At 43.4% G+C, this 63785-nt stretch overlaps 2 protein-coding genes across 2 annotated transcripts in view; one reads left to right on the top strand and one right to left on the bottom strand.

Moving 5' to 3' along the window:
- Nucleotides 1-8018, top strand: part of LOC142210290 (tyrosine-protein kinase receptor Tie-1-like) — a 9994-nt gene extending 1976 nt beyond the window's left edge. The window contains exons 2-7 of the mRNA XM_075279396.1: nucleotides 980-1093; nucleotides 2618-2688; nucleotides 5800-5840; nucleotides 6591-6687; nucleotides 7255-7354; nucleotides 7624-8018. Of these exons, the coding sequence (XP_075135497.1) occupies nucleotides 980-1093; nucleotides 2618-2688; nucleotides 5800-5840; nucleotides 6591-6687; nucleotides 7255-7354; nucleotides 7624-7698 (498 nt within the window). The 3' untranslated portion in view covers nucleotides 7699-8018. The remainder of the gene's footprint in view (nucleotides 1-979; nucleotides 1094-2617; nucleotides 2689-5799; nucleotides 5841-6590; nucleotides 6688-7254; nucleotides 7355-7623) is intronic.
- A 7989-nt stretch (nucleotides 8019-16007) lies between these two features.
- On the bottom strand, nucleotides 16008-58829 carry LOC142210210 (RNA exonuclease 1 homolog). Its single transcript, XM_075279272.1, has 18 exons — nucleotides 58779-58829; nucleotides 55982-56042; nucleotides 54645-55831; nucleotides 53080-53178; nucleotides 50655-50853; nucleotides 39684-39814; nucleotides 38622-38759; nucleotides 37650-37761; nucleotides 36280-36348; nucleotides 35947-36051; nucleotides 34324-34473; nucleotides 33266-33379; nucleotides 33102-33175; nucleotides 30563-30673; nucleotides 30364-30479; nucleotides 27002-27140; nucleotides 26109-26229; nucleotides 16008-16100 (listed from the first exon to the last, which is right to left on the bottom strand). The coding sequence occupies exons 1-18, from the start codon at nucleotides 58827-58829 to the stop codon at nucleotides 16012-16014; spliced, it is 3066 nt and encodes a 1021-aa protein (XP_075135373.1). The 3' UTR covers nucleotides 16008-16011.
- Nucleotides 58830-63785: the final 4956 nt, after the last annotated feature.

Genomic DNA, 63785 nt, shown 5'->3' with positions numbered 1-63785 from the left:
CACACACGTGACCGTATCATTCACAGTCATGTATACGGGCCCATAGAAATGAATGGGTCTGTGTGCTATCCAGGAAAAACCAAGATAACACACTGACCAGTCATATAGTTGTCTGCAAGGGGGCTTAGTTAGATGAAGTATAAAAAGAGTCCAGTAAAAAATGTATACCACACTGTATGCTTTTTCAACATGATAAACTATACATGAAAAGCTAATAACATATGTAAGACAGATGACATTATAGCTTATAGGTGACAGAGGCCGCTGTTGCCAAAGTAATGTACTGTGAACCTAACCTAAAATATGCCCAAATAACTGCATATATAAGGACACAGGCTAATCAAGTGTCTCAATATATGGCAACACATTATTCTTAAAATCTGCCATCAAAATTAAAATTTTTCCATAGAATTGGAAAAAAAATGATCGTCCCTGCAAAGGGTTAATAAAGTGCCCAATTTATCACAGTTCTCATTATTGTGATTATGTTACCATTGTCTGCCATGCTTTTTTATAAGATTTTGTTTGTCTTCCTATAGTAGAAACCATTTCTGTATTATCTAGTAAAGCATATCTGCCTTCTAAATATACTGTCCTCTGTAAGGCAGGAAATTACATCTGCAGGTCCATACTCCTATTAAGTCAATGGGAAATGGATTCCTAAAAGAATACAGTGGTCTCATAGTCTCATGAGTCTGTCATTGGTGGGACCCTCCCCAGCTTCCCCCCACGGCAGTGATTGAAAGACTGTATACCGCACAGTGAGCATATTAGGCTGCCAGATCTACTTTGAAATACAGTGAAACCTCTTCAACATGACCACTCAAAATCTCATGAAAAAACCTTCTAGAGTGGTGGTCTCAAAGATTATTTAGCATGGAAATTGAAAATCTGTCACAGAAGTGGTTCTCTATGTAAGTGGTCTTCACTGCATTGAACTTACAAAATTAATAACTATATGCTTTTGGTTTTTGTCTAGTTCATACATCGGGACTTGGCAGCCAGAAATATTTTGGTTGGTGAAAACTTTATTGCAAAAATTGCGGATTTTGGTTTATCAAGAGGGCAAGAGGTTTACGTAAAAAAAACAATGGTAAGTAAGCAGTCAAAGCCAAAGGCCATGAAGTTTTACATGCTCGTGCATCATGGTACACAAACTATCAAAATATCATTTAACAAAAGCTTTGATTCCTTAAGTCTACATTCAGATAACTGAGGTGCAAAATGGATGTGAAAAGCATCCATTTTTTATAGCCGTCTTCCACCAAAGGGCACCTGTTTTCACCAATCCCCCATACATTACATTGCATGAAGGAAACCGTGAAAATGGACAAAAATAGAGCATGGCCTATATTTTGACGGTTCTTTACAATGAACCATCAAATAACAGTCATGTGAATAGTCCCCATTTACATACATTGAATTCAGAGCTGCCATGTGACATCCATTAATAAAATGGACTTTCCATGGCCATTATTCACTTTCATGTGTAGTTTTCTAATGAAAGTGCTCAGTTTTATCTGGTACCAGAGCATTTGTACTTGGTTGACCCCAGTTGAAGACATGTAAACTGCCAATAAGTGTCTTTGGTGCAGTCCTTTTTTTAATATCAACTACACTCAGCTCCATTTTAACATTAGTGGGCCCTCCATTCAAAATGTCTTTTCAAATGACTCAAGCAATATAGTGTCTCCTCAAGTAGCCCCCACATAATGCGTCTGCCCCCTCGGTGACTATTCAATATATTACATACAAATATAAAAAAAAAAATTCCTGCAGACTCCAGCTGTAATGATATCTCCAGCTCAGAGCTCATTGTACGTCGAAGCCTGAATGATGGCACAGAGATCAATCATTGTATTCAACTGTATCTGCATCCTAAGGACACTGATAGAGTAAAAATGGCTACTTGCTGACTGGAGCAGTGGGACAGCACCTGATGTGTGGGACTGTCCCATTTGATCCGAGGTGGTTGAGGGAGCCCCCACTATTATAGGGCCCAGTGCAGATGTACCATTTTCCATATGGTTAAAGCAGCCTTGATTACATTGTATATCTTTTATCTTTATGTGGATGCCACTAAATGTAACAAATGTAATAAATGCAGGTTAATTTTACACACCTAATTGATAAGGTGCATGACTTACTTGTCACTCTTACTCCACTAACAAAATGGCTAGTTCTTGGGATCAGTGGGCTGCCTTATTTAGTTGATTATAAAAGTGTCTTATCTGTAAATTCCCTTTGGGCTGGGGCCCCATGTTGCAGCTTTTTTTGTGCAGATTTTCTGCAGTTTTTTGAGCCAAAGCCAGGAGTGGATTGCAATAAAGGTAGAAATATAAGAACTTCCTATATATTTCCTATTCCTCTAGTAGCCATTCTTGGCTTTGGCTGAAAAAAATGTGCAACCAAAAAAGCTGCCTACCCGCACGTGGGACATCAGCCTAAATATGCTAAAAAATGTCGTAAAAAATATGTCACCTAACCTAGAGCTGGCATTAAGTTAGACCAAAGTGTGTATAATGACTAGCAAGATTATTATAATATCTGCATAATATCATAGAAGTATTAATAAAATAGCCAAAGCACATTTATCTCATTTTATGGATTTTCCTAGGGAAGACTTCCAGTCCGATGGATGGCAATTGAGTCCTTAAACTACAGTGTGTATACATCAAACAGTGATGTGTAAGTGTACTGCTGCTTTCTCTATCTGTTCATCTGATATAATCTATGTATTCCAATGTATGAATATATTAGATATTAGATCCATAGTTGCAGTTGTGTTTATACAAGCCTGACATTTAATGAATATGCCACATATGAGCTTTCCTGGGCTATTTACTTAACAGCTATAGACTTAAGGTTAATGGTTTTTCTACCATAACTTGGCCCCATCATGTGCAAAATCAAGTAATTCCCTTTCCATTGCTGGACCTCTGCATTCTTTCTGTTGCAGCAACGTGAAGTTATAAAAAGTTATATGAAATTAGCCTAATAGTCACGGTGGGTGGGGAGGAACTTCAGCCTAGTCACACTTTCCCTCTGCTTAATTTGCCTCCTGGGAATGACTGACATTTGCGTCATGAAATCATGCAGGGGACTATGGAGGAGATGTCCATCATGCCAGGAGATATGACTAGCAAGCAGGACGTTTGACTAGTTACATAGTAGATGAGGTTGCGTGAAGACAACAGTCCATTAAGTCCAACCTATAACCCTACAGTCCCCTACTGTGTAGATACAAAAGAAGGCAACCCCCCCCCCATAAGGCTTATGTCAATTGCACCATTTCTGGGGAAAAAATTCATTCCCGACTCCAGTCTGGTAGTCAATATAAAACCCTGGATCAACGTGTCTTTAAAATCTAGAGACCATAACCTGTAATATTGTTCTCTTCAAGAAAGGCATCCAGTCCCTCTTTGAACTGGACTGAAGCTACTCCCTGCCCACCATGACTATTTAGGGTAATTTCTATATGACTTTTTATGGTTTCAAACATTTGTAACCTCACTTTGTAACAGAAAGTCACAGAGTTACAGAGAGTAGGCGATGGAAAAAGAATGACTTTATCCTGTATACCGTATGATGGTGCCAGGTTTTTAAATAATAAATTTTATTTATATAGCGCCAACATATTCCGCAGCGCTGTACAATTTGTAGAGTTCAAATACAGACAGAAAGATACATAACAAAGAAAGTCATTTCACACAATGGGACTGAGGGCCCTGCTCGCAAGAGCTTACAATCTATGAGGTAGAGGGGGTGACACAAGAGGTAGCAGGGGCAGCATTGCTTATAGAGTGGTCAGATAATTTTGTAATAGAGGTGACTGTCATTACACAAACATAATACTTTATGATCCATCACCATTCGTGTCCTTTAACATGTGGATGGTGTTTGGACATATAGAGTTAGCCTGAAATGCCATCATATTATGTGGGGTAATGTGGGAGCTGGAACAGAGGAGAGTTAAATTTTGGGGATTCTAATGACGGTACAGAAGGGTTTACATTAGGAATTGTGATAGGCCTGTCTGAAATGATGTGTCTTTAGTTTGCGCTTGAAGCTGTAGAAATTGGGAGTTAATCTTATTGTCCGGGGTAGAGCATTTCAGAGAAGTGGTGCAACTCTGGAGAAGTCTTGTATACGAGTGTGGGAAGTTATGATAATAGAGGATGTAAGTGTTAGATCATTGAGTGAACAGAGAACATGGGTTGGACGGTAGACAAAGATGAGGGAGGAAATGTATGGAGGTGCGGCATTATGGAGAGCCTTGTGGATGAGAGTGATAACTTTATATTTTATTCTATAATGAATAGGCAGCCAATGTAGTGACTTGCACAGACCATCGCTGTAGCGTCTAGACTGATAGATGAGCCTGGCCGCTGAATTCAGAATAGATTGTAGAGGGGAGAGATTAGTGAGGGGAAGACCGATTAGTAAGGAGTTACAGTAGTCAAGGCGAGAATGAATCTGGTAAGGAAAGAGCGTATTCTGGAGATGTTTTTGAGGTGGAGGTGACATGAGCGTGCGAGTGATTCAATGTGGGGAGTGAAGGAAAGGTCTGCATCAAACATGACCCCGAGGTAGCGGACCTGCTGCCTAGGAGTTATAGTAAGGCCTGAGACTACAATGGATATATCAGGCACAGATCTATTAGATGGTGGAAACAGTAGTAGTTCAGTCTTAGAGAGATTTAGATTCAGATAGAGCGAAGACATGATATTTAAGACAGCAAAAAGACAGTCACTGGTGTTCTGTATTAGTGCAGGGGTGACGTCACGGGAAGATGTATATAATTGGGTGTCATCAGTATAAAGATGGTACCGGAAGCCAAATCTGGTGATGGTTTGTCCAATGGGGGCTGTGTAGAGAGAAAAGAGCAGGGGGCCTAGGACCGAGCCCTGAGGAACCCCAACAGCAAGGGAAAGAGGGGATGAAACAGAGCCCGCAAATGATACACTGAACATGCATTTCCACTTGGTCTTCCAGGTTGGTTAAGTGGGTCTCTTGTTCTCTTGATGACTAGGGGTCTCGGGTGAAAAAAACATTTATAATCCAAACATAGTGCACTCCAATAATATTTGTTAAGGGAGTTTTGAGTCAAATCAATATCCTTACAGCAGGGGTTTTGTCAGGGGTGAGCCTGCTCCTTTCGCCGCCCGAGGCTAACTGCAGAAAGCCGCCCCCCCACGTCGGAGGAGGGGGCGGGGCGGGGGCGGGGCCGGCGGATCGGGGGCGTGGCCAATTGAAGGGGCGGGGCTTATCCCCGTTCGCTGGCAGAGAGTAGGCCCGGAGACTGCCTGCTCTCTGCCTGAGCGTGAGGGGAGGCTGCTGGAGCAGCGCTGCTCCAGCGGCCTCCCCAAACCACCGCTCGGTGATAAGCCAGTCCAGGACAGCTTGTCCTGGACTGGCTTAGGTTAGCAAAAATGCCGCCCTCCCTGAGGCCCTGGCATAGTGCCGCCTGAAGCGCTCGCTTCAGGTCGCCTCATGGGAGGTGCGGCACTGGGTTTTGTCTCTAGTACAGCCAAAATAATAGAGATGAATAATAAAATTAGGATGCTTACTTGTATAGCACCAGCATATTCCACAGAACTTTACAGACAGTGTCAGTCACTGTTCCATGTAGGGCTCACACTCTGCATTCTCTATCAGTATGAGAGCAGACCAGAGTACCTGGAAGAAACCCAAAAGAGCAAACAAACTCCTTGCAGATGTTGTGGAACTTCCAACCTTCTCCTAAACATACTTGTCTGGCCAATAAATGACACTGATACATTTTACATTTTGTTTTAGGTGGTCCTTTGGTGTCTTGCTATGGGAAATTGTCAGTTTGGGTAAGTATGTGTTACTTAATACATGCAATAGATCTCCCACTTGTAAGGTATGTGTCACATGGGATTGCAATACCTTACACCATACTACTGTCATATTAGAATAGATAGGATACTCTGTAACAGTGTTCTATATGTAAAATATACAAAATATAATATGCCCTGTGTCAATGGGTGCACATTCATATTCAAAGCATTGATACCATTAGCACGAAATTCTTCAGTGTTGCACCCAGATCCATACATACGGTACTCATTGAAGTTTTAGTATTGTAGCATGGATTTAGTAGTTCTTTGGGATGTTTATAAAAGAGAACTGATAATTCATTTTACCTTGTGACATATACAACAATATGCAGACCCATTCTTCTTCCCATGGGGGTGAGGTGACCTTTTCATAACTCATTCACTATCAACTATTGGGGTTTGCTAAATACTGCACTCAATGGGAACGCTCCTTGGCTAAATCTGTGTGCCTGACACCACTTGACTTATCTTTCCAATAATTTATACCCTCATGATTATCTGGAGCATTTTTAGGAAGCTAGACCCCCAACTGCATATTATAATGCTGTGGTTTAATGCTCCCCCCTTCCCAGTGATATCATGGGTTGTATCAAACCCAGTTTGGTATTTCTACTATCTACTCTTCTAAACATGGCAGAATATTAAGAAGGTTATTTTGGAATAGACCAGTAAAGCTCTAATGTTGACTTTAAAATGAGATGATGGTAAAATGTTATTTGCTTACAGGTGGAACTCCATATTGTGGTATGACTTGTGCAGAACTCTATGAGAAGCTACCACAAGGGTACAGACTTGAGAAACCACTAAACTGTGATGATGAAGTGTAAGAAAGTCTTTATTGTCTACAGTATCTGTTTATTTAGAGCAGCTGTAATAGAACACACATAAAGAGGAAAAAAACTCTATTGGTGCAGGATTTCTTATTGTTTTGGGTTTGCATAAGAAATGGAACCAACAGCTCTACCCATTTTGGTTACCATATAGATATAGCCACTGCCCTTGCTCTATATCTACATACATAAAAGTGGCTTATTAGCAACCCCTTGCTACACCCCTGCCCTAACTATATACACAGTCACTAAGGTTATTTAGGAAGATATAGACAAAAGGACAACTCCACTGCCCTCAGCAGGTACATATAGTACAGTCTGGAGCTGTCCATACAATTCTGTACTGATGCATCATGGGATGGATAGCAGAGCAATGAGAAAGAAATTATGGAAGCTAAATTGGTGTCTGGGCAGGAGCCGAGGATTGTAGAGATAAGAGGGCGGTATACATGAAAGAAGCCTGGAGAGTGACAGACAGGTGAGGGGTGCAGGGATTGTAAATGATTCCTCATGGTCTTTGTTGCTTGGTGGTAATAACTTGTGTATTTATTGAACTACAGGTTTGACCTTATGCGGCAGTGCTGGCGTGAAAAGCCATATGAGCGGCCATCATTTGGCAAAATACTGTTTTCTCTAACACGAATGCTTGAGGAAAGGAAGGTGAGAACTATAAAACCGGTGTTAAATGATGTAATGCTATACATTGTACTTCTCACTATTATTTTGTAGCAAACCCACTCCCTCCCCCCCTCCAAGGAAAAAAAAAAGTAGAAAATATGCATAGCAACAACAAAAACCACACTGCATCCTTAAAGGGTTTAAGTATTTGGAGAATACCCATACAAGCAGGGCAGGATCATTTCTATATTCAACTTCCTTTTGTCCTAAAGTGTTTATGCTAATTAGGTTATTGGTTTGTTTTTCTTTAGACCTATGTGAATACAACACTTTATGAGAAGTTTGCATATGCTGGCATTGACTGCTCAGCTGAAGAAGCTGCGTGAAGTCCTATGTATTTGCTTAGACTGGTTTGGTGTGCAATATTCTGTCTGTCCAAAAATGTCTATAATCTGTATAATATGTTTTATGTGGAGCTACATATGTAAATGTTTAAAGAACTATGTAAATATAATTTCATCTTTAAATTGTTTTCATTATTGTTCACACTACTTATATGAACAGAATTGTTGATTTGCTTGTTTTTTATTGGCTAATCCTAACTGTAAACAAATCCTATTAACTATATACAGTATATTGCTGTAGTCCCGGGTATTTCATAGATCAGTATAATAAAGCATTTGGAACACTGTTCTATACATGGAAAGATTATGTACTATGATATCTGAACTGTTGTACAGTGTGTGGATAGCGCTTTTTTGTGTTTGAATGACCTGATCTGAGTCTGTTGGAATAAAGTACAGTATTTCACATTGTAAGCCTGGTTTTAGTCCATGAGGATTTCCACAGCCCACTTGCTGTATTGTTGATAGTGGTGGTTATGTCTCTGGGACAACGCTGCAGGCATTGTGTAAATTATTTATTTTTTGTCCATAATTAGGGTGTTGCCTTTGCTCATTTACATATAGGGGGGGGGCTGCACTCCTCTGTACACAAGCTAGCGGCCATGAATTGTACTGAAATGCTGTTCCCATTTATTTAAATGGAAATGGGTACAGTGCTTCAGTATCATTCAGACTACTATGCCATATATGAAGCTATGCTGTTGTACTCAGCTAATAGGAAGGCTTGCAAGGAATCTAACCAGTGGCGTAACTACCGCCATAGCAGCAGAGGCAGCTGCCACAGGGCCCGAAACATTAGGGGCCCGGTGACAGCTACCTCTGCTATCCCCGCTCTTATCACAGACAAACTGTTGTAACTGAGATAAGAGCGGGGGAAAGCTTGTAGGACCTTGTGTGACGTCAGCCGTCACATGACTAGGTGGGCGTGTCTATAGCCCGTGCAGTCCTGGAAGAGAAGGAGAGATCTGCTGCTAGGTACTGAGGGGGAAGGGAGATGCAGGATGGAGAGTGTCTGTCTGTGTGTAAGTGTGATATCTGTGTATTAGGAGGAGAGGTCTGTGTGCTGATATCTGTGTATTAGGAGGAGGGGAGAGGACAGTGTGCTGAGATCTGTGTATTAGGAGGAGGGGGAGGTCAGTGTCAGTAGCTGGATCAGTACTCTACACATTGTTTGTATTCAGACTTGCCTGCAATTGCTGTTACTAATGACTATCTAATAGTAGTCAGGGGGCGCTCTGTGTATTGTATTGAACTGATGGGGATGTGAGATGCAGGATGGAGAGTGTGTGTCTGTATGTGTGGTGAGGAGCAACAGTAACCTAGGGGCAGAGATGGAGGGGAGGACATGAAAATGGGGGTAGAGATGAGGGGTGCATGAAACTGGGAGCAGATGGAGGGAGGGCATGAAACGTCATGTGACATCCGTGCGTTATTAAAGATGGCCAACACCACCAAAGACTGCAGCGGAGCCGGAGACAGGTAAGTAACTTTTTTTTTTATGTCTGTATCTCCCCTCGGTCTCCGATTATTATACTCTGGGGTCTGAAAATCCCCCAGAGTATAATAATTGGGTACTATTCCGTTATCGGGCCAGCAGCAGCGCAGTTCAGCAGCAGCTTTCGGGACAGCAGTTCAGCAGCGGGAATTACAATGACATCCGAGGACTGCTGGCCCGATGCTTGTGCCCAGTAACCAGTACATCGATGACCCCCCTCCCCCATCCTTCTCCTCCTGCCAGTGCTGCCCCCCAGCTCTCCTTACATCTTCCCCGTACCCTCTCCCCGCCACACGACTAGACCTCACCTCAGCGCTAGTACCGAGACCGAAAGGAAAGACACCGGGGCTCAATCCAGGCCCTGACAAGAAACACGCCGACTATAGGAACGGTGAGCTACAGCGAGCCGGAGGGACAAACTTTCTGCAGCGTCCGGCGGCTATCTAGTAGCATTCATTGCTCAAGATTTACGGTGAGGCCTATTACAGGGAGAGGGTACGGGGCAGATGTAAGAAGAGCTGGGGGGCAGCACTGGAAGGAAGAGGAGGATGAGGGCATCGATCGATGTACTGCCTACTACACACAAGCACAGCCTCTATCATCGGGCCAGCATCGGCTTAGTCATGTGGCGGGGAGAGGGTATGGGGTAGATGTAAGGAGAGCTGGGGGGCAGCACTGGAAGGAGGAGGAGATGGAGGGGGGGTCATTGATGTACTGGCTACTGGGCACAAGCATCGGGCCAGCAGTCCTCGGATGTCATTGTAATTCCCGCTGCTGAACTGAACTGCTGTCCCGAAAGCTGGTGCTGAAATGCGCTGCTGCTGGCCCGATAACGGAATAGTACCAATAATTGTTTGTGGGTGTTCATTATGGGGCATAATCCCGTGTGCAGGGGCCACAATGAGGTATAATACTGTGTGCAGGGGCCACTATGGGACATAATAGAGCGTGCAGGAATGCGGCACGGGGGGGGGGGGGGGGATGTCGGTCGGTCAAGGTCTTTGGTGTCGGTCAGGAAGGGAGGGGGGCCCCATGTCAAAAGTTCGCCACGGGGCCCCGCCATTCCTAGTTACGCCACTGAATCCATCCCTCCACAGGCTATCAATATCTGATTTACCCTAAGGTTAGCTAGTCACTATGAATTTCCCAGAAAATATCAATCTGTAACATGCACATAAGGTATATACACAATATATACATTTAATACAAAGGCATAGGTCCACATTTATAGAGACTGTTTCATATCTCAGCTTGAAAATAACTGGTAGGGAACTGCATAAAATGTGTTAAATGGTGCATGTTTACTTATTACTGTTTATTTAATATATTTTACGCTGCTCTAACTTTTAAAAAGTTGAATAATGATCTCAAACTAGATTTTGGCACACCTTATGCCAAGGTAGAGTGGCAACCACTATAGTAAATACTGTATTCCAAGTTATATAAATAAATACTCTGTATCAGCCTATCATTAGAATGTTATCAGTAAGCTGAAGAGCCATTCACATAGGGACAGATTTATTAAAGGGGCTCTATCATTGGGAAAAGTCATTTTTAGATAAGCACATACTTGCATAGCTTTAGAAAGGCTATTCCAAACATACCTTTTGTATGTAAGTTGCCTCAGTAGATCTGGAATAAGTCCGTTTTTATATACACTCACCGGCCACTTTATTAGGTACACCTGTCCAACTGCTCGTTAACACTTAATTTCTAATCAGCCAATCACATGGCGGCAACTCAGTGCATTTAGGCATGTAGACATGGTCAAGACAATCTCCTGCAGTTCAAACCGAGCATCAGTATGGGGAAGAAAGGTGATTTGAGTGCCTTTGAACGTGGCATGGTTGTTGGTGCCAGAAGGGCACTGCTGATCTACTGGGATTTTCACGCACAACCATCTCTAGGGTTTACAGAGAATGGTCCAAAAAAGAAAAAACATCCAGTGAGCGGCAGTTCTGTGGGCGGAAATGCGTTGTTGATGCCAGAGGTCAGAGGAGAATGGCCAGACTGGTTCGAGCTGATAGAAAGGCAACAGTGACTCAAATAGCCACCCGTTACAACCAAGGTAGCCAGAAGAGCATCTCTGAACGCACAGTACGTCGAACTTTGAGGCAGATGGGCTACAGCAGCAGAAGACCACACCGGGTGCCACTCCTTTCAGCTAAGAACAGGAAACTGAGGCTACAATTTGCACGAGCTCATCGAAATTGGACAATTGAAGATTGGAAAAACGTTGCCTGGTCTGATGAGTCTCGATTTCTGCTGCGACATTCGGATGGTAGGGTCAGAATTTGGCGTCAACAACATGAAAGCATGGATCCATCCTGCCTTGTATCAACGGTTCAGGCTGGTGGTGTCATGGTGTGGGGAATATTTTCTTGGCACTCTTTGGGCCCCTTGGTACCAATTGAGCATTGTTGCAACGCCAAAGCCTACCTGAGTATTGTTGCTGACCATGTCCATCTCTTTATGACCACAATGTACCCAACATCTGATAGCTACTTTCAGCAGGATAATGCGCCATGTCATAAAGCTGGAATCATCTCAGACTGGTTTCTTGAACATGACAATGAGTTCACTGTACTCCAATGGCCTCCACAGTCACCAGATCTCAATCCAATAGAGCATCTTTGGGATGTGGTGGAACGGGAGATTCGCATCATGGATGTGCAGCCGACAAATCTGCGGCAACTGTGTGATGCCATCATGTCAATATGGACCAAAATCTCTGAGGAATGCTTCCAGCACCTTGTTGAATCTATGCCACGAAGAATTGAGGCAGTTCTGAAGGCAAAAGGGGGTCCAACCCGTTACTAGCATGGTGTACCTAATAAAGTGGCCGGTGAGTGTATATGTTAATGAGCTTCCACCGTGCACCGGAAGTGTCTCTGTGCACTGTCTGCTCTATGTGTATGTACAGCAGAGATGAGTCATCAGCACAGCAGCCTTCTGGTGCACAGTGGAGGCTCATTAACATATATATAAAAATGGACTTATTCAAACACTACTGAGGCAATTTACATACTAAAGGTAAGTGTAGAATAGCCTTTGTAAAGGCTGTGCAAGGATGTGCTTATCTAAAAATTACTTTTCCCAATGATGGGAGTCCCTTTGTCTGGCCTATCACTAATCTTAATAAAATCCGACTGGCATAGGGAACGAGATTTTAGGCTCTGGCCTCTTTTTAAGTCAGTTGGCCATTCCTGCCATCGATTGGAAAATTATGTGAGTTAGGAACTGGTGTAGATCTCCATTACAACTCACACCAGAAAACTAGTTATAATGAATTTGTTGTGCCAAGGGGTCCCCACCCCAATATGCACAATGTGTGGAGTGAGGTACAGAATGGAAGTTGTGCCACAAGATAGGGTCTTGCACTAAATATGACCTAAATATGACCACAATATCCTCCTATGCCAGTTTTCCCAAATACCTCCATATGCTATTTTTGTGGCATTTTTCCGTAGAAGGAATCTTTCTTCATTTGCATAACATCCAACAGTAACAAAACTTTCATATAATATCACGTTCTGTTAATTCTTCATGTGCTATTAAGTATGTGTGTGAAACCGCACCATCTACATAGCCTAAAACCTGTTCAGAAACAGAGTTGGCCACACTCACGAAGTGAAAAGTCCATGAGAAACAGATTAACACCTAAAATTGCAATTATGTGAACCAATTTTCAGCTGCCATGGGGGGGGGGGATTCAGCTTTGATGTGGCATTCAGTTTTTTAATTTTACCTGTGAGACATAGTTAACATATTGCACCCATATAATTAAGAAGCTGCACCCAAAACTGCATGGCTCTTCCTGGAGCAGGGCTGTTTGTGAGGCATGCTACTTTCAAGATACATCAAAAACAAAAGGCCGCAATATACAAAATAGATAGTTATTCACACTTGAGTATTTTTTCAGTAGTTTATGAAGTGTGAAAGAAGACAGAAAAACTGAAATAAGACTGGCGTGCGTGTGTGTGTTGCGCATTTGATGTGTTTTGGGTTTTTTTTTTTTTTGGCCTCTTTAAGGGAGCGTTCACACTACCGTCGGTGTCTGACAGCTAGTGTCCGCGAAAATCTTGTGCGGACATTATCAGTGGACACTAGCTGTGTCCGTGACATTTTGCATTGATTTAAATGGACATCGGGTGCGTTCTTTTGCACTCCATGCCTGTCCTTAACTGTCTGTTCCCAAAGATGTCCGACTTTTCAAGTGGACAGAAAACACCTTCATGTCGGGTTTTGCTATCCGCTTGAAAAGTCGGTAGGGTTGAGCGATCATGTTCAGAAAGATCGGATTCCAATCGGCGATCGAGAAAATTTCAAGATCGGAATTCCGAACATTATCTTTTTATGTGGGATCGAGATCGGTGATCTTTTCCCACAAGGCTTTGCCTTCACAGAGTATACGCTGTATACTCAGTGTGAGGGCTCTGCTGCAGTTCCATAGGAATGAATGGAAGCAGCCGGCACACAGCCTTAACCCCCTGCCTCCATTCATTGGAATGGAAGGCTAAACTAAACATCTCTAGCAGCTACTTACCTCTAGAGATGGCTGCTTCGGTGCCCTCCTTCTTCTTGCCTCGCCTCCCAGGTTAGTGTTTAAAGCGCTAGGTAGGCAGGGCTTGTGGCTTAGGAGAGTGTGGGTGGGTATAGGGCGGGGAGACGTGACATCTCTCCTCCCACAGATGAGCGAGTACAGTTTGGATCAGCTGATCCGAACAGCACGTTCGCATAGAAATGAATGGACGTAGCCGGCACGCGGGGGGTTAAGCGGCCGGCCGCCCGCCGTCAAAGCGGAAGTACCAGGTGCATCCATTCATTTCTATGGGGCGTGCTGTTCGGATCAGCTGATCCGAACAGTACTCGCTCATCTCTAGAGAAGAGCAGCATGGAGCGGCAGTGAGGCAAAGAAGAAGGAAGGCACTGGGCACCGGACCAGCCATCTCTGGAGGTAAGTGGACACCGGGGGGACTAAGTAGCCAGAGGATTTAAAATAAAAAATCCTCTGGCTACTTTAGTGATTCACTACACAGCGTGGATTCTAACAATTGTTAGATTCCATGCTGTATAGTGAATAGGATTGCTTTTAAAATCCGATCTCCGATTAATAAAAAAAAAAATCCCATTGACTTGCATTGGGATCGAGATCGGGTTCGAATGAAAAATGATCGGAAATCGGATTTTAAAATTCATCCTGAAAAGTCAAGATCGGCTCAACCCCAAAAGTCTGACATCTTTGGGAACGGACACTTAAGGACAAACACGGACTGTAAAAGAACACACCTGATATCCATTTAAATCAATGCAAAATGTCACGGACACAGCTAGTGTCCCCACAAGATTTTTCATGAACACTAGCTGTTGGACACAGACGGTAGTGTAAACACCCCTTAAGGCTCCGTTCCCACGGAGTAACACACCATGCATTCAGACACATATACACGTGTCAGAGTGTGAGCGCTCAAAACAGATGCCATTCATTTCAATGTGTGCTGGCTCATGCACGGTACACATTAAAATCAATGGGAGGCTTTTTTCTTTTTTTATCTATTGCTTTCAATGTGATATACGTGTATCCCGGCACCCATAGAAATCAATGGGATCTGTTTTAACGCCGCTCATTCTGAACGAGTTTACGTTCAGAATGAGCGGAGCGTATACTCTGTGTTAAGGCTCACTAAGGCTGGTCTTACATGACCATAGTTTAAGATCGCAAATGGTCCGCAATTGAGGGTTTTCAATTATGGACCATTTGCGGACACATTATACTCAATGCGGCCTCTTACAGCACTGGATATTTTCTCAGTGATGTGCCGGGCCGCAACCGCAGTCCGCACTTTTTAGAACAGATCCATAATGGCCGCAATTCACAGCACTGCATGGACTCGCCCATAGATCTTTATGGGCAAGTGCGGCAGTTTACGGGCATCTGCGGAGTGTATGTTAATAATCACCAAATAGTGTTGCTGATCAGCAACATGCGGACCGTATAAGCATTACAGTCGTGTAAGACCAGCCTAAAAGTGTCCACCTGTATGATTGGTGTTAACCCTAGACTGTCAGACTAGCCAGTCATGCTGCTCTCGGTACATATATGGTTTGGCTAGATATACTTGCGTAGCAAGGATTCATGCAAGTTGTAGGATCAACTCGGATACTGTAAAAGCTGAGCTAACAACCATGTAGGGATATAAGTTGGACTTGATGGACTAATGTCTTTATCCAACCTCATCTACTATGTAACTATGTATGCACAATCCAGGGGGGGGGGGGAATGAATTTTTTTTTCTCCCCACAATGAAGGGTGTAGAGTCAAAGTAATACATTTAAGGAAAAAACAAACAAACCCACTTAGAACTTTCATGTGAAACTTCACCCTTTTTGAGATGAACTCTCTTTAATATAGGTTAACCAAAGGTGGTTGGGTGTGTTTTATTTTTTTTTTTAAACCATCTATGGAATTTGTATTTTAGTCTAACCAGAAGACCTTATAAAGATGGCGTACCATTCTTTCCACAGTAAATCCACACATACTCAGTAATCTTTATTTGGAAAGATTAATTAAACATTAGAAAGAACCACCATTATGCTACAAAGAAAGGAAAAACACAAAAAATGCACTGTATAAACATGAATAAGCTCTGCAAACATGGACATTACAGTATGTAAATTAACAATTCACTAATCCAACAAGCACACTAAAGAAAGTAAAGGTAACAGGACATCTGTTCTGCTAGTTAAGGCATCCATAGATTAAGAGTACGGTAAGTGTGTGGTTCTTTAGCCGATGCCACTTATCTTCGGCATTTCGTATCTTCTTTCACTTTCCAGATCATCAGCTCCATACAAGCAGTAGCATCTTCACTTGAATCATGGCCACTAACTACTCAGAATAAAACAAGTAAATACACTTAGACTCAGGTTTCTGTACACAAAGGTTTAATGTTATGTCACAGGCTTAAGCACCACTTCTAACAGCTAATTACTAGAGGTGTCATGTTGGACATCGGTGATCTTTCCTTAGGATTTATTAGATAACCAATATTTTAGTCCTTGAGGCAGGGCTCAATATGAACTTTGTACTGGCAGGCCAAGAAGCTTTAAAACAATCAGGAGTACTATAACAGGCACCATCTTCGACCATTCCCAATATCAGGGTCCCCTCTCATCACTGGCATTAACCCTTCAGATGTGTTGGTCACATTTAACTGGGGCATTGGATCACTGGCAGCACCACACCAATTGCCATCCTGGAGCAGTAGTATGTTTCTATGAGTACTAGGAGCCTACTGGAGGCTTCCAGGTAATTCATTGTACCATTTTCTTTTACAAGCTACCACAAATAGCCTATAATAGAAGCACTTTACCTAGATTGAGGACTTGCCATAAACTGTACTGTTGTAGACTGTAAACACATTGGGCATTTTCAGATGTGAGGGGTACCAAAATATATAAAGATATTTTCCCCATATGGAAATAAATAAATACCACAGTTTGGGGGGGGGGGGGGGGCTGGATGGGAGTGTGACTGTGGCGGGAAGACATCACATGTGCATGGGTTTTAAAAAGAACACTGTCAGAATGAAAAAAAAAAAACTTTCAACAATTCCAGTTCTTACAGTAGTATTCACAATAATAGCAGTTCAATATGACTAACCAGATCAATCACTGTTTTGGGTATAAATTCTATTACTACATGTCAAACAATTTACCAGTTGGAGCAGTTGATTCTTAGAAACCTGCAGATCATGAATGCCGAGGCTGTTAGTTCTCTGTCTCTTTGAATGATTAATTGAAAGGGGCGTGTTCAGAATAATAGCAGTGCAGAGGTCTAGCATTGTGTAACAAAAGAGGTGTGAACTCAAAGGCTTTTATTTAAGAGTAAAGCCTGCACATGTTGTGCATACATTTCTCGTTGAAAGCCTAAGAAATACGGGTCATTCAAGACATTGTTCAGAAGAACAGTACTTTTTTTTGCCCAGGAAACCCCTTTAAAAAATATTTTTTTTAAAAAAAATTAACCCTTTAAAGTCTGTTAGTGCCATTAATGTGTTAAGAAATGCACCCAAATATCTTTAGCTGTGTTTTGAGTGATTTCTGGATTTCTCTGGTAGGTCCTGGTATTCTCTTCATTTGTTTACATGGGTAGCTTCCTGCTGTCTTAGCCTACAACTACCATGATGCATTGCAGTACACACACACTTCCTTCCCTACAACACCCACCTGGGCTTCCCTAGCCAGCCCACAGACTAGTAGCCCTATCTACCTATCTAACTCAGCCCCCCAGTCCCCACCCCATCATACTTACCTATCTTCTCATCCTGGAAATGACTGAGGTCCACTGTCCCCTCTTCTCCCTGCACCTGGGATCCAGCGCGCCAGCAGAAGCCACACATGCGCAATAGAATGCTACTTTTCTTTGCTTCTGCCGGGTGGGGAAGGGGGGGGGGGGAATGGCGAAATGGAACATCACAGGAAATCAGAACGTGTGCCTAGGATGGTCCCATTTATTTATACATATTTTAAAGAGAGTAAAATAGATAAGCAGTGTATAACAGGAAACCAGTTGGGGTTGCGCTCAGGTTAAGGAGGCTGAACAAGCAATCAACAGGTGTTTTGTTCAATAAAAACATTTGTACTGTTCATCCTCCTTGACCTGAGTGCAGTCCCAACTGGTTTCTTGTTATAGGCCTGTCCTGTTCCATCTGGTGTTCGGTGCTGTCAGTGGGTTTGCTGCCACCTCCACCTGGAAATCGAATATACACACGCACAACTACCTATATTTTGTTGTCGTAACCACAACAGGTGAGAGGCCAACTGGTCTGTACTTTTTTTTTTTTTTTTTTTTAACATCTATTGAGGTCTTCAAACATATCTACTAGAGCTGAGCGAGTACTGTTCGGATCAGCTGACTCGAACAGCACGCTCCATAGAAATGAATAGATGCACCTGGTACTTCCGCTTTGACTGCGGCCGGCCGCTTAACCCCCCGCGCGCCGGCTACGTCCATTCATTTCTATGCGAGCGTGCTGTTCGGATTGGCTGATCCGAACAGTACTCGCTCATCTCTCATATCTACACTATGTGGTTGCTCGGTGTCTCGCTTTCTCTTTAAATTAGAAGTTGGAATACCAATTGACAGGTTGACCAGAAGTTGGTTGATGTGAAGCAGTTGTAAAAAACTGTGGTTATACAAATAAACATTAGGTTACTGATTCACAGGAATGCTAAAGAAAGAAAAAAAAAAAAAAAAAGTAAATTTTGCGTTTGTAAAGACCGCTATTTTCTTGAACAGCCCAATGTTCATTTTTCGTCATTTCATGTAAAAGTAGTTAAAGAGGACCTTTCATGGGTTTGGGCACAGGCAGTTCTATATACTGCTGGAAAGCCAAAGCTGAATTCAGCGCACTGTCTGCTTTCCCAATCTGTGCCCTGGATAAAGAGTTTTCGGTCCCGGTACCGTAGCTCTTTACAGTCAGAAGGGCGTTCCTGACAGTCAGTCAGGAACGTCCTTCTCCACAGCGGCGCCTATAGCCCTGTACTGTGTGAGCGGGGAGGAACGCCCCCTCCCCTCCTGATAATACTCGTCTATGGGCGAGCACTGTGAGCAGAGGGAGGGGGCGTTCCTCCCCGCTCACACAGTACAGCGCAATAGGAGCTGTTGTTGAGAAGGAAGTTCTTGACAGACTGTCAGGAACGCCCTTCTGACTAAAGAGCTACGGTACCGGGACTGAAAGCTCTTTATCCGGGGCACAGATTGGGAAAGCTGACAATGCACTGAATTCAGCGCACTGTCGGCTTTCCAGCAGTATATAGAACTGCCTGTGCCCAAACCCATGAAAGGTCCTCTTTAAATTATATACATTTCTCTTCATGTGTTTATTTAGAAAACAGTGTGCAAAGTTCCCAATTCATGGAAATAACCATTATAAAGGTTTTATGCTTAACTCATGTTTTTGAAAACACTAATATTATTTTGAACACTACTATATCATCTGAATAGGTGCCGCTGCTCTGATTCCAGCACAGTTGGAGTCTTTTCTAGCGCAAACAGTTTCCAAGGAAAAAAGCAGTTTTTGTTCTATATATGCTATATAAGCTGTGTAATGTCAGGTTGGCAGTGTCAGACACAAGGGTGAGATTCAGAGCTCCAATCAGAGGCACACCATGTCAGATCTCAGAATCCCACCCCTTGTCTGCTCCTGCCTTACACTGCCCTTCTGACAGTACAGAGACTAAATAGCATATCAGGCACCAAAATAAATGGTATTGATCGCTTGGGAATAAGAGGAAAAATATCTAACTGTGCCAGAATCAGTGGAGCAGCATCTATTAACAGATTCCGAGAACTGGAGGTTGTGAAATGTCCTCCTTTAAAGGGCTCATCAGTAGTCCCCCCCCCCCCCCCCCCCAAGTGATTTTTTTTATTTAGAAAGGCTATTCCAGAAATACCTTTAATTTGTTAATCCTCTCAGCAGTTTTTGAATTAGCCCGCTTTTATTGATATGCCAATTAACTAACACAGAGCACCAGAAGTTCACTTAGCACTGTGTGTTTTGTGTAAACAGGGGGGGTTGAGAGCAGGGAGGTTGATGAGTCGTCATCATCATCATCAGCCTCCCTGCTCTCACCTCCCCGTGGAAATTTCTGTGCCCGGTAGATTACAGGTATAACTCATGCCAGTTTCAGTGGGTGGAGGAGGGGATTAAGGTTTAGACGCACTGGCTAATCACATTTACTACACCTGAAAGAGGCTAGCAGGGCAAAAAACCCATCACAGTGGTAAATCGTGTGCCTTTGGTGCACAGTGCCTATATTTGCCCACCACTTGCACTCCAGATTTCTGGAGTATAAAAGATTATTATAAAAAATTTCTCAGTTTTTCCTGAATCAAACATGACCAACATTCTTCTGACACAGCTGACCTTGCACCAGGCACTTATGATTGCTTTCATTATAGTCATATCCTCCAAACACTGAAACCAGCTTTAGGACTTGTTTGGTTAGTGTGATACAATATGATGTTCAGATTTTCCTGATCCAACATTGTGCAAGGATCCAAGCTCCCAGCATCCTTTATGATGTCAAGAGTCCCTGCTTCCCCCATGGGACTGATGTCCCATACTGAATACACTTACAGTAAGGGAGAACAGTACCACAGGGAGGAAGAGTGTAGCACAATCACTCCAGGTCCCTGCTCAGTGTTGAGTCCAGGAAATGCAGCCAATTTGTATTCCATACTTTAAAGATCCAAACATACACATCTGAAAACCGCAGATTTGTAGTCAGCTTGTACCACCTATTTGTTGGCTTAGTTTACAGCTATAAGCAGAATATGCTCTAAGTTTTAGCCTAAAAATAGGAAAATTGGTGGGGCAGGGTTTTTTGGTGCATTTAAATATGTTTTTCTAAAATGAGATGCAGCTAAATTTTGGCGGAACAGTAGTTTACATCACACAGTAAATATGAGCCTCTGTGGACAAGTTTGCATGCCTTAGGGCCCCTTCGCACGGAGTATACGCTGGCTGATTCGGAACATATAAACGCTCCGAATAAGCGGCGTGTAAAACAGATCCCATTGCTTTCTATGGGAGCCGGCATACGGGCGCTCCCCATAGAAATGAATGGGATGCTTTTTTCCATTCATTTCTATGGGGAGCGCACGTATGCCGGCTCCCATAGAAATCAATGGGATCTGTTATAAACGCCGCTGATTCGGAACATTTACACGTTCAGAATCAGCTAGCGTATACTCCATGTGAAGGGGCCCTTAGACAACCATTCCTTTCACTGAACTCTAATCTTTTCCACCATGTCCCTCCCAAAAAGTGGGCCACCCACCAATTACCTCATTTCACTCTTCTCTGCTCCCCAGCTAACCTTTTAACCCCTTAGAGACACAGCCCAAAAGTGACTTAAGGACCAGGCCTCTTTTTTCAAATCTGACATGTGTCACTTTAAATGGTGATAACTTTGAGACGCTTTAACTTACACAAGTGATTCTGAGATTGTTTTTTCATAACACATTGTACTTTATGTCAGTAGTAAATTTTCGTCTATATGTTTTGTCTTTAATTATGAAAAAATAGGGAATTTGGTGAAAATTTTTAAAAAAATGCAGTTTTCAAACTTTGAAATTGCAAGCCTTTCAAATAGAAAGTCATACTACCCGAATTTTTTCATAAATATAATTAACCATGTCTCTGATTTATGTAGCAATCAAATTTTAATCACCCTTTCATTTTTTTCAGATATTATAAGGCTTATAAGTCAAGCAGTAATTTTCCAAATTTTCAAGAAAATTTCCAAAACACATTTTTCAAGGGACCAGTTCAGTTCTGAAGGGAACTTGAAAGGCTTCTAATAAAACCCCCCAAAAGTCACCCCATTCTAAAAACTGCACCCCTGAAAGAATCTAAAACAGCAGTTAGAAAGTTTCTTAACCCTTTCAGCATTTCACAACAATTAAAACAAAATGGAGGTCAAATTTACATTTTTCAATTTCTGTCACTAATATATTCATTTAGCCCTAGAATTTACACATTTACTAAGGGTTAAAGGAGAAACTGCACCCCACATTTTGTTACACAATTTCTCCCGAACACGACAATACCCCATATGTGCTGGTACCCTAATGTACGGGCACACGGTCGCTCTCAGAACAGATGGAGCACTAATTGGATTTTGTAGGCCAGATTTTGCTAGAATATTTTTCAGGCGCCATGCCCCAATTGCAAAGCCCCCAAGGTGCCAAAACAGTGGAAAACCCCAAAATGTCACCCCATTTTGGAAACTAGACCCCTCAAGGAATTTATCAAGGGGTATAGTGAGCCCTTGGACCCTACAGGTGTTTCACAGATTTTTTTACCATTGAGATGTGAAAATGAAAAATTACTTTTTTTATAATAAAATGTCACTGTAGCCCCAAATTTTTCATCTTCACAAAGGGTTAAAGGAGAAACTGCACCCCACATTTTGTTACACAATTTCTCCTGAACACGACAATACCCCATATGTGCTGGTATCCTAATGTACGGGCACACGGTCGCTCTCAGAACGGATAGAGCGCTAATTGGATTTTGTAGGCCAGATTTTACTAGAATACTTTTCAGGCACCATGTCCCTTTTGCAGAGCCCCTAATGTGCCAAAACAGTGGAAACCCCCAAAATGTCACCCCATTTTGGAAACCATACCCCTCAAGGAATTTACCAAGGGGTTTAGTGAGCCCTTTGACCCTACAGGAGTGTAACAGAATTGGCCCAACAAAAGGAAAAGTGACATTTTTTGCTATAAAATGTTGCTTTAACCCCAAATTATGCATTTCCACAAGGGGTTAAAAAAGAAAATGCACCCCACAAATTGTCAAGTACTTTGCCCCAACTACAGAAATGCCCCATATGTGAATGTAAAGTGATGTATGGGCACACTGTAAAGTCCAGAGCTGAAGGATCGCTATTGGGAGTTTAGAGGGCAAATTTAGCTGAAATCTGTTTCAGGCACCATGTTGCATTTGGAGAGCCCCTGAAGTGCTAGAACAGTGGAAACCCCCCCCCCCCCAAATGACCCCATTTTGAAAACTAGACCCCTCAAGGAATTTATCAAGGGATTTAGTGAGCACTTGGACCCTACAGGTGTTTCACAGATTTTTTTACCATTGAGTTGTGAAAATGAAAAATTACTTTTTTTCAAAAAAATCGTCCATTTAGCGCCATATTTTTAATTTTTGCAAGTAGTTAGAGAATTAAGAGCCCCCCACAGTTTGTTACACAATTTCACTGAACACGGCAATACCCCATATGTGATCATAATCTGCTGTATGGGTACATGTTGGGGCTCAGAATGGAAAGAGCGCTATTTGGATTTTGGAGGGCATATATTGCTGGAATAGTTTTGAGGTGCCATGTCGCATTTGCTGAGCCCCTAAAGTATCAATACAATAGAAACCCCTCAAAAGTGACCCCATTTTAGAAACTACACCCGTCAAGGAATGTATCAAGTGGTATTATCATTTTGAGACTAAAAATGCTTCCCAAAAATTGAAATTTTTAAAGAAATATGCCATTTTGGTATCCAATACATTGCACCCACTTTGTGTTGTCAGAGACCTGCACTCCTAAAACTATTAAGTGGGCGATCCCGAGGGGCAAAAAAATTATATATGTGGGTATAAACTGTTGCTTGGGCACACAGCAGGGCTCAGAAGGGAAGGAGCACTGCGCTTTTTAGCTTTTGGGGTACAGATTTAGAGGGACTTTCTGGGTGCCATGTTGTTTTTGCAGAGCCCTGGAGGTGCCAGTAAACTGGAATTCCCCAAGAAGTGACCCCATTTTGTAGGGGAAATTTTAGGGTCTCTGCAAAAGTGCCATGGCATCCAAAAACCAAACCGTCTAAGTCTGTGCTCCAAAAACCAAATAACCTTCTTCCCTTCTGTGTCCGGCTGGGCCCTAATATCAGTTTATACCCACATATGACATTACGTACGTTATCCGGGGTACAGTGTCATATATGTGCCCTAATATCAGTTTATACTCACATATGACATTACCCCGGTTACACCAGTGTCATACATGTGGCATAAACTGCAGTTTGGGCACACAGCAGGGGGCAGAAGGGAAGGAGCGCGATGCGGCTTTTGGAGTACAGATTCAGATGTTTGGTATCTGAACGCCATGTCATGTTTGTAGAGCCTGTAAGGTACCAGAAAGTGGATTCCCCAAAGGAGTGACCGCAGTTTGAAAACTGCACCCCTAAAAGAATTTATCAGGGGGTGTAGTGAGTATTAGTATCCCGGACGTGACTGCACAGCGGATGGCGAAGAGGGAATGTATAAGCGGTGCGGAGGACATTGCAGACACTAAATTCCCTCAGTAGCTCCTATGATTGGGGGAGTCACACTGGGGTCACTTCTGGTATATTTTCCCTCATAAGCTGTAAATCTGGGGTGTCCCCTGATATTCGCTCGCACAGCTTATATATTCCCTTCCTGCCGCAGCCAGTTGTGTTCTAATAATTTGGCAATTTTGTCTTCACGTTGGTAGAGGCTATATTTTCTTTATTTTTCTGCTGACGTGGCCATATAAGGGCTTGTTGTTTGCGGGATACGATGTATTTTGTAATGACACCATCTTGGGGTGCCTAAAACTTACTGATTACATTTTATTAACTTTTTTTGCTGGATTTAAAAGAGAAAAAAAATCAATTCTGGTATTGAGTTTTACCTTTTACATTTTTCGCCATGCAGCGTATAAGTAACATGTGACCTTTATTCTGCGGGTCGGTACGGTTACGGCGATACCTCATGTTATTTTTTATGCGATACTAATTCTGCAGAACAAAAACACATTTGGGGACATAAATCAGTGATTTTTGCATCGCCATCTTCTGAGAGGCGTAACATTTTTATTTTTCGCTTAACAGTGTTGGTTGAGGGCTTATTTTTTGCGGGACAACCTGTGCATTTTATTGGTACTATTTTGGGGTGCATATGACTTTTTGATCACTTTATAGCACATTTTGTAAGGTGAAATGGCGAAAAATCACTACTTCCGGCGGGTTTTTTCCGTTATTTTTTACCGCCGTTCACTGTGTACATTAAATATTGTTTCAGTTTTGTTGTACAGGTTGTTACGGACGCGACAATACCAAATATGTATTGTTTTTATTAATTTTTTGTGTTTTTTTTTACAGAATTCATTTTTTATAGAAAAAAGGGATTTTTGGGACTTTATAACTTTATTAATTGTTTTCAAATACTTTTTTTTTTTTTTTTACACTTGTGTCCCTAAGAGACACTTGAATCAGTGATGATTGCATCACTGATCCTCTACTATAGACTGAGACACAGGCTGCAGTGACAGCCTGCACGTGTCTCACTCTAGAAACAGGAAGTGAGCTGTGCGGACGGCACAGACTCACTTCCAGAAGACACCGGGAGCATCACCAGGTAAGTGAGTGCTCAGGGCTGTCTGGGGTCACAAACCAGACCCCAGACTACATATTACAGATACCGGCACCCCCCGATCTCGCCGCAGGGGGTGCCGGCGGGGGGGGAGAGATCGCGGCACCCTTTGTTTGCGGTGGTCATGTTTGACCATCGCAATCAAAGGGTTAAAACCTCCGATCGGTAAAAGTACCAACCGGAGGTTATGGAAAAGGGTGATAGCTGTCAGTAACAGCTATCACCCAGTTCCGATTCCGCCCGCTCAGCTAGTGAGCGGGCGGAATCACCATGACGTACTATTACTTCATGGTGCGTGAAGTACCTCGCGTCCATGACGTAATAGTACATCAAAGGTCGCTAAGGGGTTAAACTTACTCTTATTGACTAATCTGTTTACAAGTTCTTCTGAGTCTAACTTCCCCACCCCTATTCAGAAACCACAATAGCAACCCCTAGTATGAACCTCGAATGTCTTTGTATTCATACAACATGCGCTCTACAACATTAGCCTTAATCATTTGCCCTGGCATGCCAGTGTTTTTAAAGGCTATTCACGCATATGTGGGGCTCTATCAGCATGATTTTGCTGATAGAGCCCCTTTAAGGGTGCATTTACACGGAGGAAAATGGTGCTGGATTCAGCGCTGAATAAAAGCCTTGACTTCAATGGGTTCCGTTTTCTTCTAGCAGAATTGGGCCAAAATTCTGGAGCAAAGTAAGCCAACAAAAAGGATCTATACAATTAGACTAGAATGTTGAAAAACTCAGATTTGTCACCCAACATCAGCCACTGTTTTTTTTTTTGTTTTTTTTTTAAAGATCTACACCATTGTTTTCTAAGCCAAAAACCGTTGTATATAATATCAGATCCCATGTCTGCTTTAGTGCTACACCATTGCCAAAGTCTTTGTTGCCCAAGCCAGGAAACCTAAAGCTATGCACAATCTTACCATCATCTTGGATGATGCGACGTAGATAGTCCGCAATTAAGCTTCTTAAAGCCCTTTTATAAGGCAAGCCTAATCTATGAGGGAATACCATTGCTGTATCGACCACCGTATCATGAATTAGCTGTAAAACAAAAAGTAAAATTGAATTACAGTAGTTAACCATTATGTGAAAACTTAAATATACTTACCCAAATCTCATCTCTGTTGCTTTGTAAATTTATAGCTTCCCTCCAGTTTTCACAAATGAATAATGCATGATATATGAATATATTGAATATAAGAAACTCTAATATCTAGAGATTGCTTCCTTCACCACTTAAGCTGCTGTCCTTGTAACTATCTGTTTACACAAGACTGGCTCCTCTTCATATCCAGCCTCACACACAACTATGAAGAAAGAGGGGGTTAAGTAGGAGGTTGCTTCCAACTGGTTAATTCATTTATTGCCACAGTCTGAGCACCGGTAGCCTCTTATCTATAAGCCTAGCAGTGTTATAGGACAAAGTAGAAAAGTTTAGCAGAAGCAGTTTGAATTAGTTTTCTAGCAGCCGCTCTCTCACACTTCCAGTCTACATAGACTAAAGTGTAGAAAATAAATATCCAAAAACAAACATTTCTTTAGTAAAATTAAAAAGTGTCTACTATTCACCAGTACTATTCATTTATGCACAGTTATTACTGGAGGTACACTTTAATCTTCATTACCATGAAGTAAACAAGTTCTCTGAAAAACACACTTCTGCCATAAACTGAAGACTTCTTCAAGAAATTATCAATTGACAAATTCAATGTGTCATTTAAAAAAAAAATAAAATAAATAATTCTCCCCAAAACACCTTCCCCCGGGGGGAAAAAACAGCACCCATATATAAGTCAGTAGTTTTTATTCTTACCTTGAGAGCTATTAAGTCATTCTCTAACCCATGTCCTATAAGAACAGTATCTGCACTGAACAGGTTGAGCATAATGGCCTGTACATCTCTAATGGATGTTGTTACATTCTTTAGGTTCTCTTCTGTGACACCAGACAACCTATGCATATATTTGAAGGAGTGTTACAATAAAGTGTTCTCAAACATATACATTTTAGGACTTTCTGTACGGCATGGCAAATAAGCTAATTGACAATAGAATTCCATTTTACAAGTCTTCCTGCTATGGCACATCACTTTTAATGTATAAAACTTCTATAAAGCAAAAAAATAAAAAATTAGCAACCCAAAATTGTTTATTCAAGCTCACAGTAGAAGCAGCTTTAAGATGAGGCCTCACATTGCAGAAAAGCAGCTGTTTTTGTTGCAGATTTTGCTGCGTTTGAGCCAAACCCAGTAGTGGCTACAGAAGGAATGGAAAATGTATAGTTATCTTATACTTCTACCTTCTGCTCAATCCACTCCCATCTCTGGCTCTAAAAAACAAAAGCAAGCTCTGCATTTCCGCAACGTGGGAGACTACTTATTAAACATTATATCACTGTACCGAGTAAACATGGCTTAAATGGCGACCTTAGCACAAGTGCCGGAGGTATTTTACGCCGTTCTAAGACCTTATTTGTTACTATGCAGTTTTCACTGTCATGCAGACATTTTTTGCAACATCTGGAGTCCATGGAGTCTCATCTTCCTCTTCGTTGGCGACTGCTGTATGGGGGGGTTGGAGGTGGGGGTGGGGTGTGGTGGGTGTATTGGGATAAATATAATAGTCCGTGGAGTCTTATCTTCCTCTTGTTTGGTGACAGCTTGCCACGTATTGGGCAGCGATCTCCACAGTGGCCTCTTCTTCTCCCAGTAGGATGTAGAGTTTCCTCTTCTCGTCTGCAGATATGAAGTCTGGGATGTGGGCAGAGAGTCTTTGGTAGTAGACGGCCCTCACAGCTGAGTATTTGGTGCAGTGTAGCAGGAAGTGGGTCTCGTCTTCTAGGGCCCCCTGGTCACAGTGCTGGCACAGTCTGTTCTCCCGTGGCTTGTACGTCTGCCTGTATCGCCCCGTCTCTATCTCTAGGTTGTGGGCGCTCAGTCTGTACCGGCTCAGGGTCTGTCTGTGCTTGGGGTGGCGTATTCTCTCCAGGTAGGTGGCCATGGTGTAGTCCCTTTGTAGGGATTGGTACACGGTGAGTTTCTTGGAGTTATTTATTTCGTTTCTCCATTCTTCAATGTACCGCTCTCTGTTTGCCTCTGTGGTCGCCTTTATTTCGGCCTTGGTTATCATCTGTTGGTGTTTTTGGTTTGGTGGTTGGCTGTTGTTTGGTTGGTGAATGTCTGGTTTGCTCGGGTGGCTTAGCCAGGTTTGGTAGTGGTAGGAGTCGGGCTTGCTCCCCTGGATGTGTGCCTGGAAAGCTAGCGCCCTCTTCTGTATGGTGAGCCATAGGGGGAGTCTGCCTAGCTCTGCCCTGCAGGCTATGTTGGTGGTGTTGCGATGGACATGGAGCAGGTATTTGCAGAACTCCAGGTGGAAGTTCTCTGTTGGGCTGGAATCCCACTTTGACTGGTCTGGGTAGGTGGCTGGGCCCCAAACCTCGCTGCCATAGAGAAGGATCGGGGAGATGACAGCGTCAAATATCTTCATCCAGACCCTCACCGGTGGTTTGAGGTGGTACAGTTGTCTTCTGATGGCGTAGAAGGTTCTGCAGGCTTTTGCTTTCAGGGTTTCTATTGCTGTTTTGAAGCTTCCTGATTGGCTGAGCTCCAGCCCCAGGTAGGTGTAGCTGTTGGTTTTCTCCAGTGTGGAGCCGTTCAGTGTGAATTGTGGGGTGGTGGAGGCTTTATTGTGGCCCTTCTTCTGAAATACCATGACTTTGGTCTTCTTCTGGTTGATGGGTAGGGCCCATGTGGTGCTGAATTTTTCCACCACGGACAGGCTTTCTTGGAGGTCTTTCTCAGTGGGGGCCAGGAGAAGGAGGTCATCGGCATACAGCAGGAACTTCACTTCCCGGTCGTTCAGGGTGAGGCCTGGGGCTGGTGAGGCCTCCAGGGCTGTAGCCAGTTCATTGATGTAGATGTTGAAGAGCGTTGGGCTCAGGCTACAGCCTTGTCTGACCCCTCGGGCCTGTTGGAAGTATGCTGTCCTTTTCCCATTCACCTTCACACTGCACTGGTTTCCGGTGTAGGAGCTCTTGATGACGTCGTACGTTCTTCCTCCTATTCCACTCTCTAGGAGTTTTAGGAGTAGGCCTGGGTGCCATACTGAGTCGAACGCCTTCTTAAAGTCCACAAAGCAGGCGAATATCTTGCCTCTTCTGGTGTTGTGAACATGCGTCTTGATGAGGCTGTGCAGGGTGTAGATATGGTCTGTGGTGCGGTGGTTTGGCATGAACCCTCCTTGGCTCTTGCTGAGGACCCCGTGTTGTGTGAGGAAGGTGAGGATTCTGTTATTGATGATGCTGTTGAACAGTTTCCCCTATATACACACTAGTATATAGTATATACAGTTAGTATATACTAGTATAGTTAGTTAGTATATATAGTTAGTATAGAGTATATACACTTATCTGCAGACTGCTTTCTATGTGCACTGCACTGAGAATCCTTCAGTTTCTACAATGTAAGAGTTCACTACATACTTATATACATGTGACACCTTCAAGCAACTCTTCTACTATGCTAAAATTTCTCTGTTGGGGGGGTGGACAGAATCTGTTTAGCTGCATCATCCCCTGTATTTGCATTTCCATTCCTCTGGATCTCCTATAGTATATTATGTTCTAAACTAAAACTAGTAGTTTTACACTATACAGCAAAATAAAGTGTATATTGGGAAGGAGATAATCATTAGCATAACACCATCTTTAAATTATTGGAAGACCTCAATCTTAGTAATGCTTAGTAAAAAGGCCACCACCACTAGGGATGTGTACTCAGTAGGCCAAAACAATAGGCTCCCATTTTTCCAGAGCCCAACTCCTTCATAAATAGCTGACATCCACTGTCAGACAAGCAGCAACTAGAGATGAGCAAGTACTATTCGAAACAGCCGTTTTGAATAGCACACACCCATAGGAATGAAGGGAGGCGGCCGGCATGCAAACTTTGCTGGCGGTTGGCTGCTTAACCCCCTGCGTGCCGGCCGCTTCCATTCATTCCTATGGGTGCATGCTATTCGAAACGGCAGTTTCGAATAGTACTCGCTCATCTCTACGAGCAACGCTTCTCTCATTCGAAAAAAATGCCAATTCAATCAACTATTACATATAATAGTAATTATTCAAGAACACTTGAGACGCCGCTTTGAGACAATAAAAATTATGTTTTATACATACCTGGTGTTATAGTCTATAATTTCGTTATCGGGCATAACAAAGGTATCATAAACCACCTGTAACCTAGGGTCAACCACTGTGACTCTCGCAAGCTCCAGACCACGAGTTGTGTAACACTAAATATGGTATATGGAAGACAACAATTAAACAAGAAATAAGGTAACCATGGGAAATCAAAATCAAATGAGTGAAACATTACCATTTCACAATCTAAAGAATATATTCCGGGATTTCCATCTGATGGTTGAAGTTTGATAAAAGTTTTCATATACCCATCAAGATTTTCTTTTTGGCCATCATGCACATGAAGCTTCAGGAAGGGAAAAAATTAAATAGCTGAAGTGGGAGCAGCATATTAAATACTTTTCTTTCTGTAATGATTATTGCTATATACTGTAGTTTGAAAAGTACAATTTTTATTTTTTTTACCTTTATGAAAAAAAATAGAAATTTAGAAACCACTTTCAGCAAATCAAGTGGAGGGAAGGAACGAAGAAGGGTCATACAAGCAAAAACTAAAATGTGTCTGTTAATGACAAAATACAATCAAGTACAGAAGAAAGTATGCCTACAAATGTATGCGTCTCAGGTCAGATTCGCAGCTGTGTTGGAGTCTCCGTCGAAGACTCTGCGGCAGATGATCTAAAATCAGCAGAGAAATGTCCTGCATGGAGGACAACTCCCCGCCGGTTTCAGTTTAAAACCAGTGGTCACCCTATAGACCGCATTATAGTAATGGTAAGTAATTATAGTAATTTTTTTTTTGCGGATCAGCTCCTCAGTCTCATGGATCAAGTGGACCTGAACGACGTAGAGACACGTGCTACTGTGAACCTAGTGTCAGTTTTAAAGTCTATTGCTAAGGCATGGTTCACACTACTGTTAAATTCAGTTATGAAGGTTTCAGTTTAAAAAAACCCCCAAAAAACTGATACCTATCATAACAGACATTAAGGGATACTAACTGATGTTAATGTATCCGTTTTTTTTTGTTTTTTTTTTAACTGATCCATTTGCTGGATCAATTTTTTAAAAAATGGACACGAAGTTACTGTCTGTTTTTTTATACTTTTTTTGTTTTTGCTTTCTGAGCATGGGCAGAAAAAAAAAATTAACACAATAACAAACAATAACTCATAGCTATCAGTTACTGTCCGTTACAAGTCTGTTGCCCATAGACTTCAATGTTAAAAAAAATAAAATTAAAAAAATAACGGACACTTACAGTCTGTCAAGAATCTGTTTTTTCAAACAGACACAAAAGTCCTGCATGTCCGCTGGGAAAAAAAAACCCCAAAATGGACTGCTGGCGAATTGTGTGTAAACGCACACAAGATAAAATCCCATTGAAATGAATGGAAATTTTAACGGATTATTGTTGGTTCAGCTAGTGTCCATTGCTAAAATCTTGAAACTGACAATAGCTATGGACACTGCTGATGGTAACCAACGGTAGTGGGAACACCCCCTAAGTCAAAACAAGATAAATTCTTGCAAAAGTGGCTGGTAAACAGGGGAGCGCTTCGTAAGATACTCCAAGATCTCTAATGGGTTCAATAATCCTATATGAAGTCTAAACATTTCAAGAATTCCAGATTTTTAAATTGGTTTTCCAGGACTAAAGACAGGAAATGCTTATTATAGGAATGAGCAAATCTGTTATTTTCAGGGTGTGTTTGGACCAGTTTCACCATTCCTCATTGGGCTCATGCAATGCTTTCTGGTTTACACCTACTGGCAGTGCGAGTATTAGTTCTTCCAGGCAGCCTTTACCAGCACCCACCCACTGCACCTCCTAGCAGTCTTCACCCATGCCCAGTACACCCTCCTAACATCTTTCTCCACACTGCACCCTCTGATGTGCAATGGGCTCCATGTCCGTGTATATACACAGAATCATATCCATCTATAATATAATTATCTGTGTATGTGCATATACATGAATTTGGGTATGTTTAATAATGTTTTCACATATGAATGCATATTAGAGATCAAAATTAGCAATGTATGAACACTTGATTTTTACATAAAGGTCATCTACAGTGATCAGCATTTGAAGGTTTTTTTTGTAAGGTGTATACCATGCCACCAGAACAGGGTTTTATAACATAACCAAAGTATATCAACATGAAACCTTTATTTTGTCAAAAATGTGACAAAAGTTAGAGAACACCAATGGCTGTAGCACAGAGAAAGATTATAAGTAAATTTTCTGAAGGTTACAAGTCACCATTTAGTAGAATGTTTACAGGCCTTTGCTTTGAATGACTTCAGCACATCTGCGGCACAGGACATCACTATTCTCACACTGCTCTCCTGTGATTTTGGTCCACTCTTCTCCCAGTCTCTTCCACAGTTCTGTCACTAATGTGGGTTTCTTGGCCATAACTGTCACCAATGATTTTCCAGAGGTTTTCTATTGAGTTTAGATCAGGACTGGCCATTTCATGGTTTAAATGTTTTCAGTTTCAAGGAACTGCTTTACCCTGTGTGACAGGGGGCATTGTCCTGCTTGAAAATTGCTGGCTGTTTGAGTGATGAACACAAGGAACCATGTGTGTATTGAGGTGGTATATCTATCTTTGAAGTATCAGACAAGAACCCTAGCAGCATCTAAAAGATGCAGGGTTACTAAATACAATGCCCTTTATTGCATTTAAAGTAAGTAAAACCATCTCTGGGGTTCGGGGGAAAGTCTTTAAAATAGCCATATCTAATAAGTTTTACAACATTTTTACCTTTGCCGTTTGACATCCTGGTGTCCCAACAGCTGCTTCACAACAACTGTAGCGAGTTTCCATTCCCCCTGGGACTTCAATTTTAAAACAGAAATATTAATTGAACCAAGCCAGTTATACAGCTTTATGGTTTTATAATACAAGTGAAAATATAGTTAACTTGCCTTTATGTCTCAAAACTTTACCAGAGTGATAGGTGCACTCCTCTTTACGTACATGCTTTCCTTGAAGTGTTACAGAATAGGTTTCTCCGCACCTACAGCACACTCTTCTTAATGCTAAGAAACATTTAGGGGCATTTAATATAGATTTAGCAAACCACTAATTCAATGTGTGCTTAAATAGTGTCCTTTATCGCCTCCAAGTCCAACACTTTAAATCATTTAATAGCTACTGCTTCAGTGATTCCAAGCCTCCACCCTCTCCGAGAAATCAATGCTGCTAGTTTTGGTGCCTGATATATTTAGGCTCTGTATTGTCAGGAGGGCAGTGGCAGGCATGAGCAGGCAAGGGGTGAGATTCTGAGCTCTGAAACAGGCTGACACTGATTGGAGCTCTGAATCACGTTCCGCTGCCTGACACTGCCCTTCTGACATTAGAGATTAAAAGGGGTTATCCAGCTTCCAAAAATTATCTTCAAATACATCCACAGCAGTGGGTACTGCTCACTTGTGCCTGTGTCCCCCACCCATGAGCAGCAAACCCACCCTCACAGCAGCATATGACCTCAGATGTGCATGAAATAACAGTGATACAAGGAGCAGTAAGCAAAATAGAACCATGAAAACACTACAGAAGGGAACAGTATTTACCACTGCTGTGGATGTATTTGCAGATAATTCTTGGAAGCTTGATAACACCTTTAAATACCACATTAGGCACCAAAACTAACTGCACTTGTTGCTCAGGAACGTTGTAGCTAGAGAAAATGCAAACTACTGGAATCATTGAAGTGGCACCTATTCACCAATACCAAGAACTTGAATTGGTGTTGGTAGTACAAGGATTCTAAGTGTTAGGCTTTCATTCTTCGTTTCCATATGTTTCAACAGTGTACCAAGGTTGGTGGCTCCAACATTGCTTAAAACAGTTGAAGTATTTACAACAGTGCATAAAACCTTCAACAGAAGCCAGAATAAATATACAAGTAAATATATTGCACTGCATTTTAATAAAAAAACCTAAAAAAATAAAACAGAAGCCATACCAAATAATTACTTACCATCATTGCCTATGCCTTTAGCTGCAGTGCAGTGAATTACAGCACTACCAGGTTTATCGGGATTTGGCCTTGGATAACCATTTTCTATTAACTGGTCTTCAGAGAGAAGATAATCCTTGAGTAGATTATACAGATTAGGCCCAGCAAGTTCTGGAAAGCAAAATCACATACAGTAGGTGTGCCATACCACATGGGTGCTAAATGGGAACATTGCTAGAGATCTCCATCATCTCCAAGTAAAAGTAAGACTTATTCTTAACCGTCTTGAAATACTGCAGGAATTATGAAGTCTTAAACAGCTCCAGTAAAAAGGAAGCAACTACTTATGCAAATAAAATGCACTCTGTAAAAACAGATGTGAAGAGTTCATACATGCTGCAAGTCTTCATCTGCAGGTGGGTGTGTTAAAACCCAAAAACTGCAGGAAAGTTACGTTCTACATGAAAATTAAATTGTGGAATTAAAAATGCCTACATTATAGCCATCTCACAGCAGCAAAGTACTGCAGCATTCCTCTTGTTATAATCATGTACCATTAATAACTTAACATGTAACTACAGATGGGGAAGCAGACTTTTTGAGGATACAATAACAGGTAGGGACAGAGGCAGTATAAGGGCTCGTTCACATCTGCGCCCGGTGTCCGTTCTGCAGGTTTCCGTTTCCTGCACAAAACAGAGCAGGATATGGAAACCTGCGGGACTCTCGCCCATTCATTTGAATGGGTGAGAAAGCTGTCCAGCCGTGAGCGGCAGTGAGCGTTTTATGCTCTCCGCCACAAAACAGTTTTTTTTAAATCCGGACGCAGATTCGGACATGCAGTACTCTGTGTCCGGATTTAAAAAACGGTTTCGTGGCAGAGAGCATAAAACGCTCACCACCGCTCACGGCCGAACCCGGTCTGTGCTTTCCGTCTTCTTCCATGCAGAATACGGAAAGCACAGAACGGAGACCCGAACACAGGTGTGAACCTAGCGTAATATGGAAATGTTACTGACATGTGTGCAACAAGCGTGATGCAACTTTGACAGCACAACCCAAACACTGATAAGTATCTGCACCATGGCATCAATAGTCTATTTAGGGCAAAAAGTATGTTCCCTGGAGAAGTCCATGTGGCCCATCCCCTTTGTATCAGCTACATTAAGGAGGGTCTGTACTTCACCTAACATAGCTGAAGCGATGCTAAAATCTTGCACGGACATTAGCATCGGACACCAACACTAGTATGAACCCAACTTAAAGCAATGTATACCAAAGTGCTAAATTTGGCCTCCGCATTTGGGCATCAACAACACTTGGTCCTGAAAGCGTTAATGGCATACACATTCTGTAAGCAAGAACGTTACCCCAGAATCACAGCCACGTATGATATACAGCCTTAAAAGGGTCTGGAGCAAGTACACATACATCCTTGACTACTGAAGTCCTAACCTTGGAGGAAACATGGAAAAAAAAAAATCCACACAAAAACCCAGCACTGCTATCAATCACTAAAGTCGAAAATAATTTGATTCAATTCCTTGCAGTTTTCTAGACCTTTTCTCTACTTTCAGTCACTCTCCTTATTCTCATTGGACAAAAATCACTCCATGGTCATGTGATGGACACAAGTGCACAAACCTGTTAAAGTCAAAGCACAAAAAAACCCAAAACATCTGGCGGTCATGACCATGGACGGATTTTTATCCATGGGAGTAAAGTGAATGAAGAACAGCAAGCAGAGATCTAGAAAATTACAAGGAATTGATACAAAGTTTATTGGGGAATTGTGTAACTTTTTATATTATACAAATATTTGTCAATATTGGTCTGAAAGTGGCCAACCCCCTTAAGTCAAGAACAGGTTACTGTCAGAGACTTTCACAAATGAACAAAAAAAACAAAAACAAAACAAAAAAAAAAAAACTGCCATTTTATTCCAAGGTTATACACACTAGGCGTCAAGACAGGTTTACATACCGTTTTTAACAACTTGCTTTTTTGATCCACCCTTCATCTTTCTGCTCCCCGACTTCTCCAAGCCTAAACATTTCAAAATGATTTGACAGATTAAACAATCTCATGTGGTTAAATTGAAAGGTTATACAGTTTCACTAAGGTTGGCAGAAGCAGGGCAGTTATAGCACATTGGTGGGACCTGTGCACCACCACCTAGAAATACCTGTCCTGTACAAATTATAATGCTCCCTCAATGGCCCCACATAGTATAACACCCCTTAGTGGCTCTCAGTATAGTGGCCCCTTACAATATGCTGCTTATGTCCCCCCCTCTCCAGCTTACCTCCACAGTTTCATGCTCCCCACTTTATATATGAAACAGAAAAAAAACAAAAAACATAAGACTCACCTTTTCCGTTCACTCCTCTCTGATTCCAGAGCCTTTAATGAGTAACAGGGATGATGTGAGGTCACTGCATCGCACCTCCTGCTCCCAGGACACGGAGTAAAGAAAGCGGACGGGTGGTGAAGCAGGGAGCGGACAGCTCTCTATTTTATCACTGGCTTCAACTCATCGGCGTCCAGACCCATTGCCCTGGAAATCAAATGTAGGTCTGTCCTGCTGTCCAAAGGGGGCCCTCCACTACCATAGGGCCCGATGCAAGTGTACCGTTGGCCCCATAGTTAAAACAGCCATGGGCAGAAGTTTCTTATGCCATGCTTGTAGAAGCACTCTGGGCAAGAGAATTTTCCATCCTGGATCCCTCACATAATTGTCACTCTTCAGGCTTTCACATATACTGCCCTCTTATCACTACAATCCAGCTTCGCTTCACTCTTGATCAGACCATCTTGACTAATTTTCCCTTCTCTGAGCTATCAAATCCCAAAATGCCTCAGCACTGCACCTCATGGGCAACTAGAACTGTTGTCACTGCTGCTGGGAGGCAGTGGAATTATACTTTTCTTTACATATTCTCTTAAACGATCAAAGAGACCAAAAATCTACAGTCAGGTAGGCTTCACTGTGATCTTCATTATAGGTGTGTGACACACACTGTATTATATTAGTACTAGCTACTGAGGTTTTATCCCAAGGACAGGCTATGCGGTACAATCCATGTGATATAAATCATACTTAAAGGTCTGTTGCCAGAGACTGACCCCCTTTGGGAGAACAATGATCACACTGACATCACATGACCCAAATGGGGCGAAGACCCTGACATATAATACATGGAGAAAAAAAAAATTCTTGAGTGCTTCTTTACCACAAGACATCGCCTGAATTGAGAGTATCCGGCCTCTTAATATCAGATATACTGACAATTGAAATCTTTGATACAGATGGGTTAATATATTTGGCCAAAATATAATTCTCTTACCTAGTTGCAAATTTCGCTGATCTCTTAACTTTTTAAGGCTGTTGACTGCAATATTTAGATACATATTTCTACTTCCACATCTATCATAAATAGACTTTTCTTCAGCTAAGGCCTAGAAAAAGAAGAGATTTACTACTGAAACTGCCATTACTTGCATAGAGTATATACACAAACGTTTTTTCCCAAAAAAATACTTCAAAAGTTAAAGTTGTTTTTAATGTGTCTTGTATTCATATGGTTAGGAGCAGGATTTACTGGGATACTAATGCAAGTATGCACTGCCTTTTTTAATACTTCAGACACTGATGAAACAGGGGTGAAGAATTTGTGTATGTCGATGGGTGATTATCTACATTATCTTAATCAGCTTCTTATGGTAGCAAATTCCTGTTTCCTTTGATAAAAGAGGAAAATGAGGTACCTACCCTAAATTGAAGGGTGCACAATATTTGTGTAGAGAGCGTTTGATTACCGAAATCTAGTGTATACATTTGGAAAAGAGCTATCTGTGCCGGTACCGTAGCTCTTCACTGTCAGAAGGGCGTTCTTGACAGTCCGTCAGGAACCCCCTTCCTCATAGCAGCACCTATAGCACTATACTGTGAGAGCGGGGAGGAACGCTGTACACCTTGTATGGGAATGCTAAAAATAAAAAACAGGTACTAGAGGGATAGGGTGCTTATTTAGTCTCCATAAAGCCAATTCCTAGGTTTGCCCAGTCATGAAATAGGGACGCAGTTGTTATAAGGGTGCCTCTAGTAATTCTAAACAAAACAAACCTATAAAAGCCACCAACAAAACCAATTAACCCTTATCAGACAGCCTTTGCCATTTATGCATCTCACCAGGACATCTATTCTGCAGAAACAGTATTTGTATGTTTTTAGATTATATTCTAAAAGTTGCAAAAATAAATGTATTTTTAGTTCTACAAGTGTGAAGCATAAAACAAAATGATGACAGTTTACAAACCTTATCAAAAGCTTCCTGAACAGTTGCAGATTCCTTCAAGAATTCTTCAACAAAGGAGTTTACATAGCGCTGTCTTGTTTCGTGGGGAACTTTAGATCCACTTTCCATTGTAACAGTGTGCTTTTTACGCACGGATATCTAAGTTGTAAAACAGCATATAAGAATTCATACACATTTAATTATGAGCAGATACCCGAAGATTGCCTTTTGGTGGAGACCAACTCTTTAGGAAAATTTGTTCAATTTGGCATGCAGAATATAAAATCAGATTTAAAAAAAAAAAAAAAATGAAACAAGCCTATTTTCTACAGTACCAGACATTTCCAAAGATTGCACTGGTTATACCAAAGAGTAAGATTTTATTAGAGGTATAGAATAAGCCCCATCTTGCAAAACTATTTTTTGCCTGTTCTTTACGCACTCCCACACAACTGGACCAGCCAAGTTTGGCGCATCAATAAACCAGGCACTCCCTATGATTTTAGACCACCTGTAGAACCTTCTTTTTGAAAAATACACCCAAAGCAAATATAGCTCCACTGCCTTCAGACATCAAGAGCTGTACTCCAAATCACACTAGACAACCGGTATTAGCCAAAAGAAGGTCAGAGGTCCCTCATTCTGGGCTTTACTAACATATGGTTCTAGACTAGGTATTTATAACTAACCCAGTGGCCCTCTATCCTACTGTACCAGTTGGTCACTTAGTACTGTATCTAAATCCTCAGATGTACAGCACCATGAAGTTAATGGTATACAGTAATATTTCATGTTCACATGTGGACAGACCAGAAAAATAGAAAAACTGACAGCAATAGATCTCAGAAATGAGAGATTAAATAAATCCTGAGGATACTATTGACTATAATAACAGGGTCCTTCAGGAGTTTGAAATTGCTGCAGGAAAAAAAAAGGCTTACAGGACTTGTCTGGCTATGACACTGCAATGGAGACTTTCAATGATTTTCAATTTACATGGACAACACATGAAATTAGGCATGGCACACTTAGACAATACAGGCTTTCGTTATTTAAATGAACCTGTTTAATTGGAAGATTTACCTTCATTGGTGTTGTTGGCATGGTCCTTTTCTGCTGTATGACAGGTCGAATAGATGCACTTCCTTGAAATAATCCACCCAGCTGACTTCTAACTGGCAGAACTTGTTGCATTTCCACTAAATTAAGACAAACTGTTAATATATAATACACAGTTAATACATTTATTAAAGAAGAAAGTGATTGAGACAGAATTTCAACCCAAAATCTAAAGAAGAAAACCCCCAAAACTCTAAAGCAAAGTTATAATAGTAGCCAAAGTTTAGGAGCGATGACCAAAAATGGAAATGCCAATTTCTTTAAAAATATAACGCATGTTTTATTTATTTTGCTACTGTAAAGGGGTGTTCGGTGAAAATTTGTGCAATATACTAAAGTTCTCCCTAACAACCCTATGAACTGTTGCCAGGGAAATCCATCCATGTGTGTATGTATAAAAACAAAAACCCTACATCTCTGACTAATTTGCTATTTGAATTCCTCTGTGGCAAATGCTACATCTCTATATACTGCATTGAAGTACAGATAATCATAGTGGCTTCTATGGATAGGTTTCACATGAAGGTTTACCTTAAAGGGATTCTACTAGAGATGAGCGAACACTAAAATGTTCGAGGTTCGAAATTCGATTCGAACAGCCGCTCAATGTTCGTGTGTTCGAACGGGTTTCGAACCCCATTATAGTCTATGGGGAACAGATACTCGTTAAGGGGGAAACCCAAATCCGTGTCTGGAGGGTCACCAAGTCCACTATGACACCCCAGGAAATGATGCCAACACCTCTGGAATGACACTGGGACAGCAGGGGAAGCATGTCTGGGGGCATCTAACACACCAAAAACCCTCTATTACCCCAACATCACAGCCTAACAACTACACACTTTACACACTCAATACCACCTCTCTGACAGTAGGAAAACACCTTGAAACATGTGTATTTGGCACTTGCAGTGAGGAGAGCTTGTCACCAGCAGTGAATTTGGCCCTTGTAGTAAGTTGAGGTTGGCACCAACATTTGTTTTGAAAATCAGGGTGGATTGAGCCTCTAACCAGCAGAGTTTGGGCAAATTCATGGTGGAGGGAGCCTCTAACCAGCCCAGTTTGGGCAAATTCATGGTGGAGGGAGCCTCTAACCAGCCCAGTTTGGACCAATTAATGGTGGAGGGAGCCTCTAACCAGCCCAGTTTGGACCAATTAATGGTGGAGGGAGCCTCTAACCAGCCCAGTTTGGACCAATTAATGGTGGAGGGAGCCTCTAACCACCCCAGTTTGGACCAATTCATGGTGGAGGGAGCCTCTAAACAGCCAAGTTTGGACCAATTCATGGTGGAGGGAGCCTCTAAAAACCCCAGTTTGGACCAATTCATGGTGGAGGGAGCCTCTAACCAGCCCAGTTTGGGCAAATTCATGGTGGAGGGAGCCTCTAAACAGCCCAGTTTGGGCAAATTCATGGTGGAGGGAGCCTCTAACCAGCCCAGTTTGGACCAATTAATAGTGGAGGGAGCCGCTAAACAGCCCAGTTTGGGCAAATTCATGGTGGAGGGAGCCTCTAAACAGCCCAGTTTGGACCAATTCATGGTGGAGGGAGCCTCTAAAAAACCCAGTTTGGGCAAATTCATGGTGGAGGGAGCCTCTAAAAAACCCAGTTTGGACCAATTCATGGTGGAGGGAGCCTCTAACCAGCCCAGTTTGGACCAATTCATGGTGGAGGGAGCCTCTAAACAGCCCAGTTTGGGCAAATTCATGGTGGAGGGAGCCTCTAAAAAACCCAGTTTGGACCAATTCATGGTGGAGGGAGCCTCTAACCAGCCCAGTTTGGACCAATTAATGGTGGAGGGAGCCTCTAAACAGCCAAGTTTGGACCAATTCATGGTGGAGGGAGCCTCTAAAAACCCCAGTTTGGACCAATTCATGGTGGAGGGAGCCTCTAACCAGCCCAGTTTGGGCAAATTCATGGTGGAGGGAGCCTCTAAACAGCCCAGTTTGGGCAAATTCATGGTGGAGGGAGCCTCTAACCAGCCCAGTTTGGACCAATTCATGGTGGAGGGAGCCGCTAAACAGCCCAGTTTGGACCAATTCATGGTGGAGGGAGCCTCTAAAAACCCCAGTTTGGACCAATTCATGGTGGAGGGAGCCTCTAAAAAACCCAGTTTGGACCAATTCATGGTGGAGGGAGCCTCTAACCAGCCCAGTTTGGACCAATTAATGGTGGAGGGAGCCTCTAACCAGCCCAGTTTGGACCAATTAATGGTGGAGGGAGCCTCTAACCACCCCAGTTTGGACCAATTCATGGTGGAGGGAGCCTCTAAACAGCCAAGTTTGGACCAATTCATGGTGGAGGGAGCCTCTAAAAACCCCAGTTTGGACCAATTCATGGTGGAGGGAGCCTCTAACCAGCCCAGTTTGGGCAAATTCATGGTGGAGGGAGCCTCTAACCAGCCCAGTTTGGACCAATTAATGGTGGAGGGAGCCGCTAAACAGCCCAGTTTGGACCAATTCATGGTGGAGGGAGCCTCTAAAAACCCCAGTTTGGACCAATTCATGGTGGAGGGAGCCTCTAAAAACCCCAGTTTGGACCAATTCATGGTGGAGGGAGCCTCTAACCAGCCCAGTTTGGACCAATTAATGGTGGAGGGAGCCTCTAACCAGCCCAGTTTGGACCAATTAATGGTGGAGGGAGCCTCTAACCACCCCAGTTTGGACCAATTCATGGTGGAGGGAGCCTCTAAACAGCCAAGTTTGGACCAATTCATGGTGGAGGGAGCCTCTAAAAACCCCAGTTTGGACCAATTCATGGTGGAGGGAGCCTCTAACCAGCCCAGTTTGGGCAAATTCATGGTGGAGGGAGCCTCTAAACAGCCCAGTTTGGGCAAATTCATGGTGGAGGGAGCCTCTAACCAGCCCAGTTTGGACCAATTAATGGTGGAGGGAGCCTCTAAACAGCCCAGTTTGGACCAATTCATGGTGGAGGGAGCCTCTAAAAAACCCAGTTTGGACCAATTCATGGTGGAGGGAGCCTCTAAACAGCCCAGTTTGGGCAAATTCATGGTGGAGGGAGCCTCTAAAAAACCCAGTTTGGACCAATTCATGGTGGAGGGAGCCTCTAACCAGCCCAGTTTGGGCAAATTCATGGTGGAGGGAGCCTCTAAACAGCAGAGTTGTGGGAAAGCAGGGTGGAGGGAGCCTCTAACCAGCAGAGTTGGTGGAAATCAGGGTGGAGGGAGCCTCTAACCAGCAGAGTTGGGGGAAATCATGTTGGAGGGAGCCTAGTATTAGCAGAATTGTGCAACGCTTATGGTGGATGAGTATGAGGATGCGGAGGAATTGGAGAGGTTGAGTACAGACATGGAGTTTCATGTTGGGGTGCTTTACACAGGTGGGCACAAAAATGAAGGCTCTATCCAGTGGTGGTTCATTTTTATCAAAGTGAGCCGGTCGGCACTCTCAGCTGACAGACGGGTGCGCTTGTCAGTGATGATGCCACCGGCTGCACTGAACACCCTCTCAGATAGGACGCTGGCGGCAGGACAGGACAGCACCTCCAAGGCATATAGGGCAAGTTCAAGCCACAGGTCCAACTTCGACACCCAATACGTGTAGGGCGCAGAGGGGTCGGAGAGGACAGGGCTGTGGTCGGAAAGGTATTCCCGCAACATGCGCCTATACTTCTCACGCCTGGTGACACTAGGACCCTCTGTGGCGGCACTTTGGCTAGGGGGTGCCATCAAGGTGTCCCAGACCTTAGACAGTGTGCCCCTCGTTTGTGTGGACCGGTGAGAACTTGGTTGCCTACTGGAGGAACTGCCCTCCCTGCCGCCAACGTCACATGCTGGAAACATCTCCATCATATTCTGCACCAATTGCCTGTGGCAAGCATTGATGCGATTGGCCCTCCCCTCTACCGGAATAAAAGACGAGATGTTGTTTTTATACCGGGGGTCAAGGATAGCAAAGATCCAGTACTGGTTGTCCTCCATGATTTTGACAATACGCTTGTCGGTTGTAAAGCACCCCAACATGAACTCAGCCATGTCTGCCACAGTGTTAGTTGGCATGACTCCTCTGGCCCCACCGGAAAGTTCAATCTCCATTTCCTCCTCATCCTCCATGTCTACCCATCCGCGCTGCAACAATGGGACGATTCGAAGTTGCCCGGAAGCCTCCTGTATCACCATCACATCATCGGACAACTCTTCTTCCTCCTCCTCCTCCATTAAACGCAGTGAAGCGGACAGATGTGTGGACCTACTCTCCAGCTGTGACGGATCGGATGCTATCCCTAACTCCTCTGTGTGATCTGAGTTATCCCTGATGTCAATCAGGGATTCTCTCAGAACACACAAGAGCGGGATTGTAAGGCTCACCATCGCATCCTCAGAGCTCACCCTCCTTGTGGACTCCTCAAAGACCCGTAGGATGTCACAAAGGTCTCTCATCCATGGCCACTCATGGATGTGAAACTGAGGCAGCTGACTTTGTGGCACCCTAGGGTTTTGTAGCTGGTATTCCATCAAAGGTCTCTGCTGCTCAACCACTCTATTCAACATCTGAAACGTTGAGTTCCAGCGTGTGGGGACGTCGCACAAAAGCCGGTGTTGTGGCACATGCAGGCGTTGCTGGAGAGATTTTAAGCTAGCAGCGGCTACTGTCGACTTGCGAAAGTGGGCGCACATGCGCCGCACTTTCACCAGTAGCTCTGGAACATTGGGGTAGCTCTTTAGGAAACGTTGCACCACTAGGTTGAAGACGTGGGCCAGGCATGGAACATGTTGGAGTCCGGCAAGCTCCAGAGCTGCTACCAGGTTCCGGCCGTTATCACAAACGACCATGCCTGGGCCCAGGTGCAGCGGCTCAAACCATATTGCCGTCTCATCGAGGAGGGCATCCCTCACCTCGGAGGCAGTGTGCTGTCTGTCCCCCAAGCTGATCAGCTTCAGCACAGCCTGCTGACGTCTACCAACGCCAGTGCTGCAACGTTTCCAACTCGTAGCTGGGGTCAATCTAACAGCGGAGGAGGAGGCGGTGGCGGAGGAGGAGGCGGTGGCGGAGGAGGAGGCGGTGGCGGAGGAGGAGGAGGGGGGTGTTCTTCTCGTGTCCCTGCCAGGAATGTTAGGCGGGGAGACGAGGTACACCGGGCCAGTTTGGGAAGCAGTCCCAGCCTCAACTACATTCACCCAGTGTGCCGTCAGTGAAATGTAGCGTCCCTGTCCGCATGCACTTGTCCACGCGTCGGTGGTCAAGTGGACCTTTGTGCAAAGCGCGGAACTAAGGGCCCGCCTGATGTTGAGTGACACGTGCTGGTGCAAGGCGGGGACGGCACACCGGGAGAAGTAGTGACGGCTAGGGACGGCATAGCGAGGTGCCGCAGTTGCCATCAGGTCCAGGAAGGCGGGAGTTTCAACAAGCCGGAACGCCAACATCTCCTGGGCCAGCAGTTTAGCGATGTTGGCGTTCAAGGCTTGCGCGTGTGGGTGGTTAGCAGTGTATTTCTGCCGCCGCTCCAATGTCTGAGAGATGGTGGGTTGTTGTAAAGAAACGCCTGATGGTGCCTTTGATGGTGCAGGAGAAGGAGATAAGACAGGACCAGGGGAGGATGAGGTAGAAGTCAACAAAGTGGCGGAGGCAGATGAAGTGGTGTCCTGGCTCGTCCTCTGGAGTGCATCGCCAGCACAGTCAGCAGTGGCAGTGGCAGAGGCAGAGGCAGTGGCAGTGGCGTGAACGGCAGGCGGCCTTTGTCCTGCCGTTGCTGCCTGCCACTGATTCCAGTGCTTGGATTCCAAATGACGGCGCATTGAAGTGGTGGACAGGTTGCTCTTCTCAGAGCCCCTAATCAATTTCGAGAGGCAAATTGTGCAGACAACACTATATCTGTCCTCGGCGCATTCCTTGAAAAAACTCCACACCTTCGAGAAACGTGCCCTCGAGGTGGGAGTTTTTCGGGGCTGGGTACGAACTGGAACATCTTGGGAGATTCCGGGTGTGGCCTGGCTTCGCCTAAGCTGCTGACCTCTGCCTCTGCCTACCCTTTTTGGTGCTGCACCTGCCTCAACATCCACACTACTTTCCCCGCTTGACATCCCCCCTGTCCAGGTCGGGTCAGTGTCCTCATCATCCACCACTTCCTCTTCCAACTCCTGTCTCATCTCCTCCTCCCGCACAATGCGCCGGTCAACTGGATGCCCTGACGGCAACTGCGTCACATCATCGTCGATGAGGGTGGGTTGCTGGTCATCCACCACCAAATCGAACGGAGATGGAGGAGACTCTAGTGTTTGAGCATCTGGACACAGATGCTCCTCTGTTAGGTTCGTGGAATCGTGACGTGGAGAGGCAGGTTGAGGGACAATGAAAGGAGCGGAGAACAGCTCTGGGGAGCAGGGACAGTTTGGGTTATTGTTCTGTAAAGCTTCGGAATTTTGGGAGGAAGGAAGACAAGACTGTTGGGTAATAGGAGGAGAGGAGGCAGAGTCTGACTGGCTGCTGGACAATGTGCTGTAAGCGTTCTCTGACAGCCATTGCAAGACCTGTTCCTGGTTCTCGGGCCTACTAAGGTTTGTACCCTGCAGTTTAGTTAATGTGGCAAGCAACCCTGGCACTGTGGAGTGGCGCAATGCTTGCTGCCCCACAGGAGTAGGCACGGGACGCCCTGTGGCTTCACTGCTACCTTGCTCCCCAGAACCATTCCCCCGACCTCGCCCACGGCCTCGTCCACGTCCCTTTCCGGGAGCCTTGCGCATTTTGAATTCCTAGTTAGAAATTGGCACTGTATACCAGTAGTAAAAATTGTGGGTGCACGTAACCCCAATATATTCTTTGAATTCCCAGTCAGACACTGGCACTATATGGCAGTAGCAAGAAATGAGGGTATTTGTATTCCCAATATATTCTTTGAATTCCCAGTCAGACAATGGCACTGTATACCAGTAGTAAAAATTGTGGGTGCACGTAACCCCAATATATTCTTTGAATTACCAGTCAGAAACTGGCACTATATGGCAGTAGCAAGAAATGAGGGTATTTATAACCCCAATATATTCTTTGAATTCCCAGTCAGACAATGGCACTGTATACCAGTAGTAAAAATTGTGGGTGCACGTAACCCCAATATATTCTTTGAATTCCCAGTCAGACACTGGCACTATATGGCAGTAGCAAGAAATGAGGGTATTTGTATTCCCAATATACTCTTTGAATTCCCAGTCAGACAATGGCACTGTATACCAGTAGTAAAAATTGTGGGTGCACGTAACCCCAATATATTCTTTGAATTACCAGTCAGAAACTGGCACTATATGGCAGTAGCAAGAAATGAGGGTATTTATAACCCCAATATATTCTTTGAATTCCCAGTCAGACAATGGCACTGTATACCAGTAGTAAAAATTGTGGGTGCACGTAACCCCAATATTTTCTTTGAATTACCAGTCAGAAACTGGCACTATATGGCAGTAGCAAGAAATGAGGGTATTTATAACCCCAATATATTCTTTGAATTCCCAGTCAGACAATGGCACTGTATACCAGTAGTAAAAATTGTGGGTGCACGTAACCCCAATATATTCTTTGAATTACCAGTCAGAAACTGGCACTATATGGCAGTAGCAAGAAATGAGGGTATTTATAACCCCAATATATTCTTTGAATTCCCAGTCAGACAATGGCACTGTATACCAGTAGTAAAAATTGTGGGTGCACGTAACCACAATATATTCTTTGAATTCCCAGTCAGACACTGGCACTATATGGCAGTAGCAAGAAATGAGGGTATTTGTATTCCCAATATATTCTTTGAATTCCCAGTCAGACAATGGCACTGTATACCAGTAGTAAAAATTGTGGGTGCACGTAACCCCAATATATTCTTTGAATTCCCAGTCAGACACTGGCACTATATGGCAGTAGCAAGAAATGAGGGTATTTGTATTCCCAATATATTCTTTGAATTCCCAGTCAGACAATGGCACTGTATACCAGTAGTAAAAATTGTGGGTGCACGTAACCCCAATATATTCTTTGAATTACCAGTCAGACACTGGCACTATATGGCAGTAGCAAGAAATGAGGGTATTTGTATTCCCAATATATTCTTTGAATTCCCAGTCAGACAATGGCACTGTATACCAGTAGTAAAAATTGTGGGTGTATATAGCCCCAATTCTATTGCTAGGGGACTTGCAGGGTATTTCTGGGGTGAAGGTGGGGGGGCACACCGTTGGAACGGGTATCGGGGTATATATCGGGTATACGGGAATACACTGACAGTGTATTCCATTCAGGATCCTGGGAAAGCTGGGTTGCGGCGATTGAGCCCGTCAGTGCCACGTTACACTGACAAGCTTCTCCCTGGAATTTAGCTCTTACAAGAGCTGTTGGTTGTCTTCTCCTTCCTATCCTAGCCTGTCCCTGCCTATCCAGAATCTAAGCCCTAGCTATCTAGACGGAAACCTCCGTCCTCGGTGAATTGCAAGCTCAGAATGACGCGAACCTGGGCGGCGCTGTTCTTTTAAATTAGAGGTCACATGTTTTCGGCAGCCAATGGGTTTTGCCTACTTTTCTCAACGTCACCGGTGTCGTAGTTCCTGTCCCACCTACCCTGCGCTGTTATTGGAGCAAAAAAGGCGCCAGGGAAGGTGGGAGGGGAATCGAGTAATGGCGCACTTTACCACGCGGTGTTCGATTCGATTCGAACATGCCGAACAGCCTAATATCCGATCGAACATGAGTTCGATAGAACACTGTTCGCTCATCTCTAGATTCTACCATTAAAAAAATGTTTTTTCTAGGTATCACGTCGGAATAGCCTTTAGAAAGGCTATTTGTCTCCTACCTTTGGAAATGCTCTCCGCCGCGCCGTTCTAAATACCGGTTTGTACCGGTATGCTAATCGGTTCTCTCGCAGCGATGGGGTCATCCCCCAGCGCAGGAGATGCGATGGGGGCGTCCCCATTGCTGCTCGAAAACTGACTCCAGCGCCGCCTCTGTTCTTCTGCATCCTCCCCTTCCTTCTTCGGCTTGACGTCTGATGCCTGCGCAGTACGCTCTGTTCGGCGAACTTTGCCGAACGTACTGCGCATGCCCGCGGCCATAATGCCGACACCGCAAGTTCGCCGAACAGAGTGTACTGCGCAGGCGTCCAACGTCAAGCCGAAGAAGGAAGGGGAGGATGCAGAAGAAGACAGAGGTGGCGCTGGGGTCGGTTTTCGAGCAGCAATGGGGACACCCCCATCGCATCTCCTGCGCTGGGGGACACCCCCATCGCTGCGAGAGAACTAATTAGCATACCAGTACAAACCGGTATTTCGAACGAACGGCGCGGCGGAGAGCACTTCCAAAGGTAGGAGACGAATAGCCTTTCTAAAGGCTATTCCGATGTGATACCTAGAAAAAAAAGTTTTTTAATGGTAGAATCCCTTTAATACTAGAGGACAGAGCCAACTATAGCACTCGGCTATCTCTAGGGCTGCGGCTATTTTTTTATTGTGGCCTGTGGGCATGCACAGTATGCTCTGCCCGAGGCCTACAAGTTTTACTGCCTCTGCCGGAGGACGACACAGGAAGACAACTTTCCTGAATAAGCTGGAGGCGGTGCTAGAGAGTTCTCTGGCAGCATTGGGGATGCCCCCAGTGCTGTTTGAGCGCTGGGGCCTGCCTGCAGTGCTGCGAGAGGACTCATTTGCATACTGGGGAAAACCAGTATTTCTATGGAACGGCAACCCGGAGAAGAAATCTAAAGGTAGGAGACGAATAGCCTTTCTTAAAGGGTTATTCCCATAGCCTTTGTTCACCAACCTGCAGGCTCTGTGCTCTGTTCACTTCCTGGTTTTCTGGGCACATTGGTGGGCAGGGTTTCACTTGCTCTGCTATCTGCTATGTTTGCAGTAAGTAATGAGGGATTGGTTGTAAATCCATTACCACAGTATGAAGCTGATGTAGAGGCTGATGTAGCAGAGCTGGATTTGAGTCAGCTTGCATTACAGACAGAGATAATAGACTCCCTATCTCAGCCCTTATCAGCCAAATTCAATTAAACTGGTTGATAAGTGGAAGAGCTGAAGATAGAGTTCAGAAATCCCAGAGCTCTCACCTCCAGCTCCCCTAACTGAGGAACTCTGTTACTTGTCAGACATAAGCAGCACTCAGCTCCTCCCTCCCCCCTGAGATCAGGCAGCTAAGTCACTTGGGAAATGAGCAGATAAGCCCAGTGGCCACAGAAACTGAGTGTAAACAATGAAGTGAATAAATTAAGATAGCGGCCAAACAAAACAGTTTTGATAAAGCAATGTATTTAGGAAAAGTCTTAAATCCACATAAACTAGCAGTATAGATACGATCCTTGTTATGGGACAACCCTTTTAAGGCTATTCCAACACGGTAGGCACAAAAAAAAGGCATCGATTGATAAGATCCCTTAAAATCAGGGCAGTGAATGAAAAGAACAAAACATATTCCTCTGTTTATCCCTGGATCCCTGTTGCTCTGGCAGGGACAGGTGAATATACTTTTTTTTTCACTGCCCCCAGCTGATTTAAACCTGAAAAGGGTTGTCCTTTTTTTGCCTGGACAATCCCTCTAAGGTCAGTCTATTCGCATATATAGTTTGTTTTAGTTTCTGTACATAACACCAATTTCCCTGCACAGACTGTTAAGTGATAAACTGGATGACTGCAGACACCATTTAAAAAGAGCCTAGGAGAATGTCATACTATTCTATATTTAAAGCCATAAAAAGGAAAATGGAGCTTATGTAACTAGGAACTACACAATATACTGTACTGTGTGCTTCCAGCTTTATACAATCTGCTGCATTAGCAGCTCCAGATATCAGCTTACCAGTGGGAAGGGGAGGGTTCATGTGTTAGACCAGCACTGACCTGATAGTTTATCCGAACAATAGATAATATTGAAATCTCATGAACCCTTTAGCAAAGAGATAGTAGCAGAGAACACGGTTTTAAACATTTAAATGTTTCTTACCCATCTGACCAAAATTATTATATGCTGGGGTGAAACAACTGGCAACTCTTTTCTGTGAAGCCGCTACAAAGGCTTGTCCATTTTTGACAGCAGAGGTTATCTGTAAAGCTTGCTGTTGTACGTGTACTATCCTTGCATGAGGCATCTGCTGTGTAGCTGTACCTCTGTAGGGTACAAGTATATTGCTACTTGGCTTAACCTTAAAAAAAGAAAATTATACAAAATGTTTTGAATTTGCAGAAATGCAAAAACTTCATGACACAAGAGGACAGAAAAAAAAAAGTTTTTTACATCTGGGAAAATATAAACAAGGGGGGGGGGGGAGTCTCACTTTATTTAATGGCACAAAGTGCTAATAAATTTTTAAAATGTTTTTCCTCTATTACTGTAATTTTTATTTTGTATGGTGTCATCAGGGGTGGGTCTAGAACCTGTAATAAAGGGGTGTTTTGACTTTATTAATTTCATTTCATAGTAGACCTTTGGGGATATCTGATCACTTTTTGTGGGGAGGTCAATTTTCCCTGTAATCAGGGCTGGTATATTTAGCCCCAGTTACACGAGGAATACAGCCTCCAGCCAATGACTGAGCTGATCTGGGTCTTGTAGGACCCAGTAGTTCTTACAGACTCTGAACCCGGCGGATCATGTGGCTCATTGAGCGCTGTATACACAATGATCGGGAAGGCAGAGATGGTAATAAACCTTCCCTGCCTTCTCTCTGGGGCCTCCAGGTGAAGTTACAACCGGCTCCCTGAAACCTGCATGGACGTTTCAGTTACGTCCTTTCAGAACAAGGAAGCCACTATTTAGACATAAATACACAATGGGTGGTCCAGAAGTGATTGATAGCAAAAATAGTTTACCCTCTTTATTATAATTATGTAGCTGACAGTGAAGTGTTGCTGTGGGTGGGGCTAGACCTTGTGATATTGGCATGGATTTAAATTAGACATTTTGGGTTGTTTTTTTTTACATTGTGCTCCCCCATAAGGTGATAATAGGCCTTCAGGGAACATTAACATTACTTTTTTTGGCTGATTTCTTCTATAACCAGGCTGATCCATTTAGTCCCATATGCGGTCTCCTAACCTGAAACTGCAGAGCTGATCTGGGTCCTCTAGGACCAAGCAGCTTCTATAGGTTACGGCTGACATAGCTGTATTGTTTCCTTTTGTTGCTGCACTGCCTTTTTGAGTGAAAATCAAACTCTACCTTTGTATTGGACTAAAGAAACTGGACTTGTGTATCTATGCCACCCCACCTAGCAACCCCAGACCCTGACACACATAACATATTATATATATATATATATATATATATATATATATATATATATATATATATATATATATATATATATATATATATATATATATACACACACATATACACACACACACACCTATATATACACACACTACCTCATTATGTAGGATGAACTAAAAGAGCGAAACTGAACATTAAAGCATAACTAAACTTTAAGACAACTATTTTCTGTCAATTTGTATCAATAAATTTTGTAATACTGTATTAACTTTTGTCTCCTTTCTGTGAAATCTTGCATGTTTTCAGTCTTTCCCTTGCTTCTGTATTAAAAGCTGTTCCTGCATCACTATGTACATTGGGCAGCATGGTGACTTAGTGGTTAGCACTGCAACCTTGCAGCATTGGAGTCCTCGGTTCAAATCCTGCCAAGGACAACATCTGCAAGGAGTTTGTATGTTCTCCCCATGTTTGCGTGAGTTTCCTCCGGGTACTCTGGTTTCCTCCCACACACCAAAGACATAAGATTGTGAGCCCTATATGGGACAGTGACTATCAATGTCTGTAAAGTGCTGCGGAATATGATGGCGCTATACAAGCATAATAAATAAATAAAATATGTACATGAGTAGGGGCTGTGTAAAATGTAGAGAAAATAGGGAAGGTTCATTTCAAACAGTTATATCTCCGACAGCACGTAACATACAAACTTACAAAAGAGGGTCACATTTTGAGGAATTTCCACTGTACTGGCACTTCAAGGCCTTTGCAAGTACGACATGGTAACTAAAAGCTATAATAGCAAAATCTAACCCCCAAAGTCCCAATAGTGCTGTTTCCATTCTGGAGCTTACAGTGTACCCATACATTATGTTACATGTGGGGTCACTTCTGGGGTTGGACAAAAAGGTTAAATTGTGGGGTGCAATTTCTTTTAACTCCTCCCGGAAATGCAAAATTGGGGTTAAAGCAACAATTTATAGGAAAAAAAAGGTTGCTTTCCATTTTCCTGTATGTATTTTTGAATGCCCGAGACAGTGGGACATCCCAGAGAAAGACAATGTCAAAGGCATTCAATCTTCAAGAACTTGCTGTAAACTGACATTGACAAGCAACAAGCAGTACAACACAGCAATACTGACAAAAGGTCTATAGTTACATCACATTTCGCTGATGGGTGAGCAACTCTCTTCTTTTGGCCAGGAATGTCGTCATTTCCCTTTGCTTCCTGTAATTCTATTTCAGACTGATCTTCAACCTAAAATACATAAACTGCATTTCATTTTTATTATTTTCATTTTATGATGGAAACTTTCACCATGTTTGGGGCCTCTAAGCTGAGAATGTGCAGCTGGGGCCCCAGACTGTATGAAGAGAAAATTGGTATTCCATCCTCTGATTCAACAGCAGTGTTGCCCATGTATCTGAAAGCTGATAGAGACAAGACCTGGCAGCTTTAGCAACATATGATAACTTAAGACAGACAAATTAAAACCAGATTGCCAGATATAAGCACAATAGGGACATGCTGCTGATTTCTGGGTCCCAAAATAGTGATTACTAATATTTTAAAATGAAAGTTATGCACGCGTTTATGACTGTCATTACATTAAACCCACATTACCATGCTAAAAGCCTACTGTAGCAAATACTATAAAAGGCTTGCACAGTAAACCTCAATACTTAGAGGGGTTTTCCAGGCAAAAAAGGCCAACCCATTTAAGTTCTAACTGTTCTAGTACTGTTTAAAGGGATCCTAGCTTTTAAACACAATTTTTTCTCCCTAACATGTCAGAATAGCCTTAAGAAAGGCTATTTGTCTTCTACCTTTCCTTTTCTTCTCCATGCCAGCGATCGCCTGCAATCCCGGTTTTTCTCGGTATGCAAATGAGCTCTCTCGCAGCACTGGGGGCGTCCCTAATGCTGCCAGAGAGCTCTCCAGCGCCGCCTCTTCACCGCGTCTTCTTCCAGCGGCATCTTCTTACTTCTAGGCATCGGGCCTAGGGCAAGCCGACTGCGCATGCCCGCTGACACTATAAAATGGCTGCTTATAATACTGTGGAAGCGGCCATTTTTCTTGTGGCTGTGGGCATGCGAAGTCTGCTTGCTCTAGGCCCAAGGCCTAGAAGGAAGAAGACGCGGTGAAGACCTCGTCGCAGAAGAAGATGGAGGTGGCGCTGGAGAGCTCTCTGGCAGCATTGGGGACGCCCCCAGTGCTAAGAGAGAGCTCATTTGCGTACCGAGAAAAAACGGGATTGCAGGCGAACAGCGGCGCAGAGAAGAAAAGAAAAGGTAGGAGATGAATAGCCTTTCTTAAGGTTATTCCGACACGTTAGGGAGAAAAAAAATTGTGTTTAAAAGATAGGATCCCTTTAAATGCATCAGACATTTCAAGCTCCTCTGCACAACTATGTGTCTATGGTTATATGTTACAAACACCTTGTAATGTCTGATCATATTTTCTTTCATTTATCCCCTAACTGTTTTTATATTAGCAAAACAAGGTGACGGAGGGACTGAACTAACAGCTTGCTGGATCAGACTACACAAGAATTGCAGCCTTAACCATGGAAATTGTGTTGTATACTCAGTATTTTAATCAAGACTACGCATTTTTATTTTAGAGTCATTTAATTATTGATAAAATTGGTTGTAACGTTATACTTCAACTTTAAATATTCTAATCATCTGGGTGGATGGGTGCCACAAAACAGATGGACATACCTGTGCTGACATTCTCTTTGCTTCACTTTCATTAAATTCGTTGAATATCCTTCGGCATTCTTCTATTGGATCTTCAGAATCAGAAGAATCTGTTTCTTCATTTGAGCTGTTCTCTATATCAGAAGATGAATCTACGACAATCACTTCATTTTCAGCACTTGTGGCTGGCTCCTCACATTTCGCTTCATCAGTTATTGGCTCCTGAAAATCCTCACTGAATACAGTTAGTTCAGTAGCATCATTACTTGCATCATCATGGACAAACTGGCATTGTTGCTTCAATAAGGTTTTATGAAACAAATGCTGACAATCAGCCTCCTCATCAGATTCCACAACCGTTTCGGAGCACTCAATATTTTCGGCACTAGTTACAGTAGCAGTGCTCTCAACTGGCTCATGTACTTTTAAGTCCAGGGGGGGCTCCTGCTCAGAAGAAATATAGTCGTTACAACTTTTAGGTTCTGTTATTTGACTATAGTCACTGGCATGAGAAGTTACATCCATAGCAGAAGGGAGAGTTTCAGATTCTGTCCTCACATTCACCATACTCTCTGCCAGAGACGCAGTTGAATCTACCACAGCATCACCTGAAGGAATGTTCTCTGCCTCTGGATTTTTATCTTCATCACACAGAGATTGTTCTTTCGATCCACATACTTTACTGGGCCTTGGTCTTTTTGCGACATCCAGAATTGGAGGAACATCAATTACAAGCATATCTTCATCATCAGAGTCTTGTAGCTTTATTTCCAACCTGATTGGAGAAACAGCCCTTGGCCTTTTTGGAGCGTTATCCAGCTCTTCCCCACACTTATGCTTTGATTTAGACAGGTTTTCAGATTCCTTTTCTTTGGGAGCAGAACCAAAGAAGCCTGCAGAATAGTTAAGCAAGGGGTCATACTCCAGGTCTGTGGCTGGACAGCTTCTATCCACAATATATTTTTTGGGAATTAAGTTACTTCTCTTCAAGGAAACCTCATTGTGTAGTAGTACTTTTCTTGAGAGAGTATGTGGTTTTTCCACCACTACATCTACAAGATTGCAGTTACTGTCCATTTTGGCTGCAGGCTCTTCTGTGCGCTGTATCCCACTTGTGTACAGTAACAAGGTTTTTTGTTTCTCTTCAACTTCATTTCTGACAGCCTCAATGGCTTTATTTAGTCGCTCAAGCTCCTTCAGGTTTTTACCTAAAAAAAAAAAAAAATGTAACTGGTTTGTGGAAGTGAAAGAAAAAAAGAAGAGATGATTAAAGAAGACCTCATGTCATGAATACCACACATTGGTGAGGACAAGAAGGGCCCTCTTTAAATGGGTTTTCCCCGCTACCTGCACTTTACCCTTATTCAACAGAGAAGGGATAAGCACCTGACCACTGGGGTCTAAGTCATACGACCAGGTCTGCAAGGGAAAATGTGAATAAAAAGATTGAGTACAAGCTCAGCCACTACTCCATTCATTGCCTGAGACCACCATACAAGATACGAGAAAAGCAAACAGTAGTGGTCAGGCATGTGGCACTCAAATAGGGCAAGAGTATCAGCACGACAGGGGAGAAGTGTCAATAGTGAGAAAGACCATTTAACAGACTAAGGCTAGCTGCACATGACATCCATGAAACACGGTCCATGTGTGAGCCAGATTTACCGGCCTGAAGTTCATGCTGGGAGTGGGACTCCTAGCATCATAGTTATCCAAGATGCTAGGAGTCCCAACCTCCCAGCAACATACTGTACCAGTTATAGTATGGGGCAGAAGGTCGCTGGGAGGCAGGGACTCTTATCATACATAAATATACTACTAGAAGTAGTATAATAGTATATGCGCAATAGCATGCTGCTTCTACTACGGCTACTGCACATGCGCCCAGGCCATTTTTTTAAGCAATGTCAGTTCACGAGCGCCGGAGGAGGACGGGACCTGAGGACATCGGAGGAAGAGGAGGCGTGGATGAAGAAGACGGCGCACCCTGAACCTTAGAAAGCCGACAGTGCACTGAATTCAGCGCTCTATCAGCTTTCCCATTCTGTGCCCCCAGTGAAGAGCTATCGGTGCCGGTACCATAGTTCTTCACTGTCAGAAGGGCGTTTCTGACAGTCAGTCAGGAACGCTCTTCCTCACAGTAGAGTCTTTGAGAGGGGGCATTGCTTACCACCCAGCCATGACATTGAGCGGTGAGGAACAGGCCAGAGCCGACTCCACATGCATCATCCATGACGCCCAAAGACGACAACACAGAAGGGGCGGACGCAGCTCAGGAAGGCGGCGGCGCTGGCTATGGCAAAAGGTAGGAGACGAATAGCCTTTTTTAAGGCTATTCCGACATGGTCAGAGGAAAGAACTTCTTTTAATGGTAGAATCCCTTTAAGCGGCGGCCGTCGGCGAAGTCTGCCTGCCGCTTCCATACATTGCAATGGGAGCGCGCTATTCAAATAGTATTCGCGCATCTCTAACTTCAATTGTAAGAAATTACAATTGAAGTTAGAGATGAACGAATACTATTTGAATAGCACGCTCCCATTGCAATGTATGGAAGCGGCCGGCGGCCTCCGCTTAACTACTCGCATGCCGCCGCTTCAATCCATCAACCCCTGCCATTTTTTTTCTAATATAAGACATACCCCGAAAGTAAGACATAGTGGGACTTTTGGGGGTAAAAAGAATGTAGGACACTGTCTTACTTTCAGGGAAACACGGTATGCACTCTACTGTGAGGAATGGCATTCCTGACCATCAAACGCCCTTCTGACAGTGAAGAGCTACGGAACCGGGACAGATAGCTCTTCACCCGGGGCACAAAATGGGAAAGCGATAATGAGCTGAATTCAGCGCACTGTCGGCTTTTTAGCAGTATATAAAACCGCATGTGCCCCAGGAGGTGAAAGGTCCTCTTTAATCTTTGTTGCGAGAGTAGTACCCAATGTTAAAGTATACAAATGTATACCGTAAACTAATCATAAGGCTCAAGCAAAGTACACAGTCTAAAAAAACCCATCTATGTCTCATCTGAAGCTCTGTTCATACTGGTGTACCTGTAACAATCCATTTCTGTCACATGTCAGACCTACAGAAGAGTAAAGGCTGGTGAGGAGTAGGTTTTGACAGAAATCTAGGCAATATCATTCCACATCACATAAGAGAATATCTAGCTCTAATGCAGATGTAATGGTGGCTTTATATCCAATACAACCAGAGAGATTGAAACATTTCTAAAATAAGAATAAGTAACATGAGGTCAGGAAATATTTACACATAAAAAGCATCAGAAACAAAACAACTCTGTTAGACCGGTTGCAGGCAGTTATTACGCCTAAGGTCTGGTTCCCATCTGCGATCAGGGACCCCCGAATGGAAACCTATACACATAAAGCAGTTACCTAAAGAAACCTGCAGACCCCATAGACTATAATGGGGGTCCCTGTGGCTTCAGCACAAAACATGTGGAGAGAAAAGCGCTGCTTGCTGGACTTCTCTCTGCACGTTTCACATGGAAACTGAGCGGAAACCGCACAAACCCCCATTACAGTCTATGGGGTCCGCGGGTTTCTCAGGTAACTGCTTTTTTACGAGTATAAGTTTGTTCGGGGAGTCTCCAAGTGGACTCCATGAACGGAAAGCCAAACGCAGATGTGAACCAGGAATGACAAAACGGGCAAATACCTTGGTTTCAAAAAAGGAAAAACCTGCCCAACCTTCAAACTGTAAACCTGCAGAAACCGTGTCCATTTACCCATCCAATCCTGCACTTCCAGACACTTGAGGTCACAGCCCACCTAACCTGAGATCAGTCAATAGGACAACATTGTACACTTCACGTTTTGCTGTTTCTCTTTATACATAACCTGAATGCGGTGTGAACTTGGCCCTAGTCAGTCTCCTGTACGGCAAAGCGCACCTAAACCACACGGACCACAGACTATAATGTAACCATCACCAAGTACTTAATGCAGTTTCACACCAAACTGATAAAGAATAAACACAATCCAGAACTACAGTGTATAGAGCGGCATACAAGGCCCAGTGCAGTCTTGTATCTAGACTATCCCACTAGCCGCCATAACAGCCTGGATACCAGGGGGGGAAACACTTCACACGGACAACGCCGCAAGGAGGCGCCCGGTGTCCTAGAGAACGTACTGGAATGATCTTTACCGCTCTTCTGCTCTCCATCTGCCCCCGGAGCAGCATGGCGGAACTGGCAGTGAGGCCGACTACAGCCGCCTGGCTCTGTGGAGACCGGGCAGTCCAGAAGATGGAAGAATCCCGCGGAACGTAACATGAGCGCTGAGGTAACCCCGCTCTGCAGTAGCAGCAGCACCGCGCGCCAATCACAGGATGTATAATGGCTACGTCATCAGCAGTCCTCCAATCAGCGGCGTCGGAGTCTCTGCCACAGATCAGAACGCGTTATATCCACAAGCAATCCACACAAGGCGGCTTTGCTGCTGCATGTCTGTCATGGAAATGCGGCTGTGGGTTTTTGTGAAATTACTGTCTCAAAAAACACCAAAAATAGGTGATATTGTGAGGTGATATTCCGTCTGCAATGGCTTTAATAGGTTTCAACTCATTTCACAGGGTAAAGTAAATTGACAAGCCCTGAGGCCATCATGTTGGTACAGTACAACACAGGCGCTGGTGACTGCTGCAGATCTAGGGGATCAGTTTGTAGTATAATCTGCAACAATTGGAGTTATTTATGCGTTTTCACGTCACCATTTATCTCATTGTATAAAATCCATAAGAAAGGCCTTGTGAGACTGTAAATAGTGACTGTCATTGTGAAACAGAAGCTGAGGAGCCGTCTGTCCACGAGACATCTTGGAGATTGCAATAGACTTCACTAACTTCCCTAAAGGTCTGGCAATACCGCAAGTGGGGAGATCACTGTCATACAGCAGCTAAAGGACTAGATTGTGGGAATTCTTCATCTGTTTAGGAAATATCTTCTACTGACCCAACCAGCTCTTCGGAGGACTGGTGACACTGTAACGAATGTTATAATGCAATATATGGGACCTATCATCACTGTTCTCTCCGAAGCTGCATGCTCTACATAAGAAACTGCTAACCTTACAGACCCTAGAGCAGTTAGGCTGAGTTCACACAGAGTTTTTTGGTCCAGAATTTGAGGCGGAGGCCACTTCAGATTCCAGACAAAAAAAATGTTAGCTGCGACTGGATGCCGGTGCAGTGCACCGGCATCCAGTCGCAGCACTCTGCTCCGGATTAGGCCCAAATGAATGGGCCTAGTCAGGAGGGAGTGTCTTCAGGTGGACGTCCGAGGCTGAACCGGCCGCAGCATCCGCCTGAAGAATGAGCATGTCGCTTCTGTTTTCCGGTAGCCGGAACAGACCGCTCACGGAAAAAAGAAATGACCCTCTCAAAATCCTGACCAAAAACTCTGTGTGAACTCAGCCTTATTGGTCTTATTGAACCTCACTAAGGGCTCGTTCACATCTGCGCCAGTACTCCATTCTGCAGGTTTCTGTTTCCTGCACAAAACAGGGGCAGGACACGGAAACCTGCCAGCATGTTTCATACCCATTCATTTGAATGGGCTTGAAAAGTGTCCAGCCGTGTACGCCGAGTGCATTTTATGCGCTCCGCGGCTAAACTGTTTTTCTTTAAACCAGACACAGAGTCGGACATGCAGTACTCTGTGTCCGGTTTAAAAAAAACAGTTTTGCCGCAGATCGCATAAAACGCTCACCGGCACTCACGGCCGGACTCGGCATGACAGGTTTCCGTCTTCTGCATGCAGAAGACAGAAACCTGAAAATGGAGTTCAGGCGCTGGTGTGAACCTAGCGTAAGGCTGAAGTCCCACGTTGCAAAAACGCTGCGATTTTTTCTTTTTTTGCTGTGGAAACAGAAGAAAAAACTCAACTTTTTCAGTACCTGCAAAGTGAATGAAATTCTGGCTAATCCCATCCACACATTGCAGATAAAAAAACACTGAGGAAAGCCTGAGTTTTTGAAAAACGCAGCATGACAATTATACCTTGCATTTTCCTTATAGATTTACTAAGGGAACAAAATTCACAAAGAAAAACGCAATTAAAAATTATGTGGAAAAAACACAATGCATTTCCGCTGCATTTTTTAGCTGTGTTTTGCAATGTGGAGCCTTGGCTAATGCCACCCAGTAAATCGCTGCCAAAACCCACTGCGGAAAACACAGAGACGGAAATGCATCACAATTTTTCCAATAGCAGAGTTTTCCTCTGCAAACTTTCTGTCTCTATTATATCTATATGGTAAACACCAGCGGTGCCATAGATATGATTGACATGCTGTGATTTACAAAAATGTGAGGGTTTTTTTATATCGTAGAATTTCCACTGTGGAGTTTTTACTGTAATGTGTGGATGGGAGTAGCCAGAAACTCATCCACTTTTCAGGTACTGTAATATGCAGCATTTTATGCCACAGTGTTTCTGCCGTGGCCAAAATTCTGCGTATTCACATTGTGGGGCAACGACCTCATGGGGTTTTCCAGGCTTAATTGATGACCAATCCTACGTCGTGCCAACAATATCCTGGCTAAAACTCTAGCTTTATCTGTTCCCAGTGCTTTCACTTTTTAGTGTGTGAAACACTGAATAATTTCACCTGTATATCATTACTGGCCATGTAGTTTTGCTGTTGCCAAGCATGATGTAAAAGGTAAAGTGAATCTGCATTAACCTTTAGAGAAGTGAATGCATTGGCGGCCCAGGGACTGGACATGGCTATAGATCAGGGATAGGGAACCTTCGGCTCTCCAGTTGCTGTGAAACTACAACTCCCAACATGCTCCATTCACTTGCATGGGAGTTCCAAGAACAGCAGAGCAAGTATGCATGCTGGGAGTTGTAGTTTTACACCAGCTGGAGAGCCGTACGTTCCCTACCCCTGCTATAGAAGGAGCGGTGACCCTTACGTAGGTCGTCAGTTGAATACCACTGCATGCCCAAAGCTGGGACCCCAGGCAATCAGCTGTTTGATGAGGCAAATAGCATACAGGTGAGCACTGTGGCCTCTTCACTACTTAGGGTGAATTCACACTGAGTAAACGCTAGCTTATTCTGAACGTAAAACACGTTCAGAATAAGCGGCGTCTAAAGCAGCTCCATTCATTTCTATGGGAGCGGGGATACGAGCGCTCCCCATAGAAATGAATGGGCTGCTTCTTTCACTCCGTGCAGTCCCATTGAAGTGAATGGGGAGTGCCGGCGTATACGGCAAGCTCTGCTCATGCCGGAGCGTACACGCCGGCACTCCCCATTCACTTCAATGGGACTGCACGGAGTGAAAGAAGCAGCCCATTCATTTCTATGGGGAGCGCTCGTATCCCCGCTCCCATAGAAATGAATGGAGCTGCTTTAGACGCCGCTTATTCTGAACGTGTTTTACGTTCAGAATAAGCTAGCATTTACTCAGTGTGAATGCACCCTTACTAAGCACACCACCATACCTCTGTATATCGGCTGTGCTTGGTATCACAACTCACTGACAATGAGACACATTCACTTGAATAAGAGCTGCAGACAGGTTATGCGACCAATGACTGTGACGTCATATGGTTTGTGATGTGAAAGTAGCACTCAGTGAGGGCTGCTGCCACTTTGAAGAGCTGTTCCACAGGGGTCCCGGCTATCACATCCACACTAAACTTCATTTGATGACTTATTCTAGGTTGTACAGGGTACACTGCAAAAGTGTCTCCCTATGCGACTTTGCCACTCCAAATAGGGTTGGAATCCAAAGTTTAAAGAGGACCTGAAAGTGCTTATATGTGTTTTAGTAAGTAAATGAAATCCTCATTAAGTAATACTTCTGAGGCATCCCTTTTATAACTCTGTATTGTGCTATTCCTGTTATTCCTCTTACAAATGTATGCATACATTGACAACTGGGTGTTACCTTTTGTCAAAGTGGTGTGTCATTCTAGGATCATCCACACTGACTGGATATTGTCAGAATACATAGGGACACTGATAACAATGTTGTCAATTTCTGAATATATTTTAAGAGTTGAGATCTAAGAAAGGCTGCTCCAGAATAGTTTTGCTATGGGAAAGATGATTTACTCAATCAGATGCCTAGAGAGGTGTCTTTAACCAATGTATTACAGGGAGTCTATCACAAAGAAATTTGCTTATAAGCCGCTTACAAGCTTTTGTAGCTGCCGTTACTGGTATAGTGATCATACCTTCAATGAGCTGTTCATCCAGAGCAGGGGTAGGGAACGTACGGCTCTCCAGCTGTTGCAAAACTACAACTCCCAGCATGCATGCTGGCTCTGCTGTTCTGGGAACTCCCATGGAAGTGAATGGAGCATGATGGGAGTTGTAGTTTCACAGCAGCTGGAGAGCCAAAGGTTCCCTACCCCTGATCCAGAGCATGGTTGCACCCATCAGAGCTCCTGTTTTTGTTTTTGGTTGAAAAACAGAAGCAGTATGGCACAGGAAAAGTATGTTCACTAGCCAATGGCGTTCCTACCATACAGGCAGTATAGGCAATTGCTATAGGACCGTAGATGGAGGGGTTACTCTCACAACACTTTGATATTGTTTAACATCTGTCAGTCTAAATACCGTTAATCCTTCTTCCCTGCTTTGTTTATGATACCCTTTAATGAAAAAGCAGCAGTCGGTCAGTATATAGACAAATAAGGGAGACTGTGTCTGAAAGGGTTACAATATTCTTCCTGTCATTTGGACTAAGGGGAGCCTAATTTGAACTTTTGCTCCATGTCCCTATGATTTCTGTGTAGCCCCCTACAACTGACTGCTCTTACAACTACAATTGGGTGGTTTACAAGATATTGTAGACTCTCTTTAAGGTAATACTGTATATTTTTATATTATTACAAACTGACCTTAGTACAAAGAAAATACTGAAGAATTCGAAACTCATTTTTCAAAGCTTTGAACTTTTAATTTCATTTCTCAGTTCTTCACAAAGCAAACACATCATACAAAGTCTTAGTATCTACTGTAAAAAAAAAAACTATTGATATGCATCACCACATTAGCAAATGACTTTGTCTGATTTAGCATAGGGTTCACAATGAAACAATTTCTCCAGCTTACAATGTCTTGTTAGTAAAGCCATGCACATTCCAAGGATAAGAAGAATACAAGATATTTAACACACC

The sequence above is a fragment of the Leptodactylus fuscus genome, chromosome 1 (assembly GCF_031893055.1).
Source record: "Leptodactylus fuscus isolate aLepFus1 chromosome 1, aLepFus1.hap2, whole genome shotgun sequence".
NCBI lineage: Eukaryota > Metazoa > Chordata > Amphibia > Anura > Leptodactylidae > Leptodactylus > Leptodactylus fuscus.
Note: the sequence above shows the minus strand (reverse complement) of the source record. Positions and strands in the feature narration are given on the sequence as shown.

Coding starts and splice junctions, on each gene's coding strand:
- LOC142210210 (XM_075279272.1), bottom strand. CDS start 58,829: ATGCTGCTCCGGGGGCAGATGGAGAGCAGAAGAGCGGTAAAGATCATT. Junction 33,380..34,323: donor TAAAGGCATAGGCAATGATG/GTAAGTAATTAT, acceptor AATGTTTCTTAG/CATTAAGAAGAGTGTGCTGT. Junction 27,141..30,363: donor ATTATAGACTATAACACCAG/GTATGTATAAAA, acceptor ATATATGCATAG/GTTGTCTGGTGTCACAGAAG.